The sequence below is a fragment of the Zea mays genome, chromosome 7 (assembly GCF_902167145.1).
Source record: "Zea mays cultivar B73 chromosome 7, Zm-B73-REFERENCE-NAM-5.0, whole genome shotgun sequence".
Taxonomy (NCBI): domain Eukaryota; kingdom Viridiplantae; phylum Streptophyta; class Magnoliopsida; order Poales; family Poaceae; genus Zea; species Zea mays.
In genome coordinates, this window is record NC_050102.1 from 182433488 (window position 1) to 182503593 (window position 70106).

At 45.5% G+C, this 70106-nt stretch overlaps 4 protein-coding genes across 6 annotated transcripts; 3 read left to right on the forward strand and 1 right to left on the reverse strand.

Annotated features, from left to right (window-relative positions):
- Positions 1-16549: 16549 nt before the first annotated feature.
- Positions 16550-30106, forward strand: LOC100193939 (uncharacterized). Its single transcript, NM_001359354.1, has 12 exons — positions 16550-16921; positions 17068-17181; positions 17598-17951; positions 18463-18779; positions 18938-19029; positions 19112-19439; positions 19761-19968; positions 26193-26307; positions 26757-26930; positions 27615-28290; positions 28367-28573; positions 28708-30106. Exons 1-12 carry the CDS (start codon positions 16683-16685, stop codon positions 29796-29798), a joined length of 3915 nt encoding a protein of 1304 aa, NP_001346283.1. The 5' UTR covers positions 16550-16682; the 3' UTR covers positions 29799-30106.
- A 1428-nt stretch (positions 30107-31534) lies between these two features.
- On the forward strand, positions 31535-41981 carry LOC103633568 (uncharacterized 103633568). Of its 2 annotated transcripts, XM_008655257.4 has the most exons (21): positions 31535-31796; positions 31929-32041; positions 33311-33386; positions 33485-33627; positions 35129-35215; positions 35522-35605; positions 36170-36377; positions 36843-36928; positions 37415-37646; positions 37754-37874; positions 38111-38247; positions 38576-38684; positions 38776-38850; positions 39461-39503; positions 39645-39816; positions 39913-39983; positions 40099-40192; positions 40352-40591; positions 40666-40872; positions 41063-41392; positions 41590-41981. In XM_008655257.4, exons 1-21 carry the CDS (start codon positions 31779-31781, stop codon positions 41713-41715), a joined length of 2772 nt encoding a protein of 923 aa, XP_008653479.1. In that variant the 5' UTR covers positions 31535-31778; the 3' UTR covers positions 41716-41981. The 2 variants fall into 2 exon arrangements, with proteins under 2 accessions (XP_008653479.1, NP_001334977.1); NM_001348048.1 differs by lacking the exon at positions 38776-38850 and having other exon boundaries at positions 31679-31796; positions 41590-41924.
- Positions 41982-42111: 130 nt separating this feature from the next.
- LOC103633569 (uncharacterized) lies at positions 42112-51423 on the forward strand. 2 transcript variants are annotated; one of them, XR_004851629.1, is made up of 11 exons: positions 42329-42724; positions 42979-43010; positions 43171-43245; positions 43628-43817; positions 44670-44731; positions 45220-45500; positions 46356-46710; positions 46794-47336; positions 47618-50226; positions 50313-50394; positions 50501-51423. XR_004851629.1 is itself a non-coding variant. In XM_020540769.3 (10 exons), the coding sequence occupies exons 1-10, from the start codon at positions 42598-42600 to the stop codon at positions 47897-47899; spliced, it is 1890 nt and encodes a 629-aa protein (XP_020396358.1). In that variant the 5' UTR covers positions 42112-42597; the 3' UTR covers positions 47900-48155. The 2 variants fall into 2 exon arrangements, 1 of the variants encoding a protein (XP_020396358.1); XM_020540769.3 differs by lacking the exons at positions 50313-50394; positions 50501-51423 and having other exon boundaries at positions 42112-42724; positions 46356-46559; positions 46617-46710; positions 47618-48155.
- Positions 51424-54137: 2714 nt separating this feature from the next.
- On the reverse strand, positions 54138-58022 carry LOC100191777 (putative RNA-binding zinc finger family protein). Its single transcript, NM_001159016.2, has 8 exons — positions 56536-58022; positions 56246-56431; positions 55966-56151; positions 55789-55877; positions 55436-55721; positions 55077-55304; positions 54903-54978; positions 54138-54806 (listed from the first exon to the last, which is right to left on the reverse strand). The coding sequence occupies exons 1-7, from the start codon at positions 57504-57506 to the stop codon at positions 54939-54941; spliced, it is 1986 nt and encodes a 661-aa protein (NP_001152488.2). The 5' UTR covers positions 57507-58022; the 3' UTR covers positions 54138-54806; positions 54903-54938.
- Positions 58023-70106: the final 12084 nt, after the last annotated feature.

Genomic DNA, 70106 nt, shown 5'->3' on the forward strand with positions numbered 1-70106 from the left:
CACGCCATCAACAGGGTCTACCTTCATCGCCTCCTCAAGAAGACGTCATATGAGCTACTAACCGGTAACAAACCCAATGTATCTTACTTTCGTGTATTTGGGAGCAAGTGCTACATTCTAGTGAAGAAGGGTAGAAATTCTAAGTTTGCTCCCAAAGCTGTAGAAGGGTTTTTGTTAGGTTATGACTCAAATACAAAGGCGTATAGAGTCTTCAACAAATCATCGGGTTTGGTTGAAGTCTCTAGCGACGTTGTATTTGATGAGACTAATGGCTCTCCAAGAGAGCAAGTTGTTGATTGTGATGATGTAGATGAAGAAGATGTTCCGGCGGCCGCTATACGAACCATGGCGATTGGAGAAGTGCGGCCACAGGAACAAGATGAACGAGATCAACCTTCTTCCTCAACTATGGTGCATCCCCCAACCGAAGATGACGAACAGGTACCTCAAGTGGAGGAGCTTGATCAAGGGGGAGCACAAGATGATCAAGTGATGGAGGAAGAAGCGCAACCGGCACCTCCAACCCAAGTTCGAGCGATGATTCAAAGGGATCATCCCGTCGATCAAATTCTGGGTGACATTAGCAAGGGAGTAACTACTCGATCTCGATTAGTTAATTTTTGTGAGCATTACTCCTTTGTCTCTTCTATTGAGCCTTTCAGGGTAGAGGAGGCCTTGCTAGATCCGGACTGGGTGTTGGCTATGCAGGAGGAACTCAACAACTTCAAGCGCAACGAAGTTTGGACACTGGTGCCTCGTCCCAAGCAAAATGTTGTGGGAACCAAGTGGGTGTTCCGCAACAAACAGGACGAGCACGGGGTGGTGACAAGAAACAAGGCTCGACTTGTGGCAAAAGGTTATGCCCAAGTCGCAGGTTTGGATTTTGAGGAGACTTTTGCTCCTGTGGCTAGGCTAGAGTCAATTCGAATCTTGCTAGCATATGCCGCTCACCATTCTTTCAGGTTGTACCAAATGGATGTGAAGAGCGCTTTCCTCAACGGGCCAATCAAGGAGGAAGTGTACGTAGAGCAACCCCCTGGCTTCGAGGATGAACGGTACCCCGACCACGTGTGTAAGCTCTCTAAGGCGCTCTATGGACTTAAGCAAGCCCCAAGAGCATGGTATGAATGCCTTAGAGACTTTTTAATTGCTAATGCTTTCAAGGTTGGGAAAGCCGATCCAACTCTTTTTACAAAGACATGTGATGGTGATTTGTTTGTGTGCCAAATTTATGTCGATGACATAATATTTGGTTCTACTAACCAAAAGTCTTGTGAAGAGTTTAGCAGGGTGATGACGCAGAAATTCGAGATGTCGATGATGGGCGAGTTGAACTACTTCCTTGGGTTCCAAGTGAAGCAACTCAAGGACGGCACCTTCATCTCCCAAACGAAGTATACGCAAGATCTGCTAAAGCGGTTTGGGATGAAGGACGCCAAGCCCGCAAAGACTCCGATGGGAACCGACGGACACACCGACCTCAACAAAGGAGGTAAGTCCGTTGATCAAAAAGCATACCGGTCAATGATAGGGTCTTTACTTTATTTATGTGCTAGTAGACCGGATATTATGCTTAGCGTATGCATGTGTGCTAGATTTCAATCCGATCCTAAGGAGTGTCACTTAGTGGCGGTGAAGCGAATTCTTAGATATTTGGTTGCTACGCCTTGCTTCGGGCTCTGGTATCCAAAGGGGTCTACCTTTGACTTAGTTGGATACTCAGACTCCGACTATGCTGGATGTAAGGTCGATAGGAAGAGTACATCGGGGACGTGCCAATTCTTAGGAAGGTCCCTGGTGTCATGGAACTCTAAGAAACAAACCTCCGTTGCCCTATCCACCGCTGAGGCCGAGTACGTTGCCGCAGGTCAGTGTTGCGCGCAACTACTTTGGATGAGGCAAACCCTCCGGGACTTTGGCTACAATCTGAGCAAAGTCCCACTCCTATGTGATAATGAGAGTGCTATCCGCATGGCGGAAAATCCTGTTGAACACAGCCGCACAAAGCACATAGACATCCGGCATCACTTTTTGAGAGACCACCAGCAAAAGGGGGATATCGAAGTGTTTCATGTTAGCACCGAGAACCAGCTAGCCGATATCTTTACCAAGCCTCTAGATGAAAAGACCTTTTGCAGGCTGCGTAGTGAGCTAAATGTCTTAGATTCGCGGAACTTGGATTGAATTGTAGCATACATGTGTTTATGCCTTTGATCATGTTCATTCTGCATTTTGTTGTTTATTGTGGTGCTCAAGTTATACAAACACTCCCTGGACCTCACAAGTCCGTTGCAAAGTGATGCACAGTTTTAGGGGGAGATGTGTTACAACTTGACCCTTTGAGACTAACCATATGCTTGAGTTTGTTTGACTTAGTCACGAAGGAGAATTGAAAGGGAAAAGGTGGACTTGGACCATGAAAGACTTCCACTGCACTCCGATGAGAGGGTAACTAATTCCAAGTTCATCTCATGAACTCTTATTGCCATTTGATCTTAATTGAAGATTTTTGTGAGGCAATGGGGTTAAAGGGCCAAGATTGTTACCGTTTTGGTGCTTGATGCCAAAGGGGGAGAAAATAAAGGCCAAAGTGATAAATGGATCAGCTACCACTTGAGAGATTTTGAAAATAGTAGAATAGAATTTTTGTTTTGTCAAAACTCTTGTATTGTCTCTTTTGTCAAAAGTTGGCTTCTTGTGGGGAGAAATGTTGATTATGGGAAAAAGGGGGAGTTTTTGAAATCCGTGGTCAAATTCTTTGGAATGACTCTCTTTATGCTTCAATATGTGTGTTTGACTTAGAGATAGAGATCTGAGTTTGATTTGCAAAAACAAACCAAGTGGTGGCAAAGGATGATCCATATATGCCAAAATTGAATCAAAACCAATTTGAGTTTTTATTTGAAGTGATTTTGCACTTGTTCTAGTTGCTTTATGTTGTGTTGGCATAAATCACCAAAAAGGGGTAGATTGAAAGGGAAATGTGCCCTTGGGCCATTTCTAAGTATTTTGGTGATTGAATGTCAACACAAGTGCTTCAATGTGAATCAATGCCCATGGATGAACAAAGCGCAAATCTAGAGCAAAGGTATGTTTCTAAGTCTTGGTACATTGGTTTTGTGTACTAATATACTTGTCTAAGTGTTAGAAACAGAAAGAAGAAGAGAAGAGAAGACTTGGCTGTGTACAGCCAAGAGGTTGTTTCGGTCTGGGGCACCGGACTGTCCGGTGCGCCAGACTGCCCCAGCCGAAGAGGCTGCTCTCGGGAATTCGCCGACGGCGTACGACTAAAATTCACCGGACTGTCCGGTGTGCACCGGACTGTCCGGTGAGCCAACGGTCGGCCGGGCCAACGGTCGGCCGCGCGATCTGCGCGGGACACGTGGCCGAGCCAACGGTCGGGAAGGAGCACCGGACTGTCCGGTGCGCCAACGGCTCTCTGGCGGGCAACGGTCAACTGCGCTGTTTAAGGAAGGAAATCGGGCACCGGACAGTGTCCGGTGTGCACCGGACTGTCCGGTGCGCCCGACGACAGAAGGCAAGATCAGCCTTCCAGATTTGCTCTCAACGGCTCCTAGCTGCCTTGGGGCTATAAAAGGGACCCCTAGGCGCATGGAGGAGCCACCCAAGCAACTCTTGAGCATTCTTGATCATCCACACTCAATCTTTGCGCATCCGTTTGTGATTCTAAGTGATTCGAGCTCTGTTCTTGTGAGAAACTGTGAGATAGTCTTTGAGCTCGAATCTTGGCTGTGTGTGTGCGCGTTTCACTGTGGATTTGTGTGTGTTGCTTCCCTCCCTTACTCCGTGCTTCTTTGTGAATCTTAAGTGTAAGGGCGAGAGACTCCAATTTGTGGAGATTCCTCGCAAGTGGGATAAAGATAAGCAAGGCAAAATTCTGTGGTATTCAAGTGGGTCTTTGGACCGCTTGAGAGGGGTTGATTGCAACCCTCGTCCGTTGGGACGCCACAACGTGGAGTAGGCAAGTTTTGTACTTGGCCGAACCACGGGATAAATCACCGTGTCTCCTCTGTGTTGAATTCTCTGTGATTGTCGTATTGTGCAAGATCTTCTCTTTAGCCACTTGGCAATTATTGTGCTAACCTCTAACAAGTTTTCGTGGCTATAAGTTGAGTTTTTATAGGATCACCTATTCACCCCCCCTCTAGGTGCTCTCAGGTAACTAATTCCAAGTTCATCTCATGAACTCTTATTGCCATTTGATCTTAATTGAAGATTTTTGTGAGGCAATGGGGTTAAAGGGCCAAGATTGTTACCGTTTTGGTGCTTGATGCCAAAGGGGGAGAAAATAAAGGCCAAAGTGATAAATGGATCAGCTACCACTTGAGAGATTTTGAAAATAGTAGAATAGAATTTTTGTTTTGTCAAAACTCTTGTATTGTCTCTTTTGTCAAAAGTTGGCTTCTTGTGGGGAGAAATGTTGATTATGGGAAAAAGGGAGAGTTTTTGAAATCCGTGGTCAAATTCTTTGGAATGACTCTCTTTATGCTTCAATATGTGTGTTTGACTTAGAGATAGAGATCTGAGTTTGATTTGCAAAAACAAACCAAGTGGTGGCAAAGGATGATCCATATATGCCAAAATTGAATCAAAACCAATTTGAGTTTTTATTTGAAGTGATTTTGCACTTGTTCTAGTTGCTTTATGTTGTGTTGGCATAAATCACCAAAAAGGGGGAGATTGAAAGGGAAATGTGCCCTTGGGCCATTTCTAAGTATTTTGGTGATCGAATGTCAACACAAGTGCTTCAATGTGAATCAATGCCCATGGATGAACAAAGCGCAAATCTAGAGCAAAGGTATGTTTCTAAGTCTTGGTACATTGGTTTTGTGTACTAATATACTTGTCTAAGTGTTAGAAACAGAAAGAAGAAGAGAAGAGAAGACTTGGCTGTGTACAGCCAAGAGGCTGTTTCGGTCTGGGGCACCGGACTGTCCGGTGGTGCACCGGACAGTGTCCGGTGGTGCACCGGACAGTGTCCGGTGCGCCAGACTGCCCCAGCCGAAGAGGCTGCTCTCGGGAATTCGCCGACGGCGTACGGCTAAAATTCACCGGACTGTCCGGTGTGCACCGGACTGTCCGGTGAGCCAACGGTCGGCCGGGCCAACGGTCGGCCGCGCGATCTGCGCGGGACACGTGGCCGAGCCAACGGTCGGGAAGGAGCACCGGACTGTCCGGTGTGCACCGGACATGTCCGGTGCGCCAACGGCTCTCTGGCGGGCAACGGTCAACTGCGCTGTTTAAGGAAGGAAATCGGGCACCGGACAGTGTCCGGTGTGCACCGGACTGTCCGGTGCGCCCGACGACAGAAGGCAAGATCAGCCTTCCAGATTTGCTCTCAACGGCTCCTAGCTGCCTTGGGGCTATAAAAGGGACCCCTAGGCGCATGGAGGAGCCACCAAAGCAACTCTTGAGCATTCTTGATCATCCACACTCAATCTTTGCGCATCCGTTTGTGATTCTAAGTGATTCGAGCTCTGTTCTTGTGAGAAACTGTGAGATAGTCTTTGAGCTCGAATCTTGGCTGTGTGTGTGCGCGTTTCACTGTGGATTTGTGTGTGTTGCTTCCCTCCCTTACTCCGTGCTTCTTTGTGAATCTTAAGTGTAAGGGCGAGAGACTCCAATTTGTGGAGATTCCTCGCAAGTGGGATAAAGATAAGCAAGGCAAAATTCTGTGGTATTCAAGTGGGTCTTTGGACCGCTTGAGAGGGGTTGATTGCAACCCTCGTCCGTTGGGACGCCACAACGTGGAGTAGGCAAGTTTTGTACTTGGCCGAACCACGGGATAAATCACCGTGTCTCCTCTGTGTTGAATTCTCTGTGATTGTCGTATTGTGCAAGATCTTCTCTTTAGCCACTTGGCAATTATTGTGCTAACCTCTAACAAGTTTTCGTGGCTATAAGTTGAGTTTTTATAGGATCACCTATTCACCCCCCCTCTAGGTGCTCTCAGGTAACTAATTCCAAGTTCATCTCATGAACTCTTATTGCCATTTGATCTTAATTGAAGATTTTTGTGAGGCAATGGGGTTAAAGGGCCAAGATTGTTACCGTTTTGGTGCTTGATGCCAAAGGGGGAGAAAATAAAGGCCAAAGTGATAAATGGATCAGCTACCACTTGAGAGATTTTGAAAATAGTAGAATAGAATTTTTGTTTTGTCAAAACTCTTGTATTGTCTCTTTTGTCAAAAGTTGGCTTCTTGTGGGGAGAAATGTTGATTATGGGAAAAAGGGAGAGTTTTTGAAATCCGTGGTCAAATTCTTTGGAATGACTCTCTTTATGCTTCAATATGTGTGTTTGACTTAGAGATAGAGATCTGAGTTTGATTTGCAAAAACAAACCAAGTGGTGGCAAAGGATGATCCATATATGCCAAAATTGAATCAAAACCAATTTGAGTTTTTATTTGAAGTGATTTTGCACTTGTTCTAGTTGCTTTATGTTGTGTTGGCATAAATCACCAAAAAGGGGGAGATTGAAAGGGAAATGTGCCCTTGGGCCATTTCTAAGTATTTTGGTGATCGAATGTCAACACAAGTGCTTCAATGTGAATCAATGCCCATGGATGAACAAAGCGCAAATCTAGAGCAAAGGTATGTTTCTAAGTCTTGGTACATTGGTTTTGTGTACTAATATACTTGTCTAAGTGTTAGAAACAGAAAGAAGAAGAGAAGAGAAGACTTGGCTGTGTACAGCCAAGAGGCTGTTTCGGTCTGGGGCACCGGACTATCCGGTGGTGCACCGGACAGTGTCCGGTGGTGCACCAGACAGTGTCCGGTGCGCCAGACTGCCCCAGCCGAAGAGGCTGCTCTCGGGAATTCGCCGACGGCGTACGGCTAAAATTCACCGGACTGTCCGGTGTGCACCGGACTGTCCGGTGAGCCAACGGTCGGCCGGGCCAACGGTCGGCCGCGCGATCTGCGCGGGACACGTGGCCGAGCCAACGGTCGGGAAGGAGCACCGGACTGTCCGGTGTGCACCGGACATGTCCGGTGCGCCAACGGCTCTCTGGCGGGCAACGGTCAACTGCGCTGTTTAAGGAAGGAAATCGGGCACCGGACAGTGTCTGGTGTGCACCGGACTGTCCGGTGCGCCCGACGACAGAAGGCAAGATCAGCCTTCCAGATTTGCTCTCAACGGCTCCTAGCTGCCTTGGGGCTATAAAAGGGACCCCTAGGCGCATGGAGGAGCCACCCCAGCAACTCTTGAGCATTCTTGATCATCCACACTCAATCTTTGCGCATCCGTTTGTGATTCTAAGTGATTCGAGCTCTGTTCTTGTGAGAAACTGTGAGATAGTCTTTGAGCTCGAATCTTGGCTGTGTGTGTGCGCGTTTCACTGTGGATTTGTGTGTGTTGCTTCCCTCCCTTACTCCGTGCTTCTTTGTGAATCTTAAGTGTAAGGGCGAGAGACTCCAATTTGCGGAGATTCCTCGCAAGTGGGATAAAGATAAGCAAGGCAAAATTCTGTGGTATTCAAGTGGGTCTTTGGACCGCTTGAGAGGGGTTGATTGCAACCCTCGTCCGTTGGGACGCCACAACGTGGAGTAGGCAAGTTTTGTACTTGGCCGAACCACGGGATAAATCACCGTGTCTCCTCTGTGTTGAATTCTCTGTGATTGTCGTATTGTGCAAGATCTTCTCTTTAGCCACTTGGCAATTATTGTGCTAACCTCTAACAAGTTTTCGTGGCTATAAGTTGAGTTTTTATAGGATCACCTATTCACCCCCCCCCTCTAGGTGCTCTCAATTGGTATCAGAGCCGTTCTCTTCAAGAAAGGGACTAACCGCCCGAAGAGATGGATCCTAAGGGGAAGGGAATTGTGATCAACGACAAGGAGAAGGAGTCCTTCGTCAACGAGCCAAGGGATGACAAGTCCAACGACTCGGGCTCGGGCCACAGGCACAAAGATGGGAAGAAGAAGAAGACAAGGCGCATCAAGGAGATCGTCTACTACGACAGCGACGAGTCCTCTTCTTCCCAAAAGGACAACGACGACCACGACAAACAAAAGACGGTTAACTCAAACTTTTCTTTTGATTATTCGCGCATTCCACATAGCTCAAATGCTCATTTGCTCCCCATTCCACTTGGCAAGCCTCCTCACTTTGATGGAGAGGACTACGGATTTTGGAGTCACAAAATGCGTACTCACCTATTTTCTCTCCATCCAAGCATTTGGGAGATTGTAGAAAGTGGAATGAAATTTGATAGCTCGGATAGTCCTTCATTTATTAATGAACAGATCCATAAAAATGCACAAGCTACTACTGTGTTGCTAGCCTCTCTGTGCAGGGATGAGTATCACAAGGTGAGCGGCTTGGACAATGCCAAGCAGATTTGGGACACCCTCAAGATCTCTCATGAGGGGAATGATGTCACCTTACTCACCAAAATGGAGTTGGTGGAGGGCGAGCTCGGACGATTTGCGATGATAAGGGGCGAGGAGCCGACACAAACATACAACAGGCTCAAGATCCTTATCAACAAAATAAGGAGCTACGGAAGCACGCGATGGACGGATCATGACGTCGTCCGCCTAATGCTAAGGTCATTTACCGTTCTTGATCCTCACTTGGTGAACAATATTCGTGAAAATCCTAGGTACATCAAGATGTCGCCCGAAGAAATTCTTGGAAAATTTGTGAGTGGGCGAATGATGATCAAGGAGGCAAGGTACGTGGACGACGCGTTGAATGGTCCAATCCATGAGCCTCAACCCATTGCTCTCAAGGCAACAAGAAGCAAGGAAGCGCTACCCAGCAAGGTGGCGCAAATTGAGGCGGCCGGTCCTAATGATGAAGAGATGGCCCTCATCATCAAAAGATTCAAGACGGTGCTAAAGAGTCGCAATGGACAGCCGAGCAAGACTAAGACCAAGGGAAAGCGATCATGCTTCAAATGCGGTAAGCTTGGTCATTTTATTGCTAACTGTCCGGATAATGAAAGTGACCAGGAAAAGGGGAACAAAAGAGAGAAGAAGAAGCACTACAAGAAGGCCAAGGGCGAAGCACATATCGGAAAGGAGTGGGATTCGGACTGCTCCTCCTCCGACTCCGACAATGAAGGACTCGCCGCCACCGCCTTCAACAAGTCATCTCTCTTCCCCAACGAGCGTCACACATGCCTTATGGCAAAGGAGAAGAAGGTATGTACTCGCAACTCTACCTATGCTTCTTCAAGTGAGGACGAATCTAGTGATGAGGATGAAGTAGATTATTCATGTTTGTTCAAGGGCTTAGATAGATCTAAGATAGACAAAATTAATGAATTAATTGATGCCTTGAATGAAAAGAATATACTTTTAGAAAAGCAAGAGGATTTGTTGTATGAAGAACATGATAAGTTTGTAGAGGCTCAAAAATCTCTTGCATTAGAAATTAAGAGGAATGAAATGCTTGCTTGTGAAGTGTCAACATGCCATGATTCTATTTCTAACTTAAAGAGCATAAACGATGATTTAAATGCTAAACTAGTAGAAGCAAATAAATCCAACTCTTGTGTTAAATATGTTGAAATTTGCACTAGGTGTAAGGATATTGATATTAATGCTTGTAGCGAACACTTAATTTCTATTTCAAAATTGAATGATGAATTAGCTAGTCTTAATGCTCAACTTAAGACTAGCAAAAGTGATTTTGAAAAACTAAAATTTGCTAGGGATGCCTACACGGTTGGTAGACATCCCTCAATTAAGGATGGGCTTGGCTTCAAGAGGGAAGCGAGGAACTTAACAAGCCATAAGGCTCCCATTCCCGCCAAGGAGAAAGGGAAGGCCCCTATGGCTACTAGTGCTAAAAGGAACCATGCCTTTTTGTATCATGATAGAAGACATACTAGAAATGCAAATAGGAGTTATGATGCTTTTGATTCATATGTTTATGATTCTCATGCCATGTTTGCTCCTAGTTCTTCTTATGTGAATAATAGAAATGTTACTAGGAAAAATGTTGTTCCTAAAAAGAATGTTATTCATGCTCCTAGGAAAGTAGCAAATGAACCTTCTACCATTTATTATGCTTGCAATGCACCCTTTGCTATTTGTAGAAAGGATAAGAAGGTAATTGCTAGAAAGTTAGGGACAAGATGCAAGGGAGATAAAACTTGCATTTGGGTCCCTAAGGATATATGTGCTAACCTTGTAGGACCCAACATGAGTTGGGTACCTAAGACCCAAGCCTAAATTTGCTTTGCAGGTTTATGCATCCGGGGGTTCAAGCTGGATTATCGACAGCGGATGCACAAACCATATGACGGGGGAGAAGAAGATGTTCACCTCCTACGTCAAGAATAAAGATTCCCAAGACTCAATTATATTCGGTGATGGGAATCAAGGCAAGGTAAAAGGTTTAGGTAAAATTGCAATTTCTAATGAGCACTCCATATCTAATGTGTTTTTAGTTGAGTCTCTTGGATATAATTTGCTATCTGTTAGTCAATTATGTAATATGGGGTATAACTGTCTATTTACAAATGTAGATGTGTCTGTCTTTAGAAGAAGTGATGGTTCACTAGCTTTTAAGGGTGTATTAGACGGCAAACTTTATTTAGTTGACTTTGCAAAGGAAGAGGCCGGTCTAGATGCATGCTTAATAGCTAAGACTAGCATGGGCTGGCTGTGGCATCGCCGCTTAGCACATGTGGGGATGAAGAACCTCCACAAGCTTCTAAAGGGAGAACACGTGATAGGTCTAACTAATGTTCAATTCGAAAAAGATAGACCTTGTGCAGCTTGTCAAGCAGGGAAACAGGTGTGAGGCTTTCATCACACCAAAAATGTGATGACGACATCAAGACCCTTGGAGATGCTGCATATGGACCTCTTCGGACCCGTCGCCTATCTGAGCATAGGAGGAAGTAAGTATGGTTTAGTTATTGTTGATGACTTTTCCCGCTTCACTTGGGTGTTCTTTTTGCAGGAAAAATCCGAAACCCAAGGGACCCTCAAACGCTTCCTCAGGAGAGCTCAAAATGAGTTTGAGCTCAGAGTGAAGAAGATAAGGAGCGACAACGGGTCCGAGTTCAAGAACCTTCAAGTGGAGGAGTTCCTTGAAGAGGGAGGGATCAAGCACGAGTTCTCCGCTCCCTACACACCACAGCAAAATGGTGTGGTAGAGAGGAAGAACAGGACGCTCATCGACATGGCGAGGACGATGCTAGGAGAGTTCAAGACCCCCGAGTGCTTTTGGACGGAAGCCGTGAACACGGCTTGCCACGCCATCAACAGGGTCTACCTTCATCGCCTCCTCTAGAAGACGTCATATGAGCTACTAACCGATGAAGAAGATGTTCCGGCGGCCGCTATACGAACCATGGCGATTGGAGAAGTGCGGCCACAGGAACAAGATGAACGAGATCAACCTTCTTCCTCAACTATGGTGCATCCCCCAACCGAAGATGACGAACAGGTACCTCAAGTGGAGGAGCTTGATCAAGGGGGAGCACAAGATGATCAAGTGATGGAGGAAGAAGCGCAACCGGCACCTCCAACCCAAGTTCGAGCTATGATTCAAAGGGATCATCCCGTCGATCAAATTCTGGGTGACATTAGCAAGGGAGTAACTACTCGATCTCGATTAGTTAATTTTTGTGAGCATTACTCCTTTGTCTCTTCTATTGAGCCTTTCAGGGTAGAGGAGGCCTTGCTAGATCCGGACTGGGTGTTGGCTATGCAGGAGGAACTCAACAACTTCAAGCGCAACGAAGTTTGGACACTGGTGCCTCGTCCCAAGCAAAATGTTGTGGGAACCAAGTGGGTGTTCCGCAACAAACAGGACGAGCACGGGGTGGTGACAAGAAACAAGGCTCGACTTGTGGCAAAAGGTTATGCCCAAGTCGCAGGTTTGGATTTTGAGGAGACTTTTGCTCCTGTGGCTAGGCTAGAGTCAATTCGAATCTTGCTAGCATATGCCGCTCACCATTCTTTCAGGTTGTACCAAATGGATGTGAAGAGCGCTTTCCTCAACGGGCCAATCAAGGAGGAAGTGTACGTAGAGCAACCCCCTGGCTTCGAGGATGAACGGTACCCCGACCACGTGTGTAAGCTCTCTAAGGCGCTCTATGGACTTAAGCAAGCCCCAAGAGCATGGTATGAATGCCTTAGAGACTTTTTAATTGCTAATGCTTTCAAGGTTGGGAAAGCCGATCCAACTCTTTTTACAAAGACATGTGATGGTGATTTGTTTGTGTGCCAAATTTATGTCGATGACATAATATTTGGTTCTACTAACCAAAAGTCTTGTGAAGAGTTTAGCAGGGTGATGACGCAGAAATTCGAGATGTCGATGATGGGCGAGTTGAACTACTTCCTTGGGTTCCAAGTGAAGCAACTCAAGGACGGCACCTTCATCTCCCAAACGAAGTATACGCAAGATCTGCTAAAGCGGTTTGGGATGAAGGACGCCAAGCCCGCAAAGACTCCGATGGGAACCGACGGACACACCGACCTCAACAAAGGAGTCACGAAGGAGAATTGAAAGGGAAAAGGTGGACTTGGACCATGAAAGACTTCCACTGCACTCCGATGAGAGGGTAACTAATTCCAAGTTCATCTCATGAACTCTTATTGCCATTTGATCTTAATTGAAGATTTTTGTGAGGCAATGGGGTTAAAGGGCCAAGATTGTTACCGTTTTGGTGCTTGATGCCAAAGGGGGAGAAAATAAAGGCCAAAGTGATAAATGGATCAGCTACCACTTGAGAGATTTTGAAAATAGTAGAATAGAATTTTTGTTTTGTCAAAACTCTTGTATTGTCTCTTTTGTCAAAAGTTGGCTTCTTGTGGGGAGAAATGTTGATTATGGGAAAAAGGGGGAGTTTTTGAAATCCGTGGTCAAATTCTTTGGAATGACTCTCTTTATGCTTCAATATGTGTGTTTGACTTAGAGATAGAGATCTGAGTTTGATTTGCAAAAACAAACCAAGTGGTGGCAAAGGATGATCCATATATGCCAAAATTGAATCAAAACCAATTTGAGTTTTTATTTGAAGTGATTTTGCACTTGTTCTAGTTGCTTTATGTTGTGTTGGCATAAATCACCAAAAAGGGGGAGATTGAAAGGGAAATGTGCCCTTGGGTCATTTCTAAGTATTTTGGTGATCGAATGTCAACACAAGTGCTTCAATGTGAATCAATGCCCATGGATGAACAAAGCGCAAATCTAGAGCAAAGGTATGTTTCTAAGTCTTGGTACATTGGTTTTGTGTACTAATATACTTGTCTAAGTGTTAGAAACAGAAAGAAGAAGAGAAGAGAAGACTTGGCTGTGTACAGCCAAGAGGCTGTTTCGGTCTGGGGCACCGGACAGTGTCCGGTGGTGCACCAGACAGTGTCCGGTGCGCCAGACTGCCCCAGCCGAAGAGGCTGCTCTCGGGAATTCGCCGACGGCGTACGGCTAAAATTCACCGGACTGTCCGGTGTGCACCGGACTGTCCGGTGAGCCAACGGTCGGCCGGGCCAACGGTCGGCCGCGCGATCTGCGCGGGACACGTGGCCGAGCCAACGGTCGGGAAGGAGCACCGGACTGTCCGGTGTGCACCGGACATGTCCGGTGCGCCAACGGCTCTCTGGCGGGCAACGGTCAACTGCGCTGTTTAAGGAAGGAAATCGGGCACCGGACAGTGTCCGGTGTGCACCGGACTGTCCGGTGCGCCCGACGACAGAAGGCAAGATCAGCCTTCCAGATTTGCTCTCAACGGCTCCTAGCTGCCTTGGGGCTATAAAAGGGACCCCTAGGCGCATGGAGGAGCCACCCCAGCAACTCTTGAGCATTCTTGATCATCCACACTCAATCTTTGCGCATCCGTTTGTGATTCTAAGTGATTCGAGCTCTGTTCTTGTGAGAAACTGTGAGATAGTCTTTGAGCTCGAATCTTGGCTGTGTGTGTGCGCGTTTCACTGTGGATTTGTGTGTGTTGCTTCCCTCCCTTACTCCGTGCTTCTTTGTGAATCTTAAGTGTAAGGGCGAGAGACTCCAATTTGTGGAGATTCCTCGCAAGTGGGATAAAGATAAGCAAGGCAAAATTCTGTGGTATTCAAGTGGGTCTTTGGACCGCTTGAGAGGGGTTGATTGCAACCCTCGTCCGTTGGGACGCCACAACGTGGAGTAGGCAAGTTTTGTACTTGGCCGAACCACGGGATAAATCACCGTGTCTCCTCTGTGTTGAATTCTCTGTGATTGTCGTATTGTGCAAGATCTTCTCTTTAGCCACTTGGCAATTATTGTGCTAACCTCTAACAAGTTTTCGTGGCTATAAGTTGAGTTTTTATAGGATCACCTATTCACCCTCCCCCCTCTAGGTGCTCTCAGTTATACCTGCATTAATTTTTCCCCCACTTGCTGAGCCCCGACCATAAGTGAGCTCACCCTTGCTAATATTTTGATCAGAGGGTGATGCTGGAGACTTTGATGGAGAATTTATCGACGAGGAATTCTAAGTCTAACGATGCGCCGGTCAACTTCCTGTGGAAGATTGCCCATTTGTTTATTTCTGCTTTACTTTGATATGATACTGGTTTAAGACACAATGTTTCAGATGATGTAATAAAGTTTTATACTCTCTTTACGCCTTTATTGCATTGTCTTTTGATATACTACACTTGTGACGTCAACATATGTGTGGAAATAGATCCTGACACACATATGGTATGCGCTCGGTTCTACCCCCTGGAACCGTGTGTGACATGCTCTCTCTGGCGGGTGGAGTGGATGGTGAAGAACTCCGACACCATCGTTACTGTCTCTGTGCCACGCCAACCCCTGGCCGTTGTAGCCTGGTTCTCGACGCGACTCATCGTGTTGTGGGTCCTGTAGGTGGCCAGTGCACTTAGGCCTAGGCTCGATAGGTCATGAGTGGGCCACAGACCTAGGGCCCATAGGTCATGAGTGGAAGGTGGACTGACTTTTCCTTTGTGGCTCGGTGTGAGGTGTAGGTAATGGGGCCGGTCACTTACGACGGATCAGTATTGGGTCAGGCATGGAATCCACTCGAGTGGCTTCATCTCGACCCGCTCGACCATCCTTTTGGCTCTGCCTCGCCCGACCTCGGGCTCGGTGTCTCAGGACTAATCGGGAGCGGGTCCTTCCGGGGCGAACCTTTGCCTTGTCCTTCTTCTGCTAGTGGGCCCGAGGGGTTCGAGGATCTTTTCCCGTCAATACTATTTTTAGGCCAACTTCAATAACCTTACACAACCCATATCCTATTTCAAAGTCCACCATATCAATAATATAATTTGTAATGCAAAACAACATTTTGCACGACCATATACGAGACCCGTTGGACACAACATTAGGATCGAGACGACAGCCTACAGAGTCATATTTCATACGATTAACTATAAATATGTCACTAAACTTTTATAAAAATATATAGCTATTTCATTTATATGCCACTCCATGATATATAAATAAATGAGCTATCTAATTTTATAAAGTTTAGTGACATATTCGTGATTGGCCATATTTTTATAGGGATGACTATATCTTTCATTGGTCTTGTAATTATGATTTTATCCTTCATTATTCAACTATGTGAAAGATATGTACTACCCTCTTTCTATTCTGCATGGCACAACCCAGCATGGTAAAATCACAATAAATTACATGACATTTTTTTGTCTTTTCAAATCAAATTTAACACTGTCAACTAACAACTAACGTAACGACACAAAGATATGACAGAGTTTTGTTTCCAAAACAGAGAGGTAAAATCACAAAGTTGAAAAGCAAGGAATAGAATCACAATTGTAAGGTCAGAGAGAGGTACAATCATAAATACCCTTATTTCATATTAGAGTTTGTTTGGTTATTTTCAATCTATATGGATTGGTGAGGATTGATATGAACTGAAAGAGATTTTAACTTATTAGAGATTAAACCCACTCAATCCCCTTTAGACCTTATTTGAGTACTCTAGTATTTACTCTAATCCACGTCAACATATGTGGATTAGGATGAATACTAAAATACTCAAACAAGACCTCAATCTATATGGATTGGGTTGAAACCAACATGGGGCCTGTTTGGTTCAGCTTTTTTCTGATCAGCTTTTCTGAAAATCTGGCTGTGTGGAGAATCTGGCTGTGGGGAGAATCTGAGTATCATTACGATTACGTGTGGAGTAAGATAAAGTTGTTCATAGGGCTCAGGATCTAGAAAGTGACGGATTCCTACTATTACAACGACTCAACCGATTATGTGTTTATGTTGATTTTGGATGATTTTTGTCCCAACGAATTTTATAGAAGCTGGCTAAAAAGTTGAGCGTTTGGCAGTCCGCAGCAGCTTTTGGTGGCCAGAAGCTGCCAGAAGCCGAAACAAACAGGCCCATGACCTTGTAGAGTTCATCGTGTGATGCGGGGCCCACCTCTAAGTGAGTGCCGCCCATCAGCCCAAAGTCAACCGGTCTCCCACGATCGCGACCGAAGGCGACGGGAGGGATCCAACGGTCCAGATCTCTCTCGCACTGTCCCCTCCCCCCTCTCATTTTTCACACGAACCCAGCCGTTGCAGGCCAGACAAACGGGACAAACAAAGAGAAAGAAAGAAAACTAGAGGCGCCCGCACGCAAAATCCAAACCCAAACCCTCGGCGAGGACGCCACCGTGGCGACCGCGGTGGATGCAGCGGGTCTGGTGCCCGCCGACCTGGAGCGGCGGGTGATGGCGGCGGTGAAGGCGTCGGAGGCGCGCGGGGACCCGCCGCTTCTGCAGGTGGTGGAGCTATCCCGCATCGTCGCCGTGGAGGGCGCGGGGACCCTCTCCAGCGCCGACCTTGCCAGGATCCTCGTCTCCAACCTATGCTTCGCGCACAACTCGCCCTCGCTCTGGAAGCTCCTGGGCCAGGCCGTCGTGTCCCGCCTCCTCTGCCCGCTCCACGTTCTCGCACTCCTCACCCCTAGGTGCGTGCGCCAGCGCTCGTCCCCCGCCCCCACCCCACCGCCGGAGGGGGTGGGGGCGTGCTGAAATTGGTGCCCGTCTGTGTGCTCTCCGCTCACTTCTCTGTGGGGGTGTGAATTTCTCATCTCGCGGTGGTTTTGTCACACAGGGTGCTGCCGCAGCGGCGAGCGCAGCCTGAGGCGTACCGCCTGTACCTGGAACTCCTCAAGTGTCATGTCACGTCGTCCTTACTGTCGATGGAGGCTGGGCCTAATCGTGACAAGTAAGGTCTTGTGCTACCACTAGGTGTGATTTAGTCATAACATCTGGTGTCCTGTGTGAACATTTTCCTACTGTTTAGATATAATCCGTCGTTCGAAATATGTATTGTGCACAACATTGTATAGATTTCGTGTCATAGTTCGAAGGTAGAAGCATTCCCTGCAAGCTGAACGTTTGAACCTTGAATTGCACCACTCAATTCCAATATTCCGTACTCTCTCTCTAATTTACATGTTTAAGATTGGGATTTAATGGCGACACTCTATGATATGGGTCGTTCCTGAACTTTTTTTTGTTGCCGTTTTTCCTCTCCAAGTTTCCTGATTTCACCTTTTTAGTGTAGCCATAGCATATTAATCACCGGTAAACTGCAGTACACTTTAGAAGTTGTTCATAAGTGACTACTGTACTTCCCAGGATAGGGAAGTCCATTGCTGAAGCTTTGCAACTATCAAAGGTTTATGGATTTTCTGGAACAGAGTTTGGACATGTTGTCATTATGTTTGTGTTGGCTGTTGTCAGTAAACTGATTGATAGTATATTTGAGGATTGTGGCTTTCCATCTGCGATGGTAGAGGGGCAAGAGAGTGTCAATGCCATCGATGGGCCACAGCCTATGGACTTAGACGTTAAAATGGGATCTACTGAGAACCAAAATGAGCATCGCGAACAGTTACGTCGGAAGAACACTCTCATCGCTTTGGACGTGTTGCATATGATGACTGCTGATAGAAAGATTCAATCATTTCTGCGCTTGATATTCCTGAACATGTATGTTTTCTCATACCCTTTTCATGAGTTTGTCTATGTATTACCCTATGGATAGATAATAAATTTAACTTCTACCAGTTACAACTAAGGGTGAAAGTCGTTCCCTTGTTGTCATGCACTCAGCATCGCACTTTGGAAACATGTTGGGTACCATTCAATGAAAAAAATATTCTTTACCGCTTTTCTGCCATATATATACACAGTAATAGGCTTAAGCAGAAAATTTTGTACTGTAATATATTGTTCAAAGGAAAGATATTTTGATAACTTTTTCCCTGATAGATTAAGATTTACTCCTTTTCTATTTCCAAAAAGTTATGTGAATAGCAATCAACTTAACTGGTAGCTATCAATAATTTACTAGTAGGTTTTGTTACCTAAATCTTCCATCCTTATTGCCACGACCTTGCAGTAAAACTTTCAAGACGTACTTCCTTGCTCGTTTTGTAATTTCTCTGTTGCTAATTATCAGCATTACAATTGTGCTAACAAGGATTTTTTTCTAGGTTAGGCCTGAAAGGTTCAGTTCTCTACGCCAGAGGTTGAGTTCTATTGAAGCACAGAAGGTGTCCTTGGAGACTCTACTGCCTTCTGGACACAAAATTAATGAATTGTTAATAAATTTCTGGAGAGTTTGCAAAACAGACTATCAACCGAATAACAAACACATTCTTGGTGTTCTTGGTAATATGGGATCTGGTGGATCCCTTCTGGGCCAACTTACTGGAGCTGGGAGGCCTGCCTGCTGGATAATATTTGATATATATGTGGAGAATGCAATTGATGGGAGGCATCTAAGTGTTATATCAGCTATCCGAATTATAAAAGGTACCCCACTACCCCCTAACTCATCATTTTAGATGACTAAGGTAACTTTACATGTTGGTTCAACTACGTAGAAGCGATCTGTGTGTTCGCAATCAAATTATTCAGTTCTTGTAAGAGTGACATGATCTTATTAATAAATAGTGTGTTCCTTTATTCAGAAATGACCAAGACAATGCAAGTGCTTAACGAAGCAAGCTGGCAGGAAACATTTAAAGCTCTTTGGATTTCTGCCCTTCGTCTTGTACAACGGGTAAATAGACCTTCCTATGATAATTATGATTTATAGTATTTACATCCATGTGGCTTTCTCACTTGCAAAATGCTACAACTAGGCTAGAGAACCTCTTGAAGGACCAATTCCTCATCTAGATGCAAGGTTATGCATGTTGTTAGCTCTTATACCATTATCAGTTGCTGCGATTCTTCAAGAAGAAAGCGATATGCTTGGAGCTGAAGGAAACAAAATTCTTCCACAAAGACAAGGGCTTATATCGTCTCTCCAGGATCTGATCCAGTATTCAGGACTTCTTGTGCCACCTTCATCAGTGGTGAATGCAGCTAATGCTGCAGCCTCAAAAGCGGCAATATTTAAGGCCAACTATGAGGCTGGGGTTGGCAACTCTAGCATGATGGACCAGACTGACTCTTCAATGAAAGCTGGTACATGTACTCTTCATATTCTACCAATTAGTTAATACTTGTCATATTATAAAGAAAGCACATAAGTCCTTGGTTTTAGCATTTTTAACTCCCTCTTGACGGGGTGCGGGATTTCAGTATCTGTTTATTTCTGAAGGCATTCCATGGCTTCCACTAGTTGAGTCCCCATGATAACCAATCCTTGTTATCATATTGTTTGTTAGCTATTCTCGAAACATTTTTTTGTCCTTATTGCTTCAGTATACTGTTGCTCATAATAAATGCATTTTAACTCTTCATTGTTCTATTATTTTTTCTTACTTTTACTTGACCATTTTTCAGCTGGGAACATGCTCCATCTTATTATTGAAGCCTGTATCTCGAGAAAGTTGATCGATACATCTGCTTATTTATGGCCTGGTTATGTTGTACCATCTGGGACTTTAAAAGATACAGCTTTGCCCCAAGAATCCCCTTGGTTAAACTTTATGAAAGGGTCTCGACTTTCAGGACCCCTTATTGATGCTCTGGTCGCATCTCCTGCTTCAAGGTGTGTAAATTGGTTGCAACTCCTGCTCTGTCCAAAAGTCTAAATTGTCTTAGCAAAATTTAATTTTACAAAAGTCTAAATCGTCTTAGCAAAATTTAATTTTCCAGAATTCTAGACCGTCTTAGCTCTCTCTCCCTCCTGTTTTGCTCGGTTAAAGGTGCTCAGGACACCTCGTACTCTAGGCTGAATAAATGCAGAGCTGCTTCTTGGTTAAGTGCCATCAGCTTCATATTATTCCCTCCGTCAGTCCTGTTTATTTTCACGTAAGCCTCTTCATGCACGTGTCATGTCTGTTTGTTTTCATCTTGGGAAACTGAACAGGCATCACGTCGTCAGTTTCATATTAGTCCTTCCTTGGTCTCTGTGCAAGAGACTTAGACAATTTAAACTTTTGGATGGAGGGAGTAAATTCTAATGGCCTGTCATGACCAGTTTGTTCTTAAGACTTATTTTAAACTAATAGTTTACTGCTTTAGTGTTCTATATTACATAATTGCTCTCGCGAAGAATTTTGAAATGAGAGCTGTGAATGGTTCTCTAGCTCAATTGATTAGGTGGCCTCAGTAGCAATCCTCTAGTCTTTGGGTTCAATTTCTCGTGGGAGCGAATTTCGGGCTGGGGTTAAAAAATCCCTTCGCCGTGCCTCCCTATGTGGGAGCACCCTGGCATGTGATAATGGTGCAGCCCAATCTGGGGGTTGTGACAGTGGTCGCTGGCCTAGGTAACGGTCTGCTCTACGGGTGAGGCCAGGGTTTGGCGGGTTTCTTGTTCAGTGTACTGAGATCTTCTTAGTGAAATACTGTGGGTCAGTCTTACCCCCACCGTCCGAGTTTTGAAATGAGAACTAAAATAGAGGCATTCATATAACATGCCATCTAAATTAGACTTCTGGGACTACTAGCTACCCTGATTCTTTATTTAAGCCAACCTTGTTTGATGTCTTGTTCTTTTGTTTGTACCTTTTTTTGCTCTCCACTGCTAGAGTTAGAGAGATGACATTCCACTCCTGGGACACCACTCATCCACAGATCCACTCTGTCCCCATCTCCACTCATGCATATTTGGCAGGTGCCCTGGCCCCTGCCGGCAGTGTAACACACTAACACCCATGCATGTTTTCCTCAATGCCTAGCAGCTGCAGATGCACGAGTGGATATGAAGATAGTGGATCTGTGGTCAAGTGCAACTGGATTGCTGCTATGGCCTACAGGAAGTGGTGCCACTGTGGCTGCAGTAGTCTGTGCGGCTGTGGCCGGGCAATGGAGGTGGAGTGACTGTGGTTGTGGACACGGAGTGGATTGGATTGGATAAGGCTGCCTGGTTAGGGTTACAGATTTTATATGTGTTTGTCTAGCTGCTGTGTTGGCCAGCTGGGCCTAAGTAACTGGCACATATGACAGTATTGGACCAAGATACTCAAGGCCCCATGGGGAATCGGGGAGAAGGGACAGAAGAGCTGGAATGGGAAACCCTAACCCTAACTAGGGCTGGGAGTTGTATTTATAGACAAATTGTTGGGCCTGGCCCATTACACAGGGGTATAATCGTAATTACAAGGGGCTAACCCCAAAACCCTAATTGGGTACTCTAACACCCCCCGCAGTCTCAACTCTATCCTGTACAGATGTTGAGACTGGAGCGAAACTCGGCGAAAACACTCGACGACAGCCCCTTGGTGAAGATGTCGGCGAACTGCAGCGTGGTGGGGACGTTGAGAACCCGAACGTCACCGGCGACGACACGCTCGCGGACGAAGTGCAGGTCGATCTCCATGTGTTTCGTGCATTGATGCTGCACGAGATTGGTGGAGAGGTAGACCGCGCTGACGTTGTCGCAGTAGACGAGGGCGGCACGCTGGAGGGGGCTGTGGAGCTCCTGGAGAAGATGGCGCAACCAGGAGGCGTCGGCCATGCCGTTGGCCACAACGCGGTACTCGACCTCAGCGCTGGAGTGAGAGACAACAGGCTGGCGCTTGGTGGCCCAGGAGACGAGGCTGACGCCCAGGAACACGGCGTAACCGAAGTGGACCGGCGTGTGTCGGGACAACCAGCCTAGTCAGCATCGGTGTAGAACACGAGCTCCGACGTCGGGGAGGGTCGGAGTAGAAGGCCGTAGTCGAGGGGGCCGCAGAGGTAGCGCAGAATCCGCTTGAGAGCGGTGAGATGGGGCTCCCTTGGGGTGTGCTTGTGCAGGCACACATGCTGGACGACATAGGCGACGTCGGGCCTGGAGAAGGTCAGGTACTAGAGGACGCTGATTAGGCTCTGGTAGGACGTCGGCGACCGAGGGCCCATCGTCCTTAGAAAGTTTAGCCCGAGTCTGAGTGTCGATAGGTGTGGAGCAGGGCTTGCAGTCGGACATGCCAACCCGCTCCTGGATGTTGATGGCGTAATGGCGCTGGTGGAGGAAGAGACCCTAAGGCCGGTGCTCTGCGGTGATGCCGAGGAAGCGGTGAAGGGGCCCAGGTCCTTCATCGTGAATTCATGTTGAAGGGCGACGATCGTGCGCTGTAGAAGGTCGGCGGTGGATGCCGTGAGCACAATGTCATCGACGTAGAGCAGGAGGTAGACGGTGTCGTCGCCGCGCCGGTAGATGAAGAGAGACGTGTCCGACTTGGCCTCGACGAAGTCGATGGAGGCCAAGTAGGAGGCGAAGCGACTGTACCAAGCCCGTGGCGCCTGCTTGAGGCCGTACAGGGAGCGATTCAGCCGACATACCAGATCTGGTGGGCGGTGTTGACGAAGCTGGTGGTCTGGCTGCAGTAGACAATCTCCGCCAGAGTGTCATGGAGGAAGGAATTCTTGACGTTGAGCTGATGGACCGCCCAGTCCCGGGAGAGTGCGAGGGCGAGGACGGCTCGAACGGTGGCGAACTTGACGACGGGGATGAAGTTCTTGTCGTAGTCCACTTCGGGGCGCTGGGTGAAGACCCGAAGGACCCAACGGGCCTTGTAGCGGTCGAGGGGCCATTCGAGGTCAGCTTGTGGCGAAAAAGCCACTTGTCGATGACCACGTTGGTGCCTGGGGGACACGGCACTAGGTCCCAGGTGTGGTTGGCCAGAAGGGCCGCATACTCCTCCATAGCACAACGCAGTGGGTGTCGGCGAGGGCGGCGCGAACAGAGGAGTGGACCAGAGAGGCGTCCAGAGGAGTGACAGTCGTATCAGCCGCTAGGATCAGCCGGTCGACGGGGCGGAGAACGGTGGCTGCGCAGCGAGTCACCATCGGGTGGACGTGCCCGGGGTCGTGGTGGATGGTGATCGGGTGGTACACAGGAGGCTCAGTGTGGGTCGCTGGGGTGTCGGGAGCTAAGGGCGTGGTCTGCTCGCGGCGGTGGTAGACGACGGTGGGATCGTTTAAGCGAGCCACGCTCGTCGACGGGCCTGGGTCAGCGGGAGCCGAGGGAGTGGCGTGCCCGCGGCGGTGGTAGATGAGGGCGAGGTCGGCTAAGCGGGCCGCGCGTGGCGCATGCGGGGTCGACAAGGGCGCGCGTGGCGCGGGCAACGGTGCAAGATGGGGCGCTTGGGGTGGAGGGGGAACCAGATCAGACTTAAGGAGGGAGATCAGTGGATAGGGAGGAGCCAACAAGTGGAAACACATCTTCGTCGAAAACAATGTGACGAGAGATGAGTATGCAGTAGGAGACGAGGTCAAGACAACGATACCCCTTGTGGTCAGGGGAGTAGCCGAGGAAGAGACAGCGAGTGGAGCGAGGAGATAACTTATGGGGAGCGGTGGCGGAAGTGTTGGGATAGCAGGCACAACCGAACACGTGAAGGTGGTCGTAGGAGGGGGCTATGCCATAATTGGTGAAGTGGGGAGTGGTGTGGCTCACCGCCTTCAAGGGGAGGCAGCTGAGGAGATGTGTGGCTCACCGCCTGCCGAGTTGCTGGTAGGGAGAGACACCTGAAAGAGGAGGCAACATATCATGTTGGTGGTGGTGTGAATGACGCGTTCGGCTCGACTGTTCTGGGAGAGGTGTGGGGGCTCGATAGACGCAATTAGACGCCGTGGGTGAGGAGGAAGGAGCGAGAGGCGTGGTTGTTGAACTTGCGACCATTGTCACACTGCAGGGCACGAACCGGTCAGCGGAACTGGGTGGGACCCAGGCGAAGAAGTGGGTGATGGTGGTGAATGTGTCGGACTTCAGCCGAAGTGGGGAAGTCCAAAGAAAATGAGAGAAGTCGTCCTGAATGCCCAGGTAGTATTTGTAGCCAGAGAGGCTGAGGACGGGAGAAGTTCAGAGATCACAATGGACGAGATCAAAGGCATGAGCAGCCCTAGACGTGGAAGTGGAGAAAGGAAGATGAGGGTGACGGTTGAGCTGACAAGCATGACAGAGGCGATCAGAGGAGCCATGGGTATAGGAGATATCTGAGCAGCTGGAAAGCTGGGACATCATGTTAGGTCCAGGATGCCCGAGACGACGATGCAAAACGGTGGAGGTGGTGGTAGTAGCAAGAGCATGGGGGAGGCTACACTGGTGGGGAAGGGGAGGGCAAGTCAATAGAGTAGAGGGGGCCGGAGCTGTCACAACGAGCGAGCACGACACGCATGGGAAGGTGGCGTATGGTGAGCCCCTAGGGATCGGACTCCATAGGACAGTGGTTGTCACTAGTGAAGTGACGAACCGAGAGAAGGGGATGAGTCAGACCGGGAGCAACAAGGACGTCGCTAAGGTAGAATGGTCTCGGAAGAACCGATGCACCTACTGAGGTGACCGGGAGGGTGGAACCGTTGCCCACAACGATAGAGGGAGGATGTGAGGGGTGTGGTGGATGGGAGTGGGATAGCGAGCTGGTGGTAGGAGTAGTGTGGATGGAGGCTCTGGAGTCGACCACCCAATCGGTGGGTGAGTGAGAGGGTGGCGAAGCCACGGGGTGTGCGGAAAGAGTTAGGGCAGGCGCTCCGACATGGCCACTAGGAGAGGAGGGGGACAACGAGGGCTCAATCGCCAGGGAGGCGATCATAGCTCTGGGGAAGACAAGCGGTCCAGGAACGTGGCGGCCCGCATGTGGGTGAAGCTCGACGCAGTCACGAAGGACAAGGCTCATGGCACGATTGAAGGCCACGAAGTTGCCCCGAACAAGCTGGCCGTTGTGGAGGAGGGCATGCATAGCAAGCCTGATGGAGATGGGCGAAGCCAGGAGCAGTGGGCGAGGCAAAGCTCATGTGTGACGGGGGTGAAGCCATGGAACCGGCGAGGAGGTACGACATGGTGTCCAGGCGAGGGGACGGGGTGCGTCGAGAAAGGGAGGTCGTGACGGCTGCTGCGACGGGGGTGGGGCTGCTCGGGGAAGGGTCACACGTCGGCGGGGAGCCCAAGCAGATTGGCGGAGGCCGCCGGCGTTGCAGGGGCGCCGAGCGGATCGGAGCAGCCTCCGCGCAGAGAAGGCGGCCTGGGCGACGCAGGTCCGATGAGGTCATGACGGCATGGGCGACGACGCAACAACAGGGGGGGGCGCCTAGGCAGGGCAGGAGCAGGGCAGGGGTGGGGGCGGCCGGACAGGTAGAGGAGGCTGGCAGCGTAGATCCATGCGACGGGAGGTGCGCGGAGGAGAGCTCGCACAGGGGCAGCCAGTGGCGGATCCGTTGGGCGGCGACGCGACCTTGGACAACGGGTAGGGGTCGCAGGTCGAGAGGGCACCGGTGGGGGAGGGCGGCGGCGGTCGGGCTAGAGCAGCAGAGGTGGGAGGCCCGCCTGGGAGGGAGGGGAAGGGTGGCCGGCGGACAGGTGCACAGGAGATGGCGGCTGGAGTGGGAAAGGAAAGAGAGGCTCTGGTACCAAATTGGAATGCGAAACCCTCACCCTAACTAGGGTTGGGAGTTGTATTTATAGGCAGGTTGTTGGGCTTGGCCCATTACACAGGGGTATAATCGTAATTTCAAGGGGCTAACCCCAAAACCCTAAATGGGTACTCTAACAAGAAGATTGTCCCTGCCCCTGTTAGACCCGAGGGAATCAATTTCCTCCCATTTGGTTCCTGTTGGGCAACATTTGCATCCATGCCCTCTCTAATAGGGGAATTGCGAGTGGGGAATCGAGGATCGGATCCCCATTGTCATCTCTAGCTAACACCACCATATTCTAGCCTTGATTGAAATCTGTTTATTTCTTCAGAATTTAGTGTTTCGGAGTTGGACAAACTATACAATATATTTTTCTCTTCTACTGCGTGCATCATGATTATCCTGCAACGGTTTGTAATCTTTATTTTTCTCCAGTGTTGCGGAATTGGACAAATTATACAGTATAGCATTAAATGGTTCAGAAGAAGAAAAAACAGCTGCTGCAAAGATTCTTTGTGGTGCATCACTTGTTCGTGGCTGGAACATTCAGGTATCTTAATTTACAGTTGTACACCTTATTGTATGAAGGCTGAAGAGATTCTATATTGTCAACATATAGCTGTCTGGATTTTTTGTTTCTTCTGCAAAAAGGCGAATCAATCTGACTGGGGTTGTGCATTTGCTTATATTTTTTCATTCCCACCAAAAGGCCACTTCCATTATTTGCTTTGAAATGTTTTTAATGGAGCTTAGGAAAATTCAAATCTTAAGCTATTAGCATAGCTGAAAGTTCACTATCATTTGTTAGTCTAATGCACGTGAGGATAGTCCCAAAAATTGTCAGAAATGTATGGACGTAGGGAATTGACATGTTGTCATATACCAGCATTTTGGGGACACAGCTAGTCACCTAAAAACTGTAGAAAACCTTACAAACAAATTTCAATGTTGTATGCCTTTTTAACATGTGTGGCTATATGCTCATGCACATTGTGTCAGGAACATGTGGTCGGTATGGTGGTCAAGCTATTATCAGCTTCTTTACCCTCAGATTCTGCAACTTCAACTCCTGGGAGCATGAGCAACTACCTTGCTCATATGTCTACATTAAACGAAATCTTACTCGGTGTGTCTTATGGTGATGCCATCCACATTCTTTCATTGTATGGAATGGTAATAATAACTGCAATATAACTTGCACTGTTTATTTGTGAATCTGTTTTTGGAATATTAAACTAGATGAATGCTTTTGCATATTTCTATTCAGAACAGATCCTCACCACTGGATGTGTGCTTTGCTTTGTCCATCAAAAAATGTGTTTTATCTGTTTCATTATAATCAAGGTGAAAATTTTCATCACATCGTTAGAGACTTAGAACATCAATAGATCATTGTTTCTTTCAATTGTTATCCACATGCAATTTTGTGTTTCTCACTGTGCTGTGTGCTGTGTTCTTTTTCAGTTTGTCTTTTAGAGATATATATATAAGGCATGCTGTTGTTTCCTGTACAAGTACAACAACAGTTTGAAGGACCTCTACTATAGTTTTGCAACCCCTTGTTAACTTGTCATGTTTATTAGTATAAGTTGTTGGAACTGTATCTGACTGTAACAACTTTCACTTGCTTCACTAACATATGATGGCTGCCCAACCTCATTGACCAATAGGTGCAGTATCCAATTCTCTTTTCTTTAGAGCATTTATTTAGGTATCCTGCAAGTAGTAGTAGTGTTATGCGTGTTCTAATATTCTATGTCACAAATGTAAAACATTTTATTAATTGGGCACAAAATTATTTAACATTGCTGCACTGATCGCTGTTCCTGAATTTAAGAGAATCTTTATGTGATACAGGTTCCAGATGTTGCTGTGGCGTTAATGCCAATATGTGAGGCTTTTGGGTCAATACCACCGCCACCTAATCACAAGTCTACCATTCTTGGTGAAATATCTGTTTATACAGTCTTCTCTTGTGCATTCCTTTGTCTTCTTCGTTTGTGGAAGTTTTATAGACCTCCTCAAGAGTATTGTCTTGCTGGTCGTGGAGGCTCAGTAAAGCTGGAACTGACTCTGGACTATCTGTTGTTGATGCACAATAATCACATTGAGTTCTCAAATTCATCTGCCTCTAATAGGGATTCTTGCAATGATATGGGCTCAGTAAATGAGGTTCCTGCTCAGCTGATTTATATTGATTCTTTTCCCAAGCTAAGGGCTTGGTATTTCCAGAATCAAGCTTGCATTGCTTCTCCACTTTCTGGTCTTTGCAACAAAAACCCTGTTCATCAAGTTGCGAACAAAATTTTGAATATGATTTGCCGAAAAATGAATAAAGGTGTGGTATCGTCAAGTACTCTTTCATCCACTTCTAGTAGTAGTGTCAGTGGTTCCTCTGTAAGTGCATCAGATGATCCTTGCCAAAGGCCTGCTGTTTCTGGTTGGGAATTTTTAGAAGCTGTTCCTTTTGTTCTTGAAGCTGTTCTGACAGCATGTGCTCATGGGCAGCTTTCCAGCCGAGACTTGACTACAAGTGAGTTGATTCCCCATGTTGTATGTGCGTACCTCTTAGCATCATTTTTATTTGCTAATGTGCTGCCATACTGCAGGCTTAAGGGATCTTGTGGACTTTTTGCCTGCTTCTCTTGCTGCAATTGTGAGCTACTTCTCAGCAGAAATTACACGAGGAATCTGGAAACCTGTCCCAATGAATGGAATTGAATGGCCTAGTCCCGGTGCTTCTCTTCATTCCATTGAAGCTGAAGTAAAGGAAATTCTTGCCTCTGCTGGTGTTCAGATTAACAGCTGCTATCCACGTATGTCCTGCATCCTTTCTTGTACAACAACTTAGTTACCTTAGTCATATTTATTTTCAGGCTTCGTCATCAATGTGCCAAATACCTTTATTCCACTTATATTGCCATGTAAAGTGTACATTATATTCTTTCAGGTGGTGTGCCACCAATGCTTCCTTTACCTATGGCTGCACTTGTCAGCTTGACGATTACATTTAAGCTAGATAGGAGTTTGGAGTACATTCAAGGGGTCATTGGACAGGCGCTAGAGAACTGTGCAGGGGGGAGTTCCTGGCCAAGCATGCCCATTATTGGGGCATTGTGGACACAGAAAGTGCGAAGATGGCATGACTTCATCGTCCTCTCTTGTATGCGTTCTCCATTCGGCAGAGACAAAGATGCAGTTGCGCAGCTCATCCAAAGTTGCTTCTCGTCCTTTCTGCAGTCTTCATCCAGTGGTTCTGATATAATTGCAAACCGTGGAGTTGGGGCTTTACTAGGGGACTCAATCACGAATCAAGGTCTTAGGCTCCCAATGGCACCTGGTTTCATCTACTTGAGAACATGTCGAACTTTCCATGACACTTACTTTGTTAGTGAAGTGATCCTTAAGCAAGTGATTGAGTGGGCTCACAAACTTGCAAACGGATGGTGTTTCAATGGTCCTCCGCAGTTGAAATCAGGGCGGACACCACTATCTTGTGCAGCATCCATGGTGCAGCAGGTCGCGTTGCTTGGTGGAGGTCTCCTATGCATAGCAGGTGGACCACTTGTGGTCCAGGTGTTGTATGAGGAAACACTGCCAACACTGCTGCTATCAGCCAGAGATCAGAGTTTGAAAGGCCCTGGGCCAGTTTCTAGCACACTCCAAGGTTACGCCATGGCCAACATGCTCTTCTACTGTGGTAGCCTGCTTTGGGGAGCGGATAGGACTTCTCCTGTCATGAAATTGTCCTTCCTCTCGAGGCGGCCACGGGTGGTGAGAACCCACATGGATTTCATAGCTGGTGTGTTGGACGGACACATTCTTCTGGGCTGTGACCCGGGTACGTGGAAAGCGTATGTGTCGCAATTTATGTTCCTGGTGGTGAAATTTGTTCCGTCATGGTTGCGGGACATAAAGCTGGACACGCTAAAGAAGATAGCAGCTGGACTTCGGAGCTGGCACGAACACGACCTTGCTCTGTCTCTTCTTGAACGAGGAGGACCACAAGCAATCTCTGTTGTAGTCGAGACCTTTCTGTAATCCTTCCGTTTGGACATTTTGCCCCCACCTGACATAGCAGCCGCCGTTAAGGGTTTGTAGTTGGTGATCTGAGGTCTAGCTGAAGTAATCCGGATGACCCTTTTGATCCAGAATTACACTTGTGCTACCCGGGTAACTGATGTTTATCTCATGTATGGCGAGCTCATCGGGGTTTTCGTGAATCCAATACGGAAGAACATGCAACCTACTAGGGTGTACTTCAGCCCTAACATGTATAACATGTGGGAAGTTCATGCAACCTACTAGAGTGAACTTTCTGTATATTTTGTTGCAATGCATCGTGTTTCCTATCTGCGGTAAAAGGAGAGAAAATAATTCCCGCGTTTTTGTCCGTCAACTTGTTAACCGCACTTTGCTCTTCTGGGTTCGCATCTCACTCTTATCGTCCACACATTTGCAACCCAAATCTAGAATGATACCAGAGCTACCACATTTTTAATTTAGTTAAACATGGGACCAGGTTTTGAACAATGTCTGTTTTGCCAAGCATCTCAAAGTTATATCAGCATAGATGATGTGATGATCTTTCCATAAACCTTGGATCCATGATTTTCCCGAGTCTCTGTGCAACGAACCAGCACACCTGAGCACCGAAGGCTCAAGAGAGTGTGGCACAACCTCATACACCTAAGGGCCTGTTCGCTTCTACCGGAACAGACCCGGATTCGTTCCAACTCATCGAAATCTATATAAATTAGAGAAGTAATCCGGCTAGAAATCAATCCTGAGCTTCAATCCCTAGTAACCGAACGGGGCCTAAACCTGCTCATAGAAACAGCTACCGAAGAATATAAATTCCTACCACAAGGCCACTGGCACATGCTATAAACACCGAAGAAACTAATCCCAACAGCTAAGCTCGATCCAAACACTTGTGGTTAATGGTCTCCTGGTGCTTCCTTCCGGTGGGTCTGCCATTTGTTGGTGAAAGTGCTCTCTTCAGAATTTCCACGCCGTGCCCCTTCTGGTTCTGGAGGATGAGCCGGGTTTTGTAGCCATGAGCAATATATATAATTGATTCATACACTAGCACCAGAACTTGGTACCCAAGCAAACTGGTTTCTATCTCTAATTTCTAGAAACTGGTTTATAGAAAATAATTGTGTGTGCACATTTGGAACCAGTTTCTAACTTTTTCGAACAAACTAATTAAGGGCAATGTGTAATTTATCAGGAGCATAAAAACCGGCATGTTTAGAAGCAACCTTGTTTTTTATAAACCAGTTTATTAAAAACAGAGTGCTTCAACAGTCCCTAAATTCACTATGATATATAAAGTAGAAAGTTTTTAGTACGTGGTTATAATGTTCTGGACCTAGAACTATAAAGTTATGAAATGTATATTAGAACTTTAGACTATAAAGTTTTTTTAATATCTGATTATAAGTTCTGGGTTTGAAATACAAAAATATGCTTTAGAACTTAGAGCGTAATATATAATTGTAAACTTCTGAACCTAGAAGTACAGAGTTATAAAATATGCATCGCAACTTTGACGGTAAAGCTTTTTAAAGGAATATAATATTCGATATTTATATATAAATTAGGTGAACATAGTATTTAATAATTATAGATAAATCAGGCCTCACATAACTAGGTATAATATTTAATAATTATAAATAGATTAGACCTTAAATAAGTAGGTCTGGAAAAATAGAAAGATGCGTGATAGACTGATGGACCTTATAAAGTGAAGGCTCAATACTAACGGGCCGCTTGTATGGGTCAGAAGGACCCTACTGTGAGGGCCCAAATACTAACGGCCTACTAGGCACCACTAGCGGGACGGCAGGACGAATGATTTGGCGGGAACATCGATAATATGCCGCCGTTTTCCTTCCCCGAACCCTCCACCTTCGCCGGCCCGTCAGCCACGACCGCCACCATTCAATCCTTCCACTTCCATCCCTACTCCGTCTCCTCTACCGTCCACCCATTCCGGCGGAGCTCCCCGCCAGAATGGAGGCGGCGCTGAAGGCAACCATCTCATCGCCCCAACTCCCCGCCTCCAAAACCCTAGTCGCCGTGTGGCCGCGACGCCGCGCGGCGTTAGAATCCTATCCCGCGGCGGCCACGGTGGTCTAACCCCGCGCGTTTCTGTATGTACAGGGCTATTTCGGGTACTCAACGTTCCGGCCGTACCAGAGGGAGATCATACAGAAGGTCCTGGATGGGCGGGATTGCCTCGTCGTCATGGCCACCGGAAGCGGCAAGTCCATCTGGTAAAGTTGGTTTCCCTGGCTTGTTTTTTTTTTGCGTGTGTCTGTTTTATCACGAAATGGTCGTGAGGCGCTTGCTGCTTTCACGAAATGGTACTATCTAAGGGTGTGTTTGGTTTGGCTTTTGGTTTTGGCTTTTGCCCCATAAAAGCCAAAAGCCAACCAAAGGGCTGGATCCAGGAAGCAGCTTTTTCTAAAAGCCGACTTTCTCGTAGTGCAAAACTGAAAGCACCCCTGGACCTGCTTTTAGTGGCTTTTGAATGGAACTGTGAAAACATATATCGAAGAACTTTTAACGACTTTTAGTGGTTTCCACCAAACGATTTTTAGCTTTTTAACAGCACACAGCCTACAACAGCTTTTTCCACAGCTCACAGCCCACAACAACTTTTTCCACAGCCACAGCCCAACCAAACAGACCCTAAGTTCCGCTGCTGCATCTTTTGGGTGATAAGTTGTACCTCTGGGCGCTTACTGGATCTATTTTCCGTGGAGGTTAGGATATTGCTCGAAATTGGTTGCAATGGTTTCATAAATACATTTTGCTGAAAGAAAAGTGGGGAAATATCCTGAGCAATCATATATTTTATGCAATCATGAGTAATCTGTATCATTGATTGTAAATCATGCGTTCTGTTTTGTTTCTTAGTGCAAATACCCCCTCATTATTCGAAGACGCCATATGATGACCAATCAAATGTGGAGATTTCTAAGCTATAGCGGCCACGTTTTTTGTTGTAGTATGCATATCGTATCATTTTCTGCCTGGAGAACTCAGGTCAGATGGAGTTTAACTGCGCTTAGGAAATGATGATTAGAGAGGATTGTGCAGAAACCGGCAAAATTATCTTTTCAAAAGGACAAGACCACTTTTTTTCTCTCTTTCATAATTCATAATTGTTGTCATCTGCAAAACCTTTTAGAACTGCTTTGTTTATCAATTTCTACAGAAATCTGTAGTAGGTTGTTGACAGTAGAGCTGTGGGTGTGCAGCAGGCCTTCAAGCAAAAATGCTTCCTATTTGCTAATTTGTTTTTTTGGCAAGTATAGATATAGAATTTTTGTCCTCATAAATTGTTTGCTGTTCTCTCACATTTCTTTAGAGAAAAAGAAATGTGTTTTGCCGAACTTATTTATATTAAGTAAATATTTTATACTAGCCTCAAAAGGCCATAGTTCTTTCCTGGTATATCCATACAATAGGTAGTAACATAAACTGAAAGATTCCATTATTTCCTTTTATATACAAAATTACTGTCCGTTTTATGGCAGCTATCAGATTCCCCCACTGGTTACGAAGAAAACAGCTGTCGTTGTAAGCCCTCTTCTGTCCCTGATGCAAGACCAGGTAGGATTGAAATGTTCAATATATTCTTAGTGCTTTACTCACATTTTTAAATTTCTTTTGCCAAAATACTTGGTGAGGATTTCATTTTCTTAAAACAGGTTATGAGTTTAAAACAAAAAGGTGTGAAATCTGAGTACCTTGGCAGCACCCAAACGAATAGCTCCGTCAGTAATGAGGCAGAAAAAGGCACGTTTGATGTGCTTTACATGACACCGGAGAAAGCCATTTCACTTCCTTCAAGGTGAAACCATATACTCCCTCCATCCATAAAATAAGGCGTATATTGTTTTTTTTGACAAAGTCTTAGAGTGACATTTTGACCATTAATTTCTTTTAAAATATGACATAACAAATACAAATTAAGCATCATATTAAATTATTTTTGAATACAAATTCAAGTATATAACACATACACTAAAAATATATGTTTTTACTGAATTGTTGGTCAAAGTTTTAAAACGTTGACTTTTCTAAAAACATGTGTACCTTATTTTATGAGATGGAGGGAGTAATATTTTGTATTACTTTAGATGTTATAAAAGCACATGGCGTGCTGGGCATGTTCTTGTGACACCATAGTGTGCTGTTGCAAACTTGAGTAGCTTGTCCTTCTGAGTATGCAGGATTAGTGGAAGTGGCTGTAGATACTTAGATTAATAGTGAAGGCATGTGTATATTGCTTCAAGTTATTGTGTGTGTCAACATTATTTTCTTAGTTAACCGAGATGTAACTATAAATAGACTTGCAACGAGGATCCAACAGGATTTAAATCTAGGGAGCTCACAATCTTGAATCTTGGGCTGTTGAAATGTCGGCCTCCAAAAGGAATGCGTGTATCCTTGATAAAATGCCTCCAATGAAATTGATTATAAGTAATGCTAGGCTGCTAGCGACAGATGTGTTTGCTCAAGGAAAGGCTTCTTGGCTCACATTCTGGTTTGGTGTTGTGTGGGGACAGATGTACTGTGATCAGGGATTACAATTCTGTTTTGTTTTTTTCGAAAACCGTTTTGTTGACCAAAGTTTGACTTTTACATATTCAAATTCCAAATCAAAATACATAAAAAATCGGATCAGTTTTTTAATTTCGGACCAGACCGAAAACGAGAAAATTTGCTGAAAACCGTCACTTCCCGAGCGAGAAGTTTTACCCTGACTGTGATGCAGTGCAGCATGCTTGAACTGGCTTCAGTATCCTCTCCGACTTCTTCATTACGTTAGCTTAAGATCTGGTTTAGAGATTGAGCTGGCTTGTGGCTTGCAAGATTGAAGTTTGTTAGTATGTTTTGTGGTCTAGGATTCTAGGAGATGGCTGTGTAATTCCTGATCCTGAATAAAGGAAGCATGATTAAACTCCCGAAAACCCATACATCCTGTGCATTGTCTATGGGCAACGTTGCTGTCATGGTCCTGCTCTGGTTGAAACATATGGTCTTGCTCCACGTCCATTCTTCTTCCACCTGTACAACCCTAGTACCCTAAAGCCTTCAATCCTTTGATACGAGTTGCAATCCATCACGCTTGACTGCAATAAAACTTGAGAATTCTGTCATGGGTAGATCAATATTTATACAATAGTGCTGTGGCCTTATCAAATCTTATTATATGTTCGTGATGTAGATCTTGGCAATATGGATATTTTTAGTAGGGCCCTCCCTTACTGTTCTTCTGAAATAAACAAAACAAATAATGTGTGCAGTTTTTACTAGTATGGCTTACTTTTCTTTTCCGTTTTGTCCAGATTTTGGAGTAACTTGCAGGCTTCTGGAATCTGCTTGTTAGCTGTTGACGAAGCTCATTGCATATCAGAATGGGGCCATGATTTCAGGTTTTTTCTTTTGATTTGATAAATGGAACACTGAACATATCTTGTAAAAGTACAGGGTCCTTAATCATTTCAGTTGCATAAATAATATACTTATGAAATTTGAAAAATCCTGTATTCACTCGTCGAACGGATATTTGTGATAGTTATATTTATCCAGATTTTTTTGGTGATGCTATCGCGCCTTTATGTGCATGCTTTTTTCTATATTTTCATCCCCCATCCTTTGATATTGAGTTGATTGGAAAAAGATAAATCAGCATTTCTCCCTCTTATAACTCAATTTCCGTAATTTGAACTCTCTTACAGGACAGAGTACAAGCAGCTGCATTCATTGCGCAACCTTCTTGTGGGTGTTCCCTTTGTTGCTTTAACTGCTACAGCCACAGAAAGGTATGCATTTTACGCTATCACTTTGTTTTCTTCTTTGTTGTTTCTTTACCTTCCTTTTGAGGGTGTCTAATGCTACTATTTTTTGTCCTTTGCTTAAAGGGTCAGGGTGAGATGAATAGTTTTAGAACATTTAAGTCCTCTAAATATAATAGCAATGGGCATTAGATTCTCCCCATAGTGGCGAGACAAGGCGTTGGACTGCCGCTTGGACGCTTAGGCGTTGGACCACCGCCTGGACGCCTAGGCGACTTCTTTAAAACACTGATTAGGTGTTTGATTGTATCTGGATATCATCAAAGAGATGATGACATACTGTTGTATCCCTAGTGTCATAGTAGCACATCTAGTCTCTAAAAGCAGCCAAACCAGCCAGACAAACATACAAATATCATAACTATGTGTTGTGTAAATTGTCAGGGCGAGTGAGCTCTCTTTATTTGGGTGATGGTGGCGGCGGTGTGTGTTTTGGATGTGGGTGTGCGTGTGTGTGTGGGGGGGGGGACTGGTTTTCAAAACTGGTCCAATATTACGCTCTCATTCTCTTCTTTCATAATAATTTTGTAGGGTACGCCAAGATATTTCTACTTCCTTGGTTCTTTGCAGTCCTCACGTGGTGGTTGGTTCATTTGATCGTCATAACCTTTTCTATGGTGTGAAAACATGCAACCGATCTATGTCCTTTATAAGTGAACTTGTGAAAGATGTTTCAAAGAGGAGTGATGTGGGTGAGTCAACAATAATATATTGTACGACCATCCGGGACACAGAACAGGTTTGTGAACCATAGTTATATAATTTCAGACTTGCAATTGCTAATGCTTGAGAATGCAAACAACAGTTTTTTTTCTGTGCTTCTTAAAAGTATTGGTGCATTTCGTGTAATGTGAATTTATTATTACTTGCTTTTGATTATTTGAGTAACAAGTTCTTTCATTGTTTTTCTGGTCAATGGGACACTTTAATATTCCATTTGGCTATGTTCACCATCTATCCATGTTTCGGTCTATTTTGGACCCTCATATCTTCTTAATATAATGATACACAGCTCTTCTGCGTGTTCAAGAAAAAATGTTCACTGTCTATAAAATTTGGAAGTGGGATTTTAGACGTTTTATCTATGGTAATTCTTGAATAATCTGATGAATTTGGGCTCCTTATTGACTTTGTGTAACCTGCTTTTAATACATACTAGATTTCCACTGTCTCAACTTGTGTACATAAAAAATCTTTTCCCCAGGTTCATGAGGCTTTAGTTACTTCTGGAATCAAGACTGGAATCTATCATGGTCAAATGGGCAGCAGAGCTAGAGAGGAATCCCATAGGTTTTTCATCTATTCACTGTGTGCTCTATTTTGGGCGTCTGTTCGCTATGTTGTTTTTCTTGTACATCCATTTTCCTTGTGCAATGTAAATCCTTGACTGTATTGTTTTGAGTTTTGACCACTGCTCAAATGATATTCTAAACCATTTGTCAGTATCTCCTCTGGAAATGATTTTGTTGAAGTATTTTTATTGACCTGTTACTGTTAGATATGCTTCACCTTGCCATTATGTGAAATGAATATCACGTGGTTCGTAAGTGCCATGATTTGGTTTAGTCTCAGCATTCTCTATAAAATATTTACTAGATTGTCTTTGTTCTGTTAGATTCACATTGGCCATGCAATCAGTTAATTAGAAAAGTAAAACCTTTACAAATACGTAGGTCACAGGGCATAACAATGATCAGTTGTTTGATTTATGCATCCAGTTTGTACAAATTATGGTGGCAGCTTTATAATTGACCATTGGTTGTTTTGCTCCCGCAGATCCTTCATTAGGGATGAAGTTCTTGTAATGGTGGCAACTATAGCTTTTGGGATGGGTATTGATAAGCCTGATGTTAGATGTGTAATACACTATGGATGTCCAAAGAGCCTAGAGTCTTACTACCAGGAAAGTGGGCGTTGTGGAAGAGATGGACTGCCTTCAATCTGCTGGCTATATTACCAAAGAAGTGATATTACAAAAGCTGATTTCTATTGTTCTGAGGCAAAAAATGTAGGTCATTTTTTTGCATGCTGGATGTTTTCTCACACCATCCATGCAGCGTAGTGCTTCTGCTATGTGTCTACTTTTTTTTCTTAATGGTTTAATTCATCAAACAGGAAACCCAGAGGAAAGCAATCATGGATTCCTTCATGGCAGCACAAAAATATTGCTTGCTTGCTACATGCCGTAGGAGGTTCTTATTGCAATATTTTGGTGAAGAATGGAACATTGACTGTGGTACGTTCTTTCTATTTTATACTCCCTCCATTCTTTTTTATTTGTCACGTTTTAGTTCAAAAATGAACTAGCGGGCGACAAATATTCGAGAACTGAGGTAGTACCATGTATTGCTTGTTTATTCTTATAATATAGCTTAATTTACTAGTTTATGAGGTATCGTGCAACCTCATTTCAACTGCTGGAATTGTCTTGTAGTGACATGATTATGGTTGGCACATATCTTGATCCTGCAGGTAATTGTGATAATTGCACAGCAGTGAAAAATGAGAGGGATTTGTCAAAAGAAGTCTTTTTGTTGCTGTCCTGCATCAAATCTTGTGGAGGACGCTGGGGCCTCAATTTACCTATTGATGTTCTCCGTGGCTCACGAGTAAGTCTTATCCTTGTTTCAGTTTTCTACAATGGTGACATACATTAGCTGCCTGTAGTTCATTCGGTGTCATGTATGTGCTGATAATTTTATCACTGGAATGGAATGTCTGTATGGGACGGAATGCACTGTTATGCGTACTGAAGTCTACTGTAAGCAATTGAAGTCTCCACAATATTTTTTATTAGGGTTGTGGGTTGAGTGTTGATGCCTTTGGCCCTGTTTTGTGACTATGGATTGGACAGTAAATTTTTGTAGAATTTAGTCTTGGTTACTAAATTGTCTTTTCTAAGTAGATGGCGAATTTCAAATATTTCTCATTTTGTAGGCCAAGAAGATTGTTGACAACAATTATGATAAACTACAAATGCATGGGCGTGGTAAAGATTATTCGTCAAACTGGTGGAAAGCACTTGGTGGTCTTCTTATAGCACATGGTACTAATGTTGACCTCTCTATTCATTCTATTATTCTTGTAAGTTGTGTGAAGCAACACCTCTTTTAAAATATCGATTCTCCTCCGCACAGACAATTCTATTGCTGTCTTTTCCCTGGCAAAAGAAGAAAGTATTACAGAAAGATTTCATTTGAATGCAAGCAAAGGTGTATTATGTATGCACTTAATTTTTTGCATCGTAGAAGATATTCACAACAGATATGACCATAATAAGTACACTGAATTATACTCTTAAGGAAGTGTGTTCTCATGTACATCTTCACCTGTTGAGTGCAAGCTTCACATCGACATCTTAAAACCGTAGTATTCCAAAACCATGGTTTTGAAATACTTTGCTTCCAAACACGCCCTATTGTTTTCAGGCCTTGTAACCTGTAAAGCCTAGAAAGTATACTCTGTTTTCAAGGCTTAACATCTTTCTATCAACCTAAACAGTAAGCGCATTCATGAACATCTCAGGTATTGACTTCACACCTTCCTTAAAATTTTGTTTGAATGTAAACCGGGTATATTCTTAAATGAAATACACTGGTTAGACCGTTGAAGTTGTCACTAATCCAAGTTTGAAGGCTGGCACAAACTTCATTAAGAACAAAATCACAGGAATGTTTCTTCTCCTTGTTAAGTTTTTTTTGTTTATTTTGTCCTTGATATGTGGCTATGCCAAGCTATCCGCATTAGGTTTTAGGACAACAAAATGCTTTTGCCACCTTAAATTGTGCTATAATTTATTTATTTTCTTTTATCTACACGCAGATTATTTGAAGGAGACTGTTCGTGATACATTTAGATTTGTCAGGTGCTGTGTTGCGGTTCCTTATGAATTTTGTACTCATTGTATTTATTCCCTTTTTGTAGCCCTTTGCTAAGCTTAGTCTTGAAGTAAACTTTGCAGAAATGCTTAAGGACAACCGCCCCTAACCCGCGTCTATATATTCAGTGTCAGTCCAAAAGGGGTCAAGTTTCTCTCTACTGCTGATAAAATAGATGGAGCACCACTGGTATTTCAGCTGACTGCAGAGATGATTGAACTAGAGGAGCACGGTAGTTCACATCATAAAGAAGGTGGTTTGAATCTTGTGCCAACATTAGAATCTGAAAAATTTTCTGAGGTAGGCTCATCAAAATGCTATTTATTGATCCCCACGCAGTCACCCACCTGGGAATTTTCAGTATTTTATTCTTTTTCCTGATTTAAAATTTTGCAGGATGAATCAAAACTCTATCAAAGGCTCCTGAATGTTAGGATGAAGATTGCTCAAGATATTGGCACTGCTCCGTGAGTAAAAATCTAAACTACCATAACAAGTTTATGGATATATGTTCTTAAGCTAGTTTATGCTAGAATTTGGAGAAGTTAGTGAACTGAATTTCGTTAATCCTGCTTATTACAGGTATGCTGTATGTGGCGATCAGACAATAAGAAACTTTGCAAAGATGAGACCTTCTACTGGAGCTAGACTTGCTAATATCGATGGTGTCAACCAGGTACTACTTTGAAATGGTTACTTATCAAACTATCTTTTGTTAATCCGAGTAGTATGCATCTCGGCAGTTCATCCATTTTTTTTAAAAAAAACAATACTGTGTGGCCGTTGTTTTCTGTATTGTACTTATATATTGATACATCTGACCTTTTGTTTGCAGCATTTTATTTCACGTTTCAGTAACATTTTCATCCAAAATATTGCGGAATTGTCGAAGGAGTTAAACCTCCCGTTGGATAATTCACCATTTCCACCACCACCACCAACAAATCCAGCTGCAGAAAATATTGCTGGTATACCAAAACCTGTACAAAACAATCTTCCTGGGATCTTGGGTGATGCAAAGCTGACTGCATGGGAATTGTGGCATAAGCAGGAGTACTCATTCCTGAAAATTGCTGTAAGTTACCACAGTTTTCGTTTTCTGCTGACATGATACTCAAGTTCACAGCTTGATATGATTGTGTATTCTAGTATTTCCGCAGAGCAGTGCCAATAAAAGAGCAAACAGTTATTGCGTACATTCTTGATGCTGCTCGAGAAGGATGTGAGATGGACTGGAGTAGGTTTTGCAGGGAAGTAGGGCTGACACCTGATATAGCCACCGCAATTCGTCTTGCAATCTCAAAGGTTGGATCACGTGAGAAAATGAAGCCAATCAAAGAGGAGCTCCCAGAGAATGTACTCTCCCTCTGCCTAACCACCCCATTTCTATTTCTGATTAAACAGTGTCGCTTTTCCCTGCAAAAAAAAAACTTAGTATTGCTTCTGAAAAACATAACAGCCACTCTCATCAAGCAGCAACCCACATTTCATTTTATGTTCATCCAAAGCAGTCATGAATGCCTAATTTACTTAGGGAAAATTACAGGTAACTTATGACATGATCAAGACATTCCTGACTATTGAGGGGTGTGGATTGTCAGAGCAAGTCTTTGGTAACGGTACCGCTGACGGTGTCTCTAGTAGAATAGCAGAGTCACCAATATCTTCCTGCCATGCAAGTGAAGCAGGCGGAAATGGTGTCCCAGCAGCGGCAGAGGCCAGTGATGCAAACCCTTCAGCAAAGAGAGGTCAAACTGTTTGTGCTGAGGAGCCAGCAACAAAACTGCAAAGGACATACGAGCATGGAGCTGAGTTAACTGGCACGGCGACTGCTACTGTAGATTCTGTGCTAGATCTGGTTGCGAGCTGCAATGGGGTAAACGTACTAAACCATTTCATTTTCCCCCCAAGCTTGATCGAAAACCTCTGATGCTGAGTGACTTGGTCTAGAGATATGTGGACTCGTGTGCGTGGGGCCGAACATTTCAGTGTCCCACACTCTGACTTAAAACGTCAGGACCTGCTTCCGAAATCCATGCCGTTCCTGTTCTGACGAATGGCATATTATTTCAGGTATCGCTGGAGGATGTTGCCAAGCACTTCAAGGGATCCAAGAGAGAATCGGTCCTGGAGATATTGGAGGGCCTTGAATCTGAATTCACAATTTACAAGAAAAACGGGAACTACATGGTCCTGTGACAAACTTGCCCGCGTAGTCTGGGAAGGGGATATGCCTCAGCTGTGTGTGTATATATATATATCTATACGATGGTGGGTGACTTACTGACTTTGGACTATGGTAGCAAGGTTGTTGGCTGGTGTGCATGTGCTCATTTTGGGGATTGGGCAGAACTAGCAGATGTACGAACGTGTGTGTTTGGAGCTGGGATCCTTTCTGTCATCTCGCATATGAGTATCTTGGACTAATTGACCCCGCGTATTTTCGTTGGGTTTTGATGCGTTCACCCTACTCGTTCAACAGCTTAAGATCAGGTTTGACTCCTATTGCAATTTTCCTACGTGTCCATTTGGAGCAAATTATCAAAGGTTTTAGAACCACACAGAATTCCTATAGAATGCCTTAACAATTCGTAAGAATTTCGGAGGAAACATTCCATGGTAAAAACTTCCGCCACAGATATCAACCACCACTCTTACCATACATTTTCTTTGCTCCGATGATATTTTATGATTATTACGGTCTAGCGAAATCACGTGATGCCTTGCAAGTGGGAAACACGAGAAACCGTACTCGGCCATTGGAGAGCAGGTGAACCAGTTGTCTTAACAAAAAGGGACACGTACTCGGCTCGGGCACGCCCGCACGGCCGCACCGCACCACCAAGCGAACCCATTGGCTGTCTCTCTCACGGCTCACTTCACTGTTCACTCGGCGGCACCGCACTGCGCCAGTGCCCCGTCGCCGATCAAAGCAACCGCCTCCAACGCGGCAACGGCAACGGCAACGGCAAGCGCCGTCAGTCACTCCCGTAGTAGCCGCCCCGCAGTGAGTGTGTGAGCGAGTGAGATGATCAGCGGAGGGGCCGCGGCCGCCGGGAACCCGAGGAGTAGGAGGACGCGATGAAGGCGCAGCCGCTGCTACTGCCGGCGCTCAAGAGGCGGAGAGGCCCTCGCGTGGCGGTGCTGGCGCTCGTCCTCTGCTCCCTGCTCGTGCCCTTGGCCTTCCTCTTCGACCGCGCCCCCTCCGGTACGTCTACCCTACGCTACGCCTACCCTTCCCCGTTCGCTTCCTCTCATTGCGCATTGGGTTGGGAGCGCGGGGCCCGCCGCGCTCGGATCACCGCGTCTCCGCCGTCTGGATCTGGGGCTCTAGTTCTCTCCAGCGGTTGCCCGCCTGTCCGGTTACCGCGCGCCCGTGCTGATTAACCAGCCGCCCGCTTCTCGCCTTTTCGGGACTGGCTTCTGTTGTCTTATACTTTCTGATTGGTGTGGGCGATGCAGGATACGTGACGACGGAGGAGCGGCACCGACAGGTACCCCCGTCGCCTGTTTCGAACCCTCTATTTTTCCCTCAGCCGTTGTTTGACGCTGATTGATTTGGACGGCACCATGTGCGAGCGGGGACGACGGCTCACTGATTTCCGCTACTTTTTTTTTTGCACCCCCGTGTTTTCTTCACCGTGTTGGATTCAGGAGGTCGTTCTGCCTTTGTTGGATCACGTGGCGGAGAAGAGACGTCCGAGTGGTAGTGGCGCTGACACGCGACAGGTCTGTTGGCTGTTACTCTCGAAAGCGATTGTGTTCTTTGTAATATTGTTTTTGTTTGGATTGGAGTCTTCTTCTTCTTTTTCTTTTTTTTTTGGGGGGGGGGGGGGGGGGGGGGGGTGGCACCGAAATGTTGTCTGTTAGTTATCTCCTATTTAGCACCGATCCACACGTTTGAAACTTGTCTAACGCCTACGCGTTCTGCAATTAGAGGCAATGCTCTGTGGGTTGCCTCCTCACCTGTTAGTGATGTAGGGACAATTGTTTCGTATGTATATGTTACAAGGATTGGTTCACTTTTTTTTTCATTTCGGGTGCATCAAGTACAAGTGAATATATCGCTGAAAATTGCTTCTGCAGTCCGTGACAGTCGCATCTCTCTCAGGATGCGCTGGAGAAGAAGGTCCCCGGTAGTAGTGCAGGAGTCATTCATCAACAAACACCGGATAAGAACATCTCCAAAGTCATTCGTCAACAAACACCGGAGAAGACCATCTCCAAAGGCAGTGCAGGTGTCGTTCATCAGTATAAGCAAATTGGTAGCCACTCCACAAGTGATGGTGCTAAACCAAAAGGTATGTTGTAGCGGTACAGCACCCGCATATAGTCGTACAAAATACGGTTTTGCACTATAGACTGCACTGTTTACAGTGTGAAGTTTGAAATAGAAGATAAAATGAGGGATAGGATGTGTATGCTGCTAGAGACAACCTAATGCTAAAACATTGTTTATATTTTAAGCTATGGTAAGGTCGTTGGGGTTGTATCAGGCCTCAATTGTACCACAGTGAAAATTATATGCGGACATCGTATCAGCTAGGGACGAATGATCGAAAAGATCGGTAACAGTGTTTTCTAAACGAAAATGATTCCCTGTCAGTCAGGGACTCACCATATTTTCAATTTTTAACTATTTGGCGGTGACATCAATATGGCGCTGATTGCTGAAAGGAAATAGAAACCAAAAGTTTATTGAAAGTAGAAATAAAAAATAAAAAAAATACGGTAATGGTTAGAAACGGTCATAAACAATGTCACTTTTACGGCAAACGATCCCTAGTTTTAGCTTTGCAATATTTTTTCCTGATGTTCATGGCTCTTCAATCCTTCACCTTTTGACGTTGAATTAAATTTTATTTTTTAGTTCTCATTTTTTTTCATTTCCTTCGTCTTGGCTCCCTATCATTCACAAGATTTACTTTAGAACCTACCACCACCTATTTCTACCCAATTATCGCTTGAGTGCAGACAGACAAGCCGCTTGGTTTATGTTAACTATCATAAAGTTGTCTTTATCACTAGTGGTACTTGGTCAAAGCTATTTAGTGGTGGCTGGTCCTATTCATTTTTTTGTTTGGGCGCTGTCTGATGATTGTAGTTATTTTGCTTTTCCGTACATCTGACTCAATAATTTGTAACATACACAGTTTCCCCAGCACCAAAAGTTGAACCATCAGATGCTGTTTCAGATTCAACTAAAGTCGCAAGAGTATGGATCTTTAGCTTTCAAAGTTGTACTTTGTTGTTTCAGAGCTGCTATTTCATGTCATCTCACATTTTTCTTATTTTAAGGCATCTTTCGTTGCTGTTGTGTTGTAAGGGTCCCTTCTTTCTCTCTCTTTAATATAAAGATACACAGCTCTCCTACATGAGAAAAAAAGACACCTTTCACTACCAAACTTTTCATGTAACACAAAAGAAATACAAAGACTAAACTGGTCATATATTAATTCTGTTCAGCTTAAACGCCTAAGATCATAGGTTAAATGATACAAATTTTGAATATTTTCCCATCATCATAACTAATCCAATAATGTAAAAGCTAAGCTTGTGTCATGACATTTTTGAGTAGAATATAGTGCATCCCTGTACATTTTTCTTCAAAGCATCTACCAGTGTTCTTTCTAGTTCCACCCTTTTTTTTTGCATCAGCCTGAGTTGTGCTGATATTCGCCAAAATGCAACCTGTCGTTTCAGGATACTAGCCAAGAAGGTGAAAAGGCTGATGAAGTGGAAAAGTCAAAGTCTTGTCAACTTGAATTTGGGAGTTATTGTCTCTGGTCCATTGAGCACAAAGAAGTAATGAAAGATTATACAGTGAAAAGGCTAAAAGATCAACTCTTCGTAGCACGCTCATACTATCCAAGCATTGCAAAACTTCAAGGACAGGAAGCTCTGACTCAGGAAATGAAGCAAAACATACAAGACCATGAGAAGATTCTTAGTGTATCAACAGTTGATGCTGATCTACCATCCTCGTAAGAATAGAACTTTACTTCTTAAGATCATGGTTCCGTGTGCTGTGATGACTATGTTACTATGGACAAATTCAAATTTTTTCCTGGATACCCCTTAGCGAATATATTTATGCCTTGATGAGACAAGGAGATTTAATTCAATCTAGGGACATTATTTCCAATCACCAGTAGGGCTTAGGCTGTCTCCAGCAGCGTCCCCTAAATTCCATCCTCTAAAGGAATATTCTCTGTCCTTTACAGCACGCTCTAAAAGATTTTGTCCTCTATATCTTCTCAGTCTCCAGCAACGTCTCCTAAATTCGGTCCTCTAAAGCTACAATGTTAACAGATTTAGTTTTTCCATTCATTTAGCTTTTTTTTTGTTTTGTTTCCATTACACGCAATAAAATGGATGCGCAAAATAGTATATTTAATTAATTTACAATTACTATTTTCCGAAATAATGCGTGATTAATAATTTCAAATTTAGAGTCAAATTAGTACAAAGTGAAGTTAATCATCAGACGTAACATGCATTTGTTAACTAATTCTTATTTGAAAAAAAATCCCCTCACGCCTTAAATGTGGAAGGGTCCCCTCACGTCTTGAATGTAGAGCCACCGTCGCACCTTCTCGTCGCATGTGGAATGCCTGCCGTCGTAGCTCGCGGATGGATAGCGGACGGAGAGAGAACCTCTACGTTTAGCGGTGGAAGGACGTCCTCTATTATTTAGCGGACCGTTTACCGGTCGTTGCTGGAGGGAAAAAGAACGTCAATATCCGCTAAATCTAAGGAAGAGGACCGTTTACAGATCTTTGCTGGAGACAGTCTTAGTACGGAGATAATTTGAATGACAAGTTGTTTTGTGATTTCAGTATCAACAGAAGGATGAAGCAGATGGAGCAAACAATAGTGAGAGCCAAATCTTGCACAGTAGATTGTAGAAGTGTTGACAGGAAGCTTCGCCAGATTCTTTATATGACTGAGGATGAAGCTCATTTTCATATGCAGCAGAGTGCATTCCTCTACAATCTCGGTGCCCAGACATTGCCGAAAAGTCATCATTGCCTTTCTATGAGGTTGACACTAGAATATTTCAAATCATCTTCATTGGATTCTGATGATTCTCCTGGCAGGTTCAGTAGTCCAGAATACAGGCACTTCGTTATACTATCAAGGAACGTTCTTGCGGCTTCTGTAGCAATCAACTCAACTGTGAGCAGTTGTAAGGTATTTGGCTGATTTTTACCGTGTTAATCTATACACAATTTCTGGGCTGGGCATCCCTAGCATACTCACTGGTCTTTTTGCAGGAGCCAGGCTACTTTGCTTTTCATATCCTAACTGACGCTCAGAACTTCTATGCCATGAAACACTGGTTTGCCAGGAATTCGTATAAAAATGCAGCTATCCGTGTCATAAACTACGAAGCAATTATTTTGGAGAAACTTCCAAAGTATACTATCCGGCAGCTGTTTTTGCCAGAGGAGTTCCGTGTTCTCATTAGGAGCATTAAGCGGCCTACTGAAAACACAAGAATGAAATACCTGTCACTGTTCAGCCACTCACATTTCGTTATTCCAGAAATATTCAAGTATCTAAACAAGGTGGTCGTGTTGGATGACGATGTAGTTGTTCAACGTGATCTGTCTTTCTTGTGGAATATTGATATGGGAGACAAGGTAAATGGCGCTGTCGAACTTTGTGGTCTGAAACTGGGTGAGATGAAAAATGTCTTGGGTAAAACAGCATATGATCCAAAGTCGTGTGCGTGGATGTCGGGGGTGAATTTGATTAATCTGGATAAATGGAGGGAGCATAATGTCACAGAGAACTATCTGCGGCTCATGAAAAAGGTTAGTATTGTTCCCAGTTAGTATATTCATGCTACAGAATGTTATAAGGGGATGCTTGCATTTGGCCTTGTTTCTATAATCCCCTCCCCAATCCCTGCCAAACTGAACAAGGCTTTAGGTGGCATGCGTTTCATCTTTGCATGTTTAAGGCTTGAAAGAAACTTTCATCTTTTAATTTTGTTGATTTTTCTCCAATACAACAGTGGTATCTTTTTAGTGTATTTTTAGATGTTTCTTCATATTGTTAGCTGGTTAGGTATCTCATTTTTGTTTTGTTACAGTTCGAAGTCAAGGATGAGCTGTCCCTGCGAGCAGCAGCATTTCCTCTAAGCTTGCTATCCTTCCAACATCTAATATACCCCCTAGATGAAAAATTGACGCTGGCTGGACTTGGATATGATTACGGAATCGATGAAGAGGTTGCGCGGAGATCTGCATCATTGCACTACAATGGCAACATGAAACCTTGGCTTGAATTAGGTATACCGGAGTACAAGAAGTACTGGAAGAGGTTTCTTGTCCGAGGAGATCGATTTATGGACGAGTGCAACGTAAATCCGTGACGTAGAGTTGGACCCGAAACGAGAACGATTGCGTGAATCTGTGACGCAGAGTTGGATCTGAAATCAGAACAACTGGAATAGACATCAGCTAGCCTCACTGAAGTTTGTGTCGGCAAATTGTGAACGAGAATGAATTCTGGTGGTGGAGCTAGGATTTTTTTGAGTGGAGATTCCAAACATGAAAGTAGTAAACACTAATATATATACGGTAGTATAAATTTGAGTAAATGATGGGGACTACGTGATCCATCCACCACCCTCTGGAGTCTCGCCCTTTCTAACAAATATTTCAAATCAGTCGACTTCGGCCTGTTTGTTTACCCTCTACCATCAAAATTATATAATCTAGTTTAAATAAATTAAGACGTAAACAAATAACACATATCGTTAGGTGGATTATATAATCTAGATATTTAGATTATGATAATATATAAGTAGGTCAAACCCTTATATATGGGTGTTTGTTTAGGATTATAATCTGATCAGATTATATAATCTAACAAATTTTAAACTAACACCTATGATTGTTTGTTTAAGATTATAATCTGTCCAGATTATATAATTTAACTTATTTTGAACTAACATTTAGGCTATAATCTAGCTTATGGATTATATGAACACATATTGGTCTGCTTATGGATTATCATAATCTAGGTATCTAGATTACATAATCCATTTTATTGTTTGTTTGCCTCTCAACTTATCTAAGCTAGATTATATAATCTAGACAAATAAGATCTTAGTTAAAAATAAGTTAGATTATATAATCTAAACAGATTATAATCTTAAATAAATTAAACACCCTCATTAGTTTAAAATTTGTTGGATTATATAATTTAGATAAATTATAATCTCAAACAAACGCCTCCATACTCTTGGTAGGAAGGCATTCCTCTTACGGAATCTGCATAATTCGTTTCAACGCTAGCATATATTCTTTCTGGCTCGAAATGGTAAATACGTTAGCTATAAATTTAGAGAAAAGAAGAGTAGCTAAGTGGGTGTTTGGTTTATAGAGACTAAACATTAGTCCCTCCACTTTATTCCATTTTAGTTCATAAATTGTTAAATAAGGAAACTAAAATAGAGTTTTAGTTTCTATATTTAGTAAATTAGGGACTAAAATGGAATAAAATTGAGAGACTAAAAATTAGTCCCTAGAAACCAAACACCCCCTAAAGCGTTAGCTAGTTAAAATAGAGGGTAGTCAACAACAGAAAAAATTATATATTCGCATCCATGCTTTTATATCGGATACAAGAATAGAACATGATAGATGTGATGCGAAGATCTAGACAGATGGGGAGGAGCTAATACTACGTGACGGCTAAGATTGACGCATAGCACAACGGCCGGCCGACGCGCCCTTTGATATATATGGCTGTTTGTTTTTGGAAGCGAGTACGACCGACGAGGTGGTGATGCAGGTACATTGATTATTCATGCATTGTCATCTTGTCATGTCCTATTCATTCACTTTTTGGTTATAGAAATTCCAAAAAAAAAAGTCATCAAGCACACTGAACGACTGCATAATATTTACTAAACTGTAATTCTGCATACAAGTACTATTTTTGGCAATAGAAAACCCAAATAATGTCAACAAGAACACACTGCAAGAATGGTTATATTATTCACAAACGGAAGGAAAATATCCATTTGGCTTTTGAGCTTTCAGAATAGGCAAAACTTAACTGAATAGGCACAAGCACAACACGCGCAAAAACAAACTCACTCCTTTGCAAACTAGTAAGATGCACTACTGGAAAAGCATACGTAAGATACACCAAACCATCGAGAAGAAACTAAGCTTGCATGGCAATGGTGGTTGGCGCTATGACTTGGAGCTGAGCTGATGCCATCAAGAGGCCTATGGTCTATGGAGCCAAACGATTGCTGACAGAGCGTGTTGTGCAGCCAAACTATTTGCGCGTACGACGTCCTAGCCCTAGCTAGTTGACTGGACAGACGGTATGCTCTGGACTTGGAGAGGACTCATTGCTCTCATCATATCATGCATGCCCCAATATAATGGTCACATGGTGGTTGTTAGGAACCTTCATCGATCACATGCCAAAACAATTAATAAGAGATTAGGTTTCAGGAAGCTCTCCAATATGAGATTCCTCCTCCTCGCCAACCCAGTCGAAGAATCAACAGTTTGTTCTCTTCTCTAGCGCTAGCTCATGGATGGATGATCAGTTGCCGAGTAGTGGTGGTGGTGCATGATTGAGACGCGCCGGCCGTCTGCCTATATATTCCTTTCTTTCCTTCGTCTCCCGCGTCTCAGTCTACCTCCAGCGCTCCATCACCATATGACAACAAAGGTTAGTTGTGCTGCCTCATGGAACACAGCTTTTTTTTTATTATTTGCTTCGCCTTTGTTTGATTGCTTGCTGCTGCTACGAACTAGGATTCCACCTTGATCCTTGAAGTGGACCTCCAGTGCGAGAAATGTTACAAGAAGATCCAGAAAGTTCTCTGCAAGCTCCAGTGTATGTAGATCTCCATCAAGTCATACTTCATTTGAATTTAGAACATATGGCTTCATTCAGAAATTCGACTTAATTTGCATGCATGGAACATCTACATCTCTGCCAGCCAAGGAGAAGATCAACAAGATCGACTACGAGAACACCAAGAACAAGGTCACCGTCGTCGGCGCCTTCGACCCCAAGAAGCTTTCCAAGACGCTGAGATGCAAGGCCTGTGATGTCATCAGGGACATCACCATCGTCAAGCCTCCCGAGGTGAAGAAACCGGCCGCGGAGGAGAAGAAGAAGCCGGAGGAAGAGGAGAAGAAGAAGAAGCCGGAGGAAGAGGAGAAGAAGAAGCCCGCAGAGGAGAAGAACAAGGGCGGCGAGGAGAAGGCCGCCAAGCCAGCGGCGGCGGCGCCACCGTCGACGACGGTGAACCTGCAGTTCACCAACATATGCGGGATCTGCTACCCGTGGCCGTGCAGCGACCCGGCGCACCGGGGCGGTTTCCACCACCCGCAGCAGCTGCCGCAGCCGTGGCTGCCGTGCGGAGGGATGGCTCCAGCTCCAGCTCCCGCGCCTGCACCGCCGGTTCACACCCACCCGCAACCGCCCTGCGGCGGTGCCCCTCAGAAATGGGCGCCGTGCGGCGGCCCTCCGCTGTGCGGAGGCTGCGCGTGGTGCCTCGGCGGCGGCATCGGCTGCTGGTCGCCGCCGCCGCAGCAGCCGATGTGCTGCCCCGGGCCGTCGCTGTGCAGAGGGTGCAACGGGTGCAAGATCGTGCGCGAGACCAAGTTCAGCTACGAGGAGTACCCTTCCAGTGCATGTGCCATCATGTGATCTTTGCTCCTACTTGTGTTCTTCGATTGCTCAGTCCTGAATTCTGGTCAAACGAGTAGCGGTCTCAAAGAAACATTGTTTTTCCTGCAAAGAAAAAAAAAGCTCCTTTTCTGCTGTGGCAATTTTGATTCTTTTCAAATCTCCGTGACTCCAGATATGTTTAATTATGTATTATTGTCCACCAACAATACATGTATCTGTTCACGACTCGAGTATATGAAACAGTAGCCAGTACAACTAACAAAGTAGCGGTATACAACAATTTTGTTTTAAAAAAAAAACAGGACCACGCAGTCACACTCTAAAATTAGGGCATTGGCAGAATCACCCCCAAACCACTAAAATGACTTAAATTACAAGAACGAGGGAGTTTTTTTTTCTTTATTCCGTTAGTTTTCGCACAAATAAGGACATCGTTTTTATATAATAAAAAATATGGACGACTTGCATGTGTCGTTTCATGAATAGGTTTGGTATGTGGGCCGAGAATTGATCTGCTCTTTGAGGGAGGTTGGGCCCGGACTGTGTCGAGCATGTGGGTTTTGAAAATCAAAGGCCGAGCGAGCATCCGTTAGGGTTCAGAGTGGGCTGAAACGGGCCTGAGCCTTTTTAAACTAGAGGCCTGTTCGTGTTAGTTGTTTTTAGGATATGAATATTTTTATTTTACTGTACGTGTAAATTAAAACGGTCGTCTATAAAAACCATCGTACAATGAAACTAGTTTGTCTCCTAATATTTTATATAGGAATGAGAATTAGGGGAGAATAATGAAAGATGTCAAAGGAAACGATAAACGTAGCCTTTGGCTTGTATTCTCGCAAAACCAACTATTAGGTCTTATTTATATACTCTCGTATTACCTTAATTCATATGTATTAAGATAGATTGAGGTGTAAATTAATTTAAGTTCTATTCTAATGCACATGTGAATTGAGACGGATCCACCGTCCACCGGGGCTACCGTCCCCATCCGTAGCTAGCTGTACGTACGTGACCAATAACAGGAAGGAAAGCATCCCCGCCGGCCACAGTTATTGCGACGGATGGATCGAATACATCTTGTTGCAATAATCGGCAGCCAATGCATGCAATCGGGCAGTGCAAGAACGAAAACGGCGCTTACCGCCATTGACACATGCCCTTGTCCGCCCGCCGCCCATTGACTTAGATCTAATGACATCTAATACGTGTATGCCTTGCAAACGATAAGATGATTCTGTTAAGAACTACGTTACCACGGATCGCCAGATTCGCTTTCTTTCCTCTCGTCAGCAGTTTAGGCGCGAGAAGATGTTGGAGACCCGTCTCCCTTTTTAGAAGTACGACAGAAGAACGACAGAAGAACACACGAGACACGAGATGTGTGGTTAATTAGGCTACTCACAATAAGGATTTCATGTCTATGTTTCCAAAAATGCCACATCAGATTTATGGATGAATGAAATACCCTCTCTCAATAGAGAGTTTCATCTCACTATTTCATATATCAACATACTTCTTAGATGCTGCATATAAATAACCAATAGGATTAACTCAATTATATGAAGATGAAACAAAACACTCTCACTGGAGGTTTCACACAGTTTTCAAGTCATTGGAAACGAGTTAACATGGTTTCATCCCCATGAAACTCTTCCTTCTTAAATGATGTGACATGTCATCAAAATAGCTGATGTGGCAGGCTAATTAATATATGAAACACCCCATGAAACCTCCATTGTGAATAGCCTTAGGCCTCTGACCTCTTTCTACTCTGTCTATTATAAGAGGTGTACACGTTTTTTATATAGAGATACGAGACCCTTTAGGGATAAAACCGATATTTGATCACATAACCTTAGTTTTATTAACATATGCTACGCCCGTGCCCTGCATGCATTGCATGTTTGCATGCTGCTCCAAAAGAAAAGAAGAAGAAAAAAGTCGCAAAGCTAATAAAAAGTTTATACGGCGGCTGTCGTTGGTCCATGCATGTCGGCATGTGCCGCGCAAGGCCACTGCTCTGCTCTGTGGCAACAACGAAGACGAAGGACGGAGGAACCGACCCAAGCACGCCCGGCAAGCACAGGCGATTGTCCAGCCCCAGCCGTCCGGCAAACGCAGGCGGCGCCGTGGTCGGATTGGATTCCAATTCCATCTCTCCTCGTGCCTGCCTGCCCCTGGTGGCCGCACGGACACATGGGCGCCGGCCCCCACCGCCGTCCGTCTCGCCCGTGATCTCATCTGCATCTACACATTGCACTGACAGTTACAGGTTACCTCGTCGATAGATGACGGTAATTTAGAGTTTTGTAGGTAGAAATTTAGAGTTTTTTAGGCAGAAATTTAGAGTTGTATGATTGCGCAAAGGTGTTGGTGCTGGTGCAGGGTTGAGTGCTACTTCTATCTTTCGACGCATGAGCAGCATTGAGCGTACGCTGATGATGTCTATCATATGAGCAGTACCATTCGCAAAGCAAAAGTTTCTGAAACATGTCGGAGCGTAAGTACGTACCGCGCTGGTTCATCTGCAAGGGCTAGCATGTTTTAAATATACCTGTGTGCGTCAATCATGCTCCATAATCCCGGAGCAAGAAGCATAGCCAATCTTAACATTGGTGTTTGAGATGTGGACAGTGGATGTCGTCGCTGGGGCTCGGCGGATTGCTGTTTGTGAAATTTATACTCATCTCTTGTATGTCACTGAATAACATATACAAGATATTTTTTGTGTGTATGATATATGGGTACATAAGAGATTAGTCTAATTGTCTCTTGATATTGCTGCTACTCCGTCGACTGAAGTACTGCTGGTGGTGGCTGCTGCATCGCACTAGCCAGCAGCAGCAGCATCATCGCCAAAAGCATCGCCTTTTCCACGCGTTGCGTTGCCAGATGCCAGACGCCAGTGCCAGCCACGGAGAAAAGCACCAGAGCAAATTATTTCCATATCTTCCACTTTCATTTCTTTGTATCAACTAGAGTAGAGATTTCATTCGACAGAGGCAAAAGTAAAATTCAAAGAACAGGAAAAAACACAACTTTTTTGTTTGTTTGTAGTGAGCTGCATCCGGCGCTGCTACTGCTAGTGCTAGAGGGCTGAAGGGACGCAGCCAACAATGATTTGCACAGCAGCAGCAGCAGGCTGTGGGCCGGTCCTCCTTCAATGACACCTACACTGGTGGGACCGGGACTCGTTTGTTTCTTCTAATCCTGTGAGATCTTCACGCTGGACCAGCTGGTCTGTCACGTCTGTCTGCATCCAGTGTAGTCCCATGTGGGTAGCAGCAGCATCTTCTTGTGCATCACACACCCCTCCTCCCCCCTAGTACTGCTGTGCATATCATGGTCATGGAGGAGCAGCTACCTAGATGGGCTGGTAATAGTAACTACTACTAATTAGTGCTAAATGCATCATGTAATGTAATGTAATAGGAGAGCAAGCGCTATAATCTGTTGCTTGCTGCTGCCATCTGCTGACCTTTGGTTTCATGGTAAAAAAACAAACAAACAAACAAAGTAAAAAAAAAGGAACTACGCTGCGATGTTTTGTTTCTCCTATACTACTCCCACTACTATATCTTCTTTCCTTTGCTTCTAGTTAAGTATTCCTGCGGAGAGAGAAATAGATACCGAAACCAAAGTAAGAACACCATAACCATGCATGGCTTTCTCTCACAAAAGGGAGACGACGACCAAGTGCTTACTATGATTAGGCAAGTAGCAGCGAGGACTATATAACTTTACATCCCGATCGCGCCGGCGCCGTGATCGGAGGACAGCCTGCCACCGGATTGACAGCCTCTGAGCAAATAAATCATGGAGAGCACACACGGCCGCGCGATCTGCGGGCACCCTGTTGTTTGCATTACATAACATACCTGGTCATCGACATGGGGAAGAACGGCGAAGGGATGTCCAGAGCCGACGGCCTCAGATGGCCGGCGAGGACGCCGCTGCTGCTGCTGATGCCAGCGAAGGAACCGGCGCCGTTTCGACGACCGGGCGAGGCAGCCATCTCCCGGTCGATGGCCGCGAAAGGGTCGCGAGCCAAGGCCGCGGACCTCGTCGGCGACGCGAACGGGCTGTCCGGCAGGTTGTGCTCGGCGCTGCATGGAGTCCCCCCATGGAGAATCAGTTGGTGAGATGTTGCTTCGCTGCGCTGCTGGACGACAGCAAAACGCGACACGGACGCAACAAATGATGGCGATAACGACGCATGCTTAGCCGCTAATTCCACCTTTGGTCGCTGTCCGCGTTCGGGCTCGCGTCGCCGGCGGACGACTCCTCCCTGCCGGAATCGGGCGGCGAGTCGACGGCCCTTTGGGTGGGGCCCAGGGGCATGCTGCCGATGGGGCTCGGCGACGCGCGCGGCTTCAGGTCCAGCAGCTGCAGCCTCATCAGGCGGCGGCTCTGGAGCTCCATGGCCTGCTGCAGCTCGGCAGCAGCGGCCTGCTGCTGCTCCTCCAGCTTCCTCCTCAGCAGCATCTCGTTCGCGCTGTGCGAGTGCTGGAGCATCCTCGCACCTGACGGCGGCGAGCATCAGTCCTCAAACACTCCATCGTCATTTTGCAACAGATGATAATGCCTTACCCAGCTGGTGCAGATCCAAGTGGTTTTCTCTGCCGTCTAACCCGTTGGAGAAGAAATCCACCGCCCTCTCGCCTTGCAGCTGCTGCTTCCTGCAGAGCAGCAGCAGCGGAGCGATCGGTCATGACATGATGTCGATCGTAGGTAGAGCGAATTGAAAAAAGGAAGGGGGAGGCGTGCCTGTACTTGTCGGGGACCTTGCCCTTCTCCTTGTAGGGCTTCACGAGCACGCGCGCGTCGCAGATGAAGTGCGGGTTGCCCTTGGCCAGGATCAGCTTCACCGTCTCCGGGTACACGAAGGTGACGAACCCGAACATGCGCTTCTGCTGGTACGGGATGCGCACGTCGTGGACGGGGCCGTAGATGCTGCAGTGCCTCGCCGGAGCCCGGCGCACGCGTCAGAGGCCGGAGCGGCGGCTGGTAGTGGAAGTGGAGCACGGCAGACTAGAGGAACAGTTACCTGAAGTAGTTGGACACGTCCTCCTCGCGGAAGGTGCTGTCTGCCGGGAAGGTGAGGTAAATCTGGCGCGAGCCCGGGTTCACCAAGCTCGCCAAGTCGGCGCGGTCCAGCCGCGGCCGCCCAATGAACTTGTGCGCGTCGTCGCCGCCCAGCATCAGCGCCGCGGCGGCCGCTGCAGCTGCCACCCTGCAGGAATCGTGGAGATCGTGACGTGAGCACGGGGGGAAGAGGAGAGTGTCTACTGTGTCGTCAAGGAGCTAGCTCCTCGGATGATGGCAGAAACGCGGCACCTCTGGTTCTCGTTCTGCTGCTGCTGCTGGTGCAAGAGCAAGCTCAGGCACTTGGTGGCCGCGGACGGGGAGCCCGGGACCGAGCCGGTCGGGGAGTAGGGGAAGGCGGCAAGGCGCTGGGACTTGGAGCGGAGCAGGATGTCCTGGCACTGCTGCTCCAAGGTGGCGGTGTCCATCTTAGCGGTGGCGTCGTCGGTGAGGCCGCCGTGCACGAACCGGCAAGCGCTGCCGTTCTTGCAGTACCCGCGGGCGTAGTACAGGCAGGGCTTCCAGCCGAGCCCGTCGGCCCCGCCGAGGCAGAGCTCGCTGACCGACGAGCTCCGGCGGTGCCCCGGGCCGCCGTTGGCCCACCCGAGGGCGCCGTACGGGAAGAACCCGGCGGCGTCTCCTGAGCCGGGGCTCCGGCACTCGCTGGCGTCGAACAGGGGCAGCTGGTGGCCGCCGGCGGCGGCGTCGCTGAGGAACGCGAGCTGCTCCTGCAGCTGGAGCTCGTCGAGGAGCGGTTCCCCGGCGGCAAAGAAGGGCGACGGCGGCGCGTTCCCGGCGGCGGCCGGGCTCATGAGGTCGGCGGCCAAGGCCTCCGCCGGCGCGCCATTGCTGACGACGCTGTTGGTCCTGGAGAAGTGGGGCGGCGGCGCCCACGACGAGGGCGACGACACCGAGAGCGGCGACGGCGCGGTGCCGGCGCCGCAGCGCCCGGAGTTCTGGCGCGAGAGGAGGAACGGCGAGTGCGTTGCGGCGGCGGTGACGGATGTGGGCGTCCCCGGGCCTGGCGACGGGAGCAGGCCCAGGTCCTTGCGCGCCTTGGCCATGACGGTGTGCAGCAGCGCCTCGGGGCCGAAGGCGAGGCGTATCATCTCCTTCTCGCCGTGGTCCTGGATGAGCAGGAAGCCCATGATCTTGGCGGCGTGGTCCGGGTCCAGCGCCTGGATCCGCGAGAACACCACCTTGGTGGCTTCGTAGGCGTCCATGGATGCAGCCGCAAGCAAGCAAGCAAGCACGGCGCACCGGCACCACCAGAGAGAGAGAGCTTCCTTTTTCGCAGCTGCGGTGTGTGTGCCGGTACTAGAAGAAGAGGGGAGAAGAGTGAGCAAGCTCAGCTCAAGCTCGAGGCAGCTAAGCTAGCTTCGCTTCACTCCGCCTAGAGAGTAGCTAGCTCACTTGGTGCGGCGCGCGGCCACTGACTGGGGGCAGTGAGCGGCTGGTCCATTTCCCAAAGCCAAGCCCCCGGAGGTCGCGGCGTCGGGCAAGCTACGCTACGCTACTCTACTCTACAAGGGGAGTAGGGGGTAGGGAGCGGAGCAGCTCTGAGTGCGCACCTCGCGCTGCGCGCATCGCTATCTATCTATAACCCTGACCCTGATGCTTTCTTCACTGTTCCTTGTGCTTTCTCGGGACGGCATGGATGGCCGGGCCCCGTGGAGGGGACGAGGGACCCCGCGCGCGAATTCCGGTTTCCTCCGGAGTGGTTCCTGGAAGGAAGCAAGGTCTGCTGGGTCGGAGCATTTCCAAGCGCATTTCGCTTTGTTTTTCTTGGTCGAGGAGGGATGGCATGGCAGGGCAGCGGATAGATCTAGATCGCCGTGGCCCCCCAGTTTATAATAAACTCGATCCACACAGCACAGGCCTCTGTCAGTCACCATGTCCACCGCCCCCCTTCCCCTTGTCTTTCTTTCTTCTTCTCTCTCCGTCTCCGGTCCACATCTCCAACGAGCATTTCGCTAATCTATTGCCAAATCCTGCTGTGCGTTTTCAACAGTGTGCTAACATCAGGTACCATTTCACTGCAACCGAGGCACGCCATGACTAATTTTAGAACACGTAGGTAGGTTTTTCTAATTAGAGTTCGGCTGTTCGGGCAGTGCACACAAGCCTCTCTTATCATAGTCACCATTTACCACGTCAGATCTATATCATACGACATGTGTCAATTTTGTTGTCCACACTTATTTGAGTCTATATTGTGTTGCATATTTAGCTATTTTCTCTCGTTACTGGGTATCTGCTTCTACCATCATCTTTGTTAGAGCATGTACAACCTAGACACTGTTACACGGTACTCCAAATATAAGACACAACTAAAACACAACATAATATAGTGGTCATATCTAAAACATGTGTCTTACGATATTCATTGTACCAATCAGAGCATTCAATAAATTAAAGTGACCAATCAGCTAGTCTCATGTCTCGAACATAGAGCTAAGACACTGTGTCTTCGTCAAGATACATGTCTTGAGTTTTTTTACATTCACCCCACTAGACACACTATAAGACACAACTTAAGACACCCATTGTACATGCCCTTAATACAAAGTTAGAAGTGAAAACAGATAGATCGGTTCACTCCCCATGACATAAAAGCACAACCAGAAGTGAAGTAAGACAGGCTGCAGCGGTCTCCGTCGCTTCCCCTCCCCTCCAACTGGCGCCTACACGAGCGCATCCCCTTCCGCGCCCCCTACACAGAAGTAAGATAGGGTATAGTAAATATTTTTTTATGATTGTAGTGGGGTATAAGAGGAGTATTTAGCAGGAACCGCTGCAAGAGATGAAAAGGTAGGGAATGAAATGTTGACGATGTGACGCACAAAATAATATAGAAGAAGAAATTTAAGAGGAACCTCTGTGGATAGCCTAAGCGAAGACAGATCAGTTCACTTCACAAGACATGGAGTGAAGCTAAAGTAAGTGAAGACAGATTAGTTAATTTCACACAACGCAAGGCAAAGTCAGTAGTGAATGAAGGCATATCGGTTCACTTCATAAGAAGCGAGGTCAAATGTGAACAAGAACATATCGGTTTACTTCGCAGGACGCGAAACCTATAACGAAGATTGGGTGCCCGAAAGAAGCCTAGAATATGTATCTAGGATAAAATGGCTAAATTCCCCTTATGTAAAAGAATAGTTGTAAGCAAATAGAATTTGTTCAGGGACGTGAAATAGAATTTCGATCGAGTTCATTCTATAGATTTTGGTGTTTGAGTAAGTAATCTCACCCATCGTCTCTCGCACATTGCTCGTGTGTGCTCAAGAAAGTTCACGGTCATAAGAGCACAATGGCTAGACCCGCGAAGAGAACAACATCTAGCGGAAGTGAGAATGACTTTGCCACAAGCCAATGAAGAGCAAGGCTTCAACCAAACTGCTTCAAACCAAGACGGAGCCGAAGAACAAAGACTCAAAGAAAGTGCAAAATCAAATACAAGCCAAGTATAAAGAACTCAAAGACTAACGAAATAAAGTAACAGAATGGTCAATAAAGTGAAAGATAGAAGTCGTCGAAACCACCTTATTCATCTTAATGAATAGATCCACAATATTAACCAAGACGATGTACATACTGATGACCCAGGCTCGACAACAAAGGCTTCGCAAGTAAGTTCTCAAAGATCATTCACCCATATTGATCCAAGCTCACGATTGTCAATAAATCTTCATCATGCGCAGTGGACGTTGGGCTACAAGTTTAACATGGTTCTAATTATGATGGTTAATTAGGTCCATGATAATTTCTAATGAGCTTCGAAGCAACATTTATCTCTAAAGGAGATGACGAAGTCACATTGGCCAATTCACCTGTAATGGCAGTTAAAGGAACAACTTAGAAATGGTAGTCTTCATTACGTCCAAGATCAATACGGTCTTAGGACCAACTTAACTCCGATCTCCTTATTCATACGAGGCACCAACATGGAAACCAAGAAGGAAAAGACTATCTTTGTGTGGTTGTCATCGGTTACCAAAAAAGGTGAGATTAAAAGCTCCATATATGGTTTTGGTAATTGAGAAAACTTATGACTAACATTTATTATTAGTGTTGTGAATAATATAGGTTCAAGTCTATACCAGAAGGTTAAGCATGGTGGGATACCATGAGAAGTATGATGATGGCCATAAAGGAGAACAAGTGATCAACAAGGTAGATGTGAAGCAAAATGCAAGGGCTCAAAGCAAAATGCAAGGGCTCATGTTAGGGATTTGATTTGGGACAAACATAGCCCCCGATGTTTTGAAGTTGGTTAACAACTATTTTATCTCCTTAGTTTGTATTTGCTTTTAGGATCATAAATGGCTTCCCATGGCATTATGCACGCACCTCGTCCCGTTCGTGTTTGCCCTTGTGACCTTTTTTGGACACAATGACGGAAGTTCCCCCGCGGGCGTACCCCAAGAACACTGACAATTAGGCATGAAAATAGTTTCTGTTTTTTGGTATTCTAGAAGCCATTTTTATTTCTAGCTCGGATTTGTCGGTAATGATATTTCTCGGAAACAAAATCGATTATTGGAATTTTCTATCGAAATCGGTAGGGTCTTGTACCATCTGTTTCCTTCGATTACCGATTTTGGTGGGAATTTACCAAAATTAGACCATGGAATTTGCTAGAAACAACTGGCTACAGGCTATAGTCTAGCCCAACTCGTGTAGTCCACAGGTTATGGACCAGCGGCCCACCAGCTCCCACTCAACCATGACCACCTCCCACTCGGCACACTCAACCACTCGAGACTCCAAGTCCCAATCGCCATCCGAATCGAAACTAACTCTATCCTCCAGCTTCGTTCAATCTGGCAATCCTCCATTCGCGACCTCGCGGACGTGGAGGCATGGTCTAGTGTTCCCACTTCCTAGGTCGTGTTGTCGTCTAACCACGGACGCCCCAAGCCGCAAGACGACGTCGTCCCTAGACCTCGACACCTCGTTGGCAGTTGTCGCACTTCATCCCTCCACGGCTCCATTGACTATAGGTTCGTCCCAACTCCTAGCCCCTCTTTCATCGTCCATCGTTGACTCCCACTACATGTGTGCTTGGGAATGGCTACTGCCCGCTGTGTGCATGGTCCATCACTTTTCTGAATCATGTCCGAGTTTTTGAATCCTGTCTGAGTAACAGCAGCAACGACGAGTTTCTGAATCCTGTGCGAGTAATAGAAGCTATGTTGTTTCAGTATCCAATCCATGGTTCAGTGTTGTTCAATTGTCCGTTGGGAGGGAGAGAGTTTTGTGTGATTGTTGGACCAGTTGGAGTGCTAGACTGCAAGATTATGTGATGTTTTATTTGAGATAGGTTAGTTGCATATGAGATTTGTGTGGTTCTATGGACCAACTGAAGTGTTGATTTATTTCAGACAGTCAAACTGCATATGAATTTTTAGATTATGTTAATTGTGTATGATTATTTTAGATTATGTGGATTGTGAACCGCATATATGAGATTTTATTTTAATCATGCATATGACTTGTTATATTGTGAACTTGTTATATTATAAACTTTTTATCTTTGTGAACTTGTTATACTATGAACTTGCTATATTATTAATTGTGAAGTTGTGGTCTCTGTGATCTTTGTCAACTTTGTTGCATTGTGGATTCGTTATATTAAAATATTTTTATATCGATATGTTTACCGATATGTTTACAGATTGTATTTTATATTTTTGTTTTTGTCGGTATATTTTCCATACCGAATTTTCGTATCCAATGTTTCTGTAACACCGATATTGAGTCTGTTGTTTGCAGAGTTATCGTTTTAGATTTTGTTTTTGAAAAAAAAAATAGTATTTACTAAACATTTCCGACCATTTTCTCTCCGTGATAATAATGATGATGACGACAAACGGCAGACAATCCAGTCGCCGGTGGTAGAAAAAAGACCACTAACACCAGGATGCAATAATTAGGCGAAAGATTGAGGGTGCAAGACAAAAGGCACCAAGGAAAACACCAAACACATTTCCAGTGTGTGTGCGCCACGGGATTCGTGCAGTTCCTCGGCGCTCTACACAATGCAGCAACTACTAGTACCAGTGCCCATTTTGTCGTGTTCCGATTCTCCAGTGGAATCAGCCTTTTTTTTCTCTCTCGTTGTTCTGTTTCCATATGTCTCTAACTATCTGATAAAAAAGGAATCATTTTCTTTTAGTACAATTAGGCCTTGTTCGTTTACGTCGAATTGCACCCGGAATCGTTCTAGCTAATCAAAGTTTATATAAATTAGAGAAGCAATCCGGCTAGGAATCGTCCGACCCACCAATCCGACAAAAACGAACAAAGCCTTAGCATGACTAGTAATCACGTACTTACGTGTGGTTTATATTTCATATAGGATCATAATCATGTTCACCCGAGGCGAAAAGACGTGACCCACCACAGTACCAGGCCCTTGGCCCTGATCCCACAAAAGGAACAATTTGGTCGTTTTTCGTTTAGCTTTGTGTGCTCCAGCAAATACGTTTGGATGTAGATATCTGAATTATTAGAAAAAAAACTTAATAGTTCAAAATAGAGAAAATCACTTTACCTAGTTCAAGTTTACCTTGATTATTCACATGTTGCTCTCAATTTTACTACAACCACGCTTAAGATTTTTAATTAAGTCCATTGCAACACTATTTCTTGAGGGCCGCAACGTTCTAGCTTGGGTTATTACTTATTGTTAAAACCCGCTGGGGTTTCACGCTCCCTCCGCGCTTCGCGCTGGCGCCGGTCGCTGTGTGTGGGACCCTCGCAGCAGTGTCACGCCGTGAGACGAGGAGGCACCCGGCTCCGTCCGCTGTGCGCTTCCCCGATTCACGCCACGCTTCTCTCGTCTCCGACACGCGCTTCCCAAGATCCGCAACGCCCTTCTCTCGCGCCCGCGGATCTCGAAGATGTCCGGGGCGGCCGCCGAGGCGTTCCCGTGCGTGGACCTGGGGGCCTCCGCCTGGGCGTCCTTGCTACGGCTCGAGCCGGGCCGAGCGCGTCTGTGGCGGCCGGCGCGTCGCTGCTTGTCCGGTCAGTGCCCGTCTCCTCTCTCCCCAGTTCTCTCCGTTGCGGTCCGGTGCGCGTGCCCATACCGCCATGTGATGCTGTTCACCGGATTCCAAAATCCGATAAATCCGCGCCTTGCCGTGCCTCTGAGCGTCCTCCGTCTCCGTAACAGCGTCGGCTCACTGTGCCCTGTCCTTCCACCGCAGTGCCCATGCCGCTGCTTTCTCCCAATCTCTTATATGAAGCCCCTCTGCTGTGTTGTCTTCCTTTTCCCCCTAACTGGCAAGCACTCCTTTCTTCTCGTCGACTCCGTCGCCGCCGTCCGTTCCTCTTCTTGGGATCCCTATTTCTTTTGTTTCGATTGATTTCCGTTTCGGCACCGGATTCATGTGCATTGGCTCATCGTTCATGTCGCTCGTGTAGATCTGCCGCATTGGATACCTGGCGAACAACCACCGGTCACGAAATCGTCCAGTCGTCCCTTCTTCAGCGATTTGAGGTAATCATACCACCGGTCCTCGCTTTGTTATGTTGCTTTGGTTTTTTGGTTCATTGCAGTACACCTTGCTTTGTTATTTCCAGTCTTCCCTTCTTCAGCGATTCTGACTTCGAGGGTTTAGTGTACCTTGCTTTGTTATTTCCAGTATCTCATCAGCCTCCTGGTAGTCAAATTAGATAGTACATTCAAGAACTCGTGATAGAACACTGATGTCCATGAACAAATCAGCTATGTGGTAGCAGGGTGTGATCCTTTTAAAGCATACCAGAGAAGATACAATGATATGTAGTGAATAAAGAAAAACAAAACTCTACAAGTTGCCCATCTTCGAGAATATCAAACACACTGCAAAGTAACTTCTCATATAACCTAAAATTAAAATGATAATTATGGGTCCAATGGTAGGTCTCATCTTTAATGTCAGACTTCATCAGTGAACAAAGTTTTGTGTTGTATCTTTCGGTGATAGTCAAGACCTCGACACGGCCCTCAGGAACAGTCACAACCCAGTCCTGGAATATTTAACAATGCATATATACAATGAAATTAATACTGTCAATCAGTCAGTTGCGAAGAGAAAGATGAAACACTTGTTTATTTTTTAGAAAGACGATAGTCTTATTGCTATTAATATGAAATGGTATAAAATATGGATGAGAGCACTTGCCTCTGTACTTTTTAGCTTAGAGAGAACTATCCATAATGTGTTGCTTGTATCATACTCAAGAGATGCTGAGAAGAGAAGTAGTTCTTCAAGAACATTCGCCTGGATAGCAGAAACAGAGACAATAGCAAGACACAAGAAGATAGAAATGATTAAAGACCCATACTGGCATACTGCAAATAGAAATGATTATAGGTGCTTGCCTATCTTTTCTGACATTGCCCACGCAATCTTTCGGTTGGAAAATCAAGTTTGCCAACAGAACTTAGGAGCTGTAGTGATATACGGGGCACATCAAGTGTTTCTTTCACCGTCTTCAAACTAATATGTCTTAAAGCTTGTTTAGTCATGATGTCAATAGATTCTGAAATCTGGAAGAATTTTGCCTAATGGGTCCTATCTAGAATATTTCCTAGCCTTGTAGTGAAGATATACACAAGTGACTCAAAATGACAATGAGGCAAAATAATCTATAATTTCTGAAGTCTCGAGGACAACATAGAAAAAGGTTTTAAAGGGACTGATGAAAGAGAGAGTACAAAGGTTCCTCTGATATATTAGCTAAAAACTTTGCTTCCTAAGATCGTAAAAGACTCCTGTACTCAGCAATAAAATAAAATGAAGGAACCAAAAAGCGTTAATATCTGGCATCCATGTGAACATTGGAAAATAATGATAAGCTAGGCAGTGAATACCTAAATTTGTTTGTTAAACTAACATGAAAAAACGACCAGTTTGTGAACAAAACCTTGCCTCCATTTGTACTCGGATCAGATCAAGAATGTGGGCATAGCCATCTTCCACTTGAGGTGATGGCTTTGATCCTTCAGTCTTAGTTCTTCGTCCCTTCAAGAAATTACGTTTCTTTTCCGTTTTCCCTTCAGAGAAGTCTACTTTTCCACTGTTGGAAATGTGTTGTTAAGGAAGCTGAGTTAGAACTTTAAATGTATACTTCAAATATGAAGATACACATGTAGTTAATGCAAACAGCCAGGCAGACACGGTCTGTTGAAAATTACCTGCCAAATAGAGAAGCAGGAAGGACCTCATAAGTTGTTTCCCTTATATCATCATCAGACAGTTCTTGAGTTAAAAAAGAAAGGATAGAATTAGCTCTAGAAAACAGGGTAGAAACTAGAAAACATATCAAGTAATCTATATGCTATCATATATTCCTATATCTATGATTCTGGGTATCTATATTTAAAGAAGAATAAGAGCATAACAAATAAAGCATGCACAATTTCTACCTGTGGTTAGCCTAGGCAAACCTAGAGAAAGAATATCCAGTTTGTTTACTTGCTGAGGAGAAATATCTGCCAAATTATCGTCTTCCGTGTCATAGCCTATTCTTGAGGTACTAAGAGCATCCCTGCAGAAATCTCTTGGTTCAGTTGGTTGTCCTGTTGAACTTGAGTTGTCTTGTACAGGTGCCTGTGGTCCAAAACACCTGAACACAGAACTGAAAACAGAACTGTGATTTTTTTAAGGTGTCGGTTCAGTTAAGCTAAATCAACTTGAGTTGGTTGAGGTAATCGTTCCACCAGTCCTCGCTTTAAATGAACAAAACTCCATAGAACTTGTTGGTTGTTTCTTATAAAATTTGTTAATATAGCACACCCAAATTGGAGCTTTACATACAAAGGCAGAACACAATAAATACCCAAAACCCATTGAGGAAGATCATTGTAAAGTGTTAGCCTTCCTTACTGATGAGTTTTGCACATCTAGCTAGCAGTACTGTTGTGTTGTTTCTATGTGGTTCGCATAGCGCAGTGCGCAGTGACCAGTTAGCCATATATGGCCCCGTTTGTTTCGGCTTCTGGCAGCTTCTGGCCACCAAAAGCTGCTGCGGACTGCCAAACGCTCAGCTTTTCAGCCAGCTTCTATAAAATTCGTTAGGGCAAAAACCATCCAAAATTAACATAAACACATAATCGGTTGAGTCGTTGTAATAGTAGGAATCCATCACTTTCTAGATCCTGAGCCCTATGAACAACTTTATCTTCCTCCACACGTAATCGTAATGATACTCAGATTCTCCCCACAGCCAGATTCTCCTCACAGCTAGATTTTCAGAAAAGCTGGTCAGAAAAAAGCTGAACCAAACAGGCCGGTGTTGCGTACTTGCTGCTTTCTCATTGGTCCTATTGTTGCGCTTGCTGCCTCCTTTTTCGCGGAGATGTGGCAGTGGTATCCTCCCTTCCATACGACCCTGTTAGTTTTTCGCGGAGATGTGGCAGTGACCGGTTAGCCATATATGGTGTTGACGTCGAGACCTCGTTACCCAACGTTTTGCAGTTTCACAAAGTCTATATTGATATTATGCGTTCTTTGGGTTGAATATGGCCTTAATTAAAGCCAATCTCTCTCTTTCCCTTTCGCATAGCCAACCAAACATTCGTTATGTCTTTGAACAGCTGCTATCAAACACATGAACACACTTGATCGGCCATCCACTTCGGCGCCGACACATGCGTCGCGTTATGCAGTTCCATTCCACTCACAACCGGTACGTCGAAAGCGGCCAGGTTAGTGGCTCTAGGGCTTTTGCTGCTGCCTTTATCTGCTACATCTCTATGCGCATACTGAGGCATGTGCGCACGTCGATTGCAGGCGACAATTCCTTACTCGACTTTCCTGCGCCGCTTGCCGCCGCTAACAGACAACATCGCAGACAGAAGATGCGTTGTACGCTTGCGTCTACTGAAAAAGGTGCCAGCAATGGCTGTTCCCTACCGCCTACCTTTTCAAAAAATAGCTTTAACTTTCATATCTGATGGTCGTTCAAAAATTCTATGAATTTATGGCCAACTTGCTGCTTATAGTTAGCACGGATGCAGCCTCACCGCCTCTTCAACGATCGTATGTCGAGTTGCTTAAAGGTGCTTATGTTCCGCTTGCCTAGATTATTTTGTCTACGTATTCCTCAAGTAATCCATGCATCCTGGACCCATCTTTGCATGTAGAGACCTACAAAGATCGCTCATACTATGGTGGCCCATCAGACGAGTGCCGACATTGTGGCGCTGTTTTCTGGTTTCAAGAACGGGTCAAAAGCGCTTCTACAATTACGCAGCGCAGGCTTGTGTACAACCTGTGTTGCAGAGGAGGTAAGATTGTTTTGGAGCCTTACAAACGTCTGCCGTCTCCCTTAAGTGACCTACTGCGATTCGATGGTGATAATCGTGCCAAAAGGTTCCTTAGGCAAATTCGCTCATACAATTCCCTTTTCGCGTTTACCTCACTGGGTGCCGTCGTTGATAGATCGATAAATAACGGTACAACACCTTATGTTTTCAAAATCAATGGTGTCGTACACCATCGCATTGGCTCGCTGCTACCCAACCATGGATTGCGACCACAGTTTGCACAGCTTTACATATGACACTGAACACGATGTACAAAATAGGTTGGACATGTTTGAGAATGAGGCTGACGTCCATGATCGTCCGGACCCAGAGGTGGCCCGTTTATTGCTTAACATGCTAGATGAGCATAGCAGTCTGGTCGCAGCATTTCGCTTTGCTAAAGAACGTTTAGATGAAGCAGGCAACCAAAAGGTGACGTTACGATTGTTAGTCTGCAACACACGACATGATGCACAATATAACCTACCGGCCAATGGTGAGGTTGCTGCTATAATAGTGTGCGATTGCTCACCTTCACAGTTCAAGTATGATGTCCTCGTGCACGCTAGAGAGGGTGGCCTCAAACATGTTTCGTGCTTGCACCCATCCTACATGGCCTTACAGTACCCGCTTCTTTTCCCTTACGGTGATCGTGGATACCACCTTGGAATAAAATATTCTGACATGGGAGGAGGTGATGTCTCAGGCCGCAAGTATGTTACAATGCTTGAATTTGTTAGACATCGTTCCCATTACAGGCTCAACGAACCGAACCCATTCACTTGCTACGGCAGGCTGAGCAACCAGCTAGCGGTTGATGCATATTCTACGATCGAGGCGTCTCGGTTGCAGTTCATAGCGGACCACCAAAAGGAATTGCGTTGTGAATCCGTTCAGGGGATAACCGACGCCATTGGCAAGGGTCTCACCAGTGCAGATTCGGTTGGTGGAAGAGTTATTGTGCCGGCGTCTTTTACAGGCGGGCGCAGGTACCATGTAATGAACTACCAGGACGCGATGGCCATATGCAGAGTATACGGCCCACCAGATCTCTTTGTCACGTTCACATGCAACCCTAAATGGAAGGAGATAGTCGATGCGCTGCGCTTCGAGCCTGGTCAGCAACCATGCGATCGTTCTGATATCGTTGTAAGGGTCTTCCATATGAAGGTCGATGAATTCATAGCAGACATTAGAGAAACTAAGATTTTCGGTCCTATCTGTGCTGGTGAGCTTCATCTTAGCTGATGTAGCTGAGGTGCCCGATCTTTCGGTGAGTAGAGATAATTCCGATTTAGCGGAAGATGACCCTTGCGATCCGACTACAACGAGCAAGCCCGAGGCGCCAATGCAATCGCTGAACCAACTCCCTGTGGTTACCGACCTTGCTGATGCGAGATCGGCCTGATCACGAAGATCGTTTCCTGTGCGCAATCGAAGAACGAACAAGAACAAGATGCGAGCAATCTAATCTATTACTCGAGGGTGGAGTTCTGAATACACGAAGACAGCGCAGATTTGCGCGTGTTCGAGAGTAGCTAAGGCTAACGTAAAACAAAACTCGGAAAATAAAGGAGGCGCAGCTCCTGAATAAATAGAGAGGGGGTGCAGCCCCTAGGGGCGGCCAACCCTAGGTCGTCCATTATGGGCCGCAATTGGGCTGGTCGTCTATTCTTCCGGGCCTTCGTTCTTTAACAACATGATGTAGTTCAATTCTCTTGCACGGGCCCGAGTCACTGGCCCAGGTGGAAGGGGTGGCGCCTGGGCTAGAGAAGGTGCTGCTGGTGTAGATGTGCTCGTGTTGGTGTTGATGTCCGCATCATTAGCTTGTCACATTGACTGGTTCCTTAATATTTTTTGCATGCTCTCATCTATAGTCTGACCTATGCAGTGATTTACACCGTAGAATTCCAAAAAAGGGGCCTACCGCACATACACTGCCTTCTATGGTTACTTGGTGGTCGTTCGGAGACCGACGCATGTGCCATCGACGCTTTTATATATGCTGAGATACCTGGCGTTGCCATTGATCCCTTGGGCTATGCTCTAGTTGATGAATTCATGATACATGGTCCGTGCGATGATTACAACAGGCGGTGTCCATGCATGAAAAATGATAGATGCTCTATGAAATTCCCTAAGACGTACCAAGATGAGACTGTCGTCGATGCTTTTGGCTATACCCTTTATAGAAGACGAAATAATGGTCGGTTTGTAGTAAAAAGTGGAGTCAAATTGGACAGTAGGAGCGTGGTGCCATACAATATGAAATTGCTCAAAAAATACAATGCACATATTAATGTCGAGTGGTGCAACAAAACACACATGATCAAGTACTTGTTTAAATATGTTACGAAGGGAAGCGATCGAGCTAGGATATATTTTGAGTTGACTGCGAACACAAATAATGCATCTCCAGGTCCTCAAATACCACCACCAAATGAGATCCGCGAATACATAGATGCTAGATACCTATCAACATGTGAGGCTCTATGGCGAATCTTTGAATTCGACATTCACT

Bases quoted from the DNA above. Each gene is read 5' to 3' on its own strand.
- LOC100193939 (NM_001359354.1), top strand. From the start codon at position 16,683: ATGGCGGCGGTGAAGGCGTCGGAGGCGCGCGGGGACCCGCCGCTTCTG. The intron at 19,030-19,111 runs GTAAATAGACCT...TGCTACAACTAG, and splicing joins CCCTTCGTCTTGTACAACGG to GCTAGAGAACCTCTTGAAGG. The intron at 28,574-28,707 runs GTATGTCCTGCA...ATATTCTTTCAG, and splicing joins GATTAACAGCTGCTATCCAC to GTGGTGTGCCACCAATGCTT.
- LOC103633568 (XM_008655257.4), top strand. The intron at 39,984-40,098 runs GTGAGTAAAAAT...TGCTTATTACAG, and splicing joins CAAGATATTGGCACTGCTCC to GTATGCTGTATGTGGCGATC. The intron at 40,193-40,351 runs GTACTACTTTGA...TTTTGTTTGCAG, and splicing joins ATATCGATGGTGTCAACCAG to CATTTTATTTCACGTTTCAG.
- LOC103633569 (XM_020540769.3), top strand. From the start codon at position 42,598: ATGAAGGCGCAGCCGCTGCTACTGCCGGCGCTCAAGAGGCGGAGAGGC. The intron at 42,725-42,978 runs GTACGTCTACCC...TGGGCGATGCAG, and splicing joins CTTCGACCGCGCCCCCTCCG to GATACGTGACGACGGAGGAG. The intron at 45,501-46,355 runs GTAAGAATAGAA...TTGTGATTTCAG, and splicing joins GATGCTGATCTACCATCCTC to TATCAACAGAAGGATGAAGC.
- LOC100191777 (NM_001159016.2), bottom strand. From the start codon at position 57,506: ATGGACGCCTACGAAGCCACCAAGGTGGTGTTCTCGCGGATCCAGGCG. The intron at 56,152-56,245 runs GTAACTGTTCCT...GAGGCACTGCAG, and splicing joins GACGTGTCCAACTACTTCAG to CATCTACGGCCCCGTCCACG. The intron at 55,878-55,965 runs GCACGCCTCCCC...GCTGCTCTGCAG, and splicing joins AAGGTCCCCGACAAGTACAG to GAAGCAGCAGCTGCAAGGCG.